This window comes from Salvelinus sp. IW2-2015, linkage group LG8 (assembly GCF_002910315.2).
Source record: "Salvelinus sp. IW2-2015 linkage group LG8, ASM291031v2, whole genome shotgun sequence".
In the NCBI taxonomy this organism is placed as follows: domain Eukaryota; kingdom Metazoa; phylum Chordata; class Actinopteri; order Salmoniformes; family Salmonidae; genus Salvelinus; species Salvelinus sp. IW2-2015.
This window is the reverse complement of record NC_036848.1, coordinates 15,790,664-15,856,334: the sequence shown is the minus strand read 5'-3', so window position 1 is coordinate 15,856,334 and position 65,671 is coordinate 15,790,664. Positions and strand designations below refer to the sequence as shown.

Below are 65,671 nucleotides of genomic sequence, written 5' to 3'. Positions count from 1 at the left end.
TAAATGAGAATGTGTTCTCAGTCAACTTACCTGGTGAAATAAGGAGGGTGAAACATAAATTTAAAAAACAAAATTTCATCTCCATGTGATTGTTAGTGATAAATTGAAGTTGTGAAAAAAAGAAGAAAGCTGAAGTGTACAGGTTATGCATTCTAAAATACAACCAAGTAGATTGACAAAAAGGCTGAACTTTCAACTATATCAGCTGAATAGCCATACAGGTAACGTTCAATGCATGTGACAGAGAGTATGTCTTCTGATACAATATTTAGAAAGAACGATATATACTATATATTGATGCAGAGATCAGAAAAATAATATGCTGGTAATCCATCGTATGTATGGAGAAACATGCAGTATTTATCATCTAGCGTACATAGTTTATTTATTGTGGATGTTTTTTYATGCATGGCTCTAAATCTAAATCGGGCCAGGCACGTCAGAGGAGGTGACATAGTCGGGCCATCATCTTATGCCAGAGCCTAMAACTCTGAGGGGACACACTCACTAATTGAGGTCAGAAGATCTCTCAAACATGACTTTTTTTAATCTTTCCCAGCCATTCGTTGCTCTTTTTAACACTATGAAATRGAGAAAGTCATCCAGGGGTCCAATCTGAAACTAAATGCTGTATAATTCCACAGACTCCTGTCACTGGGGGATGGKGAAGGGTTCCCACACCTGTCCCTATTACGGCGAAGGTCTCTGGGATACTTTATTCATTAACTGGACCCATTATAGCTTCATCTGAACCGTCGCTGCTGCTCCAATCTCCTGTCAATTGAGTTGTCAATCTGGGCCTCCMAGGCCACACTGATACCTATCTAGCTCCCATGGTTCAGAGTTGTGGGGGGAAAGAGTCCCYTGGACGTCTGACGACAGTTAAATGGATGTCTGATGGGTTTGAAATGAATCGTGCTCCCCTCGATCCACCATTTACATGCAATCAATATGCAAAASAGAGGAGAATCTGTGCAGATGCACACCAAGCTTATCTGGTCTGCCCATTTGGAATAGTTTGATAAGAGAACAAAGATGTTGATATTTGCAAGGACGACCGCCATTCCTTTGTTTTCCTCTCTGACTCAAAAAGAGCATCTAATATGGTCTTCATGAACGAAACCAAACTAAAATATACACCAGGTGCTATACAGTACACCAGTGGTCAYCAACCTTTTCTGAGTCAAGATCACYTTCGCAGTCAAAAAGCAAGCCGAGATCTACCGCTCAGGTTTGTATTTAAACATGTCTTAAACAATGTAAAATGTACCTAATAAAAACAGTTCTGTGGGAATGAKATTTGTGCAGTAGGCCTAATACATTATCAMRGCATATTGGCGATCTGCCTGGCCTGACAATATTGTTCTTCTCAGACYATATTATATATWTTTTTWAATAGATCAGTTGGTGCAGCACTTGCGACTCATAGCTGAGCATAAATTGCAATAATTTGCAAATCATTCGCTTTTKATTTTACTGSACTGAYGTTACCTGCATCTGATGGTCATGGTGCTTTCAAGACAACTGGGAACTCTGGGGGRAAAATGAGGTSAAATCATGAMGTCAGTAATCTTCAGGTCGTTAAGTCAGAGCTCCAGAAATATACCAGAGTCTCCGACTTGAAATTCCGAGTTGGATGGCCGTTCAAAGCTTTTTTTTTCAGTTCCTGGTTGTCTTGAATGCACTGAAGTTGGAGATTTCCCAGTTCCCAGTTGTTTTGAACACGGCATTAGTCTCAGCAGAGGGAGGGAGAGAGCAGCAGAGGGTCCGCCTCTCACAGTCACTGCTCYCTCCTTCCTTTCCTCCAGTGAGACTTATGGGTCTTATGATGGCGAAACTCGAGTCGCACCATATCTGCATCATACACAAATTCATGTTGCTACTATGACCAGAGAAATTAAAATATTTCTCTAAATTAAAAGAGACACGACACGCATTTAATAATAATAAAAAATGCAGGCCTATCACGACACTAGGCTACTTATTCGTGGCAGCAGTGGCTCGAGTGGAAGTAGGGAGAAGTGCGTTTTATGTTTTGAATAAAACTAGTGTTGACAGTGATGAATAAAAATTTAAACATGAACTCAAAGCAGCTCTTTGCTGTATTCTTTGACAGTCTCTCCCTGGTCATGGTTTTAAAAGTTGTGAAATCTCACGTAGGCTAGTATCACACTTTGCTGAATGTAGTTATTCCACAAATTAGATCATTACTGGAACTTTCCTTTGCTATCGACTTGTTTTTGAGTCTGTGGGGAAACCCGTGCCTTTGGAGTGGGGAGAATTGCCGGGCAAGCCTAAGTGATCAAGAGTGAAATCCTTTTCTATGGAGCAGRAGCCTAGGAGCGTAGGCGCACAGCCATTCTGTGGGCTGGCTTCTGTGGTGCCCAGTGGAGAACAATTAATTGACATTGATTTTGCATGTCTGCAGGACACCAATAGAGGCCCGGCTCCCCCATAGCTCTGAGTGGTGTTTGGAGAGTGGGGAGTGGGGAGGCAGCTGGGTATGAAAAGGCCACCCCTGAGTATGAATGCTAATGGAATTGATTTATTTCCCCGTGTCCTGCAGTGAGACCTCGGGCTAATAATGCGAAGGAGTGGACAGAGACTCTGCTGTGTGCTAAACAGTACAGTTTGCTGAATAATGATGTGGAGAATCAGTCTTTATTTATCGACYTAACAGTGTGGATTGTCTCCATGGAAGTCCTCAAATCAGTACAAAACCGTTGTTGTGAGGAGTTTACTGAATATTAATGATACTTTATTGATGGTTTTGTCAAGGCCAGCCGTGCGTCTCTGTTGTTGTTTACAGTTTTGATCCAAATGAGGAGCCATGTTGCACGTTTCGCAACCTTTCGAGACGAGGGAAATCTCYTCATGATAGCTGGCAGAGCATACAGCCATGAAACATCTGTTGACGCAGATACTGCAGAGGGTTCTGCTTTCCCACCATTAACCGAAGGGCGTGTAGTTGGTATATCATCAGCTACTTTTTTATAAGCAAAAAATGTGTTCAATTAAATCTGATAGGTTAACAACTTGTTATCAGAGAGAATCAGATTTGAAATGAAAGAATTGCAATGCTAAACCTCCACAGGGTAGAGCTATAGTTGTGTAGGACAGAGTCCGGTGTTCATCTTCTTATGTCACTGTAAAACGGTTTAATTAATTAATTAATTCTAAAACATAAGAGGGTTGGACATTGAAGCAAAAGACAATTACATTGGAAGATATGGATGGAATGGCACCTGCTCAAATGGAGAGCTTTTTGAGTGAGGTGATGAACAACAAAATAGAATTGCTAAGTAAATGTACGTACACAAAAAGCCCTGCTGCTCTCTATACATATAACTCTGTACAAACAGAAAGCTATGCTTGCAACCTTTGACTGTTCATCAACCCATTACAGTCTAAGCCCTGTCTAAGCCGGGGGGGGGGGGGGGGAGTTCTACTGAGCTATATCAAATTGTTTTAAGAATGTCATAACAAAGATCATTTTGAATTTTAAGACCCTTTGAAGTATAAAAAATATGTATTAAAGAATGATTTGATGAAAAATGGTATTTGCCTTATTGCTATTAGCCCATACATTGAATAATAGAATAATATTATTGAATAATATAATATTATTGAATAATAGATTCACTACATGGTATAGCAGACGGTCCCCCCAAAAATCTAAAGGAAGTTTGTTCTGAAGTATCTGTCCTATATCTGAGAGATATCAGGAAACATGTATTGTACATGTATTTAACCCCTTTATTTTTGGCACTGAACAGTCTCCATGTATACTTCCATAAATGTTTTCAACCGGGGGACTTTCAGACGGGTTGTGAGGCCTGTGGGCATCCTAGCGCAAAAGATGGGTCATTTTAGCGTGTAGCCCAAACTGTTCGGACGCAACAGACAGAAGTTGGCAGATCGCTTGTGGGGGTCGTAGAGAAAAACAGAGAACACCATTGTRTTCATGAGAGTAATAGTGGTTGACTCTTCCAATCCACTCCACCCTGAATTCCAGCTCCTTCCCTCTGGATGCAGGTACAGATTACCTAAGGTTAAAAAAAATAGGGCCAATTTCTCTTTTATTCCGAATGCRATTCTGAAACTTAACAAATGTTGAACTAACTGCACTTAGCACTTTCACTATGAAATTGCACTTACCCTGCCTATTGCCTTGTAAATATCCTTTGCTACTAATTGTACATTTTTAGATGTTATATGTTTTATGACTCCTGCAAGATGAATTGCCACTTTGAGGACATTCAAGTTTTCTGAATCATTTTTCCATAGAGGGGTTAATACTTTATAGGCCAAACCGTTCGGACGCTACAGATGATTTTGTAAGAAGACCGATTTTCGGGATGTCACATGGTCTGAGAAACACCGCTCTAGCGGAAGCGGAAGTGCGACATTGTGCGGATGCCGTGGATTGAGACGCATCCAATGTGAAAAAWCTGATATCTCTAGTTTGAACTTGGCAGATTTGTATGGGGATATTTTTATTATGCTAATTAAATGTACATAGGGGTCCAGACATCATCTCTAGGGGGTTCATTAAGAATCAAACTAAATGCTGCTGGCATAAGAGTAAAACGCTAGAAAATATCCCATCATCGAGWCCTATGCTTTGGCATTTAAAATAATCCCCAAAATAATTGATTTGCTGGGCTTCCATCATCTTTCTAGTGGATTCGTTTGATGTACAGATGTAGAATCTTAATCTGATCACTCTGCAAAGCAGGAAATGTGAACTTGTATTGTTTTTTAGTTTTAAAAGGCTTCCACTGTGATTTTTTTGACTTGATTTACCCTAATGAAAAATGTATCAACACCTACAAAAATAACCATTAATTATTATAATCCACATAATAATTCACATTTCCTGTTACTGCAAGATTACTTTCCTGCTGTAGCAAACTGGCTCAAATTACTATCCTACATCTGTACAAGGTTTCTTGTCATATCAGAGACCCTCTTATGGCAAACAGACTTTGCTATAAGAGGAGCACCATTTGCATGGCATTGACTTCCCTGTTCCACTCTCCCTGCGACATGATTACCAGGTAAATCTTTTGGAAACAGGATCCAATCACCATTTGAACGACACAGTACATTCTGTTCACAGCCCTTTCGCTTTTATTGAATAGATGTCAAATTTCTTGGTAAACGTGAAGATGCATAACAGCCATGTTGAAATGAAAACGAACATCAGCAATGGACAAAAACTGTTACAAGTGATACATTGTTGTCTGCAAACGTAATGTAGTTGCTTTACTCAAATAAGACGAGAATAATTTCATATTGAGGTTTTGGAATTTTGTCTTCTTCTGCTGTCCTAAAAAATATTGTATGCCTCATTCCCCTATAATATCACTGCATTGCTTTTGAATTATTTATGAGAATTATGATATACAGTGAACCATTAGAAACACAAGACAATGAACAATTATATGAAATCACTTTATTCTCAGAGTGTGCGGTGATTCCATTTTGGCTGGAATGTTACAGAGACTAAAAGATCAGCCTGAAATGGCATGCAGCGAGGCTGTCAGGTGGAGCTTTTCAACACAGAAGACACWAACAATTATCTTAACAACCTTGCCTACATCGCACACCATAAGCATGCATACAATTGTCAACAAATAGAGAGAGAGAGAAGGGTGAGAAGATTTTACAATACAAAAAATACAAAAGATACAGATTTCTCGAAGAACAACCACCAGTGGACGTAAACAGGAATGATACAGACATAAAACTGCACCAGAATAAGCATCTTCTCAACACAGTTAAACAGTCAAAGACTATGCGACGATAGAAACATCAGACAGTTACATTCAAGTCACAACAATGGAATATTTTAAGTGGCATTTTTGTCAGGCAGTTTTTATCATATCGATGGTTAATTGAGAGTTGAAATGAAAGAATGGTTTAACTTGAAAAGTTATGGTTTAACTTTATAATCTGACATGGTGTATATTAGGTTGCATCTACACAGGCAGACCAATTCTGATATTTTTTTCGACAAATTGGTCTTTTAACCAATCACATCAGACCTCTTCACATCAGATTTTTTTCAGAGTTGATCTGATTGGTCAAAAGATCAATTATCGGGGGAAAAAAATTGTATTGGGYTGCCTGTGTAAACGCAACCATAGAATCGCTAACACATTTTTATTAGACATGTGACTTGTTTCTTCAGGCAGTGGCCAATAAGTGGCTATTTTTTTTTTGCGCAATGTGGAGTAATTAGGTGATGATGACCATAAGGCAGTGATGCCATTTTGTAGTTAAAAGGTGAGCACTTTCGGAATTGAATAATGTTCTACAATATGTTCCAAGAAGCAAATCTGGAACTTTGACAGAATTTCAGACTGTAAATTGCTGGAAAACCTTGTTGGGATGGGCAGTTACAGTAGCTTTGTATTTATGGACAAGGGGCAAACCAGATGCTATCTATCCATTATCCTCGTAGATGAAAGATGCTATGTGCTTGGTCGCTAATAATGAAATACTACATTTTCAAAATATGTTGTGGTCATTACATGAACACTACAAAATGTAATGGGTAAAAACGTACAAAAGAAAAGCTAGAATACCTGAGAATTTCAATTAACAAAACATGACATAAAGAAATGTAAAATATGAACTTGGTGAGACAGTCTATCAYTAACAAGACTATTCTTTGGTTTTTAATAGAAGAAAACATGTCAATGATTAATTGAAGGCTGTCGATGCATGCATGCATGTGCCAATGACTAATAAAGAGAAGTGGTATAATTGTATAATATCAACAAGTATTGGTCGTTAATCAGCCACGTTTTACCACATTGATAAATTAGAGGCTGAAGGCAGTTCACAAGTACATAAAAATCACAGGAAGTTCAATGAATGTGCTCTATAAATGACCTTAATGTTGTGTCTTTCATATGTCTAGCTACAAACTTTGTAGGCAATTGGCATGAAGGTTTGAGAGCATACTATGTAGCTAGGTTTTACATCATGCAGATTTTTCTTCTCTATTTCACAGCTACTACAGGCCCCAGAATCACACTTGGCAGGTTTCTAAAGGCTAATCTTGAATCTAACTAGCATCAACACTGGGCTGATATAAACAGTGGCAGTTTCACAAATGCCATCGGTAAACGGCTTGATACTTGTCTAGTACACTCAACATCCATTGGTTTGTAAGCAAATTACAATGGCACTGAAAGCAAACGGTTACTCGGATTGTGCATCATTGACAAATGCTAGCTAGCTAGCTAGCTAGCTTGTTCACTGCCAAAATAAAGGCTTAACAATCTATCTGTTAACCAGCACTCTATAAGTTAGCTAGCTGCTATAGCGCATTTTGTCTTTCTCTTTGATTACATGTTGGACTTTTTTTCTGTACATGGCAGGCTAGATAGCTATTGACATTTACTTGGTCATGTGTTGTATCTACCTCAACACAAGAAAATAAATCCCCACAGTTACAGAAGAGCATCAAAGCCATTCTCTTCATACTAATGACAAAATCATATTTGTCATATTTGTTGTCCAAGACCCTATGAAGCCTGCGCTTCATAGGAATGGAATGGAATATGGAATGTCTGAAATATTTGGAATGTACACTACAGCTTAATTCATTTTAAATTAAGAAATTGAAGGAAAGGGATGAAAGAACTTTAAACATTTGGAGTTCTGTGGTACAACTGAATGACAGAAACGTCTGGGGAAATGTACATATTGACCTCTGGGGAAAAAAATTGACAACATATAGAAGAACTTATCGGAGGACAACGGTTTCCTATGGTGTGTGCATGCCTCTCAAGTTATTAGCAAAAACGGTCTTGTCCTGCAATCTCTGTAGAGTTTAGAACACAAATTCATGGTATGGAAGAACCACAAACCAAATCCCACTGAGAGACAATGACCCGTACTGGTTGAAATGATCAATGCGATAAAACACCCTACATGAAACAAATCCTCCACCTCTTTCCCTACTTGGCAAAATGAAACACTTCGGACTGAAGTCATATGCTTCGCCGTTACTAGTCAGACAACATTGTGTCTATACACAAACACACAACATGTATTAAGCTCAACACATAACAATGAAKATTGTCTGTTTTTGCTGATTCGGGATTGCACTCCCTTTAGTTAACCAACGGACACAGGACAACTTCATTTCGAACAATATATTGCACCATTGTCACTGTCTGTTCACATAAAGTGTGTTCACAACATAGTTGTGGTTGACAAAACTATAAGTACATCTAGTAAATCTATTTACAGATATGGAAATTAGAATAGTTAACATATAGCCCTCTACGTCCAATTGTATTTTCTGGATTTGATTCTCACAAGTCCTACTGTTTATGAGCCAAGCAGATCGAGTTCGCGACAACTATGGGTTTATATTTTTAGCACAGGTGTATCATTGTTTTTTTGTTGAGCATTTTTATCGAGGACATCTATCACCTCAAGGAAGAACAGTTAGGATGTCTATGTACAGCCTACTGTACATAGTAGTGTCATCGAAACAAAATTGAAAACCAGAGTTATTGCCTTAAATATGAATGTATTTCACTTATACATACCAAATGTAATGGAATTTGTAAATGTACTGTACTCCACAAAATCTATCAACGGCATGCTTGAAAAACATTTGTTGCTGAATGAATGATCCATTTTCTTTATGGTTTACAACATTGTTACAATTACCAGTATAATTTTCAACATTAAAACCGATGAATGTTTTGGGACAGAGAACAGTATTAAAATGATCAATGAAGAACCAATAAAAACGACATGGATGTATCAATTTCATCAAGAACAAAACAGCTAAATCTAATCAAATGTTTATCTGATTTGGAGAATGTCTTAAATGTTTAAATTATGGCTTATACTCTTTATATATTTTCTGGTACTCACATATATTCATTTTAATCCAGAGGCTATTATTTACAAACAAAAATGGTGGATTATAGTTTGTCAGATCACATTCTAAGGCCTGGACACCTTGAAAACCTGGCATCAAATTTTGTCTTTAAGTTAAGGTGTTGGATCTATGCAGATGTTACAYAGGTTCATACATCACGTCATGGTGTCACCAATCAGTGGTCTTCCTTCCAAACAAGACAATGTAACACATGGATAGATCAGATCATTTAAGTTAAGGACAAATATTATGGTGCGCTGATCCAATCCAGGGCTCTTAGAAACGGGGATGTATGGGTGAAGAACGGTTGGTTGKGGTGGTGGCCTTGGTTATGTATGTTGGAAGGTTAACAATCTGATACCGCCAACACTGTTACTTTTTATTGAACATATCCATAAATGGACCAGGGAGGAATTTCATGACCGTGTCCATGATACTTTCCTCTTCCTCCTCCTCATCACCACAGCCGGCTGGGACGGCCTTCTTGGGGCGGGTAAGACTCCCCTCTGCTGCCTGATCCAAAGCAGCCTGGGCCTCGGCTTCCTTCTCCTCCTTCTTCTTGATGCCGTACTGGAACAGCAAACAAACAAAGGCGTCCACTTTAGGCAACAAATGTCAACTTCACTTCACACATGCACTTTAGTGATTTCTATCAAATGTCGGTTTCTCTTCAGTCTCAGTAAAGTTTTGTGCACCTCACCGTGACAACGTACTACTCATAATAATACATTAATAGTAGATTTTATGATAGAGAATTACAGGGAAAGTCCACTCAGCCTACCCTGGATTACACATAATGTAGACCTACTTGGCATTGAGACGTCTGGCACTCAACCTTGCCTCCTTCAACAATTTGCATAGTAATACAAAGATCTTATGCCCTGCCCCTTTCAAAGAATGAAAGAATAAAGAATAATAGACAACATATCTTAATGGTTGTATGTACCCATTATTGTTAGAAAATATCTCAACATTCTCTTGTCTTTGATCAAGCAGTGTAAAACACATTATGGAAAGTGGAAATAATTTCCTCTTGCAGGACAGTAAATAACAATCAATCAACCAATCAAGCCATTAACCAATCAATCACCGTGATATACAACAAGAGAGCCTATTATAGTGCACAGTATGATCAAAACAGGAGTGCTTTCTCAGGAGTGCTTTCTCTTAGCCTCCCACTAAGCGAGCAAGGATTTGGCCTCTATAGTAGACCTCTGGTTGGGAGAGCTCCTGGTGAGTTACTGCCAGATGCTGAGGAGGGGAGTACATGTAGACTGCCTGACTGATGGAACATCCTAGGGCACGGATGCGGAAGATGAGTTGGGACTCTCCTGTGAGCCCTTTGCAACTCTCCCAAGCATAAATTCATGTGATTCTCAGMCAGTAAATATCTTAAAGGAGGATGGATCTCGTCTTTTTTAGCCACAGAGAGGATAYGGTTTGTGAACGGGGACTCAAAGAAAGGGGAAGGCGGGGAGTGCTCTCAGTACTGTCTAAGGCGTACTGAAATTGTTTWRAWWWWTRTATTTTTTATTTCACCTTTATTTATCCAGGTAAGCTAGTTGAGAACAAGTTCTCATTTACAACTGCGACCTGGYCAAGATAAAGCAAAGCAGTGCAACAGAAACAACAACACAGAGTTACAAATGGAATAAACAAGCGTACAGTCAATAACAYMATAGAAAAAAAGAACGTCTATATACAGTGTGTGCAAATGGCATGAGGAGGTAWGGCAATAAATAGGCCATAGTAGCAAAGTAATTAYAAATTAGCAGATTAACACTGGAGTGATAGATGAGCAGATGATGATGAGCAGATGATGGTGTGTAAGTAGTGATGTGTTCAAAAGAGCAACAAAGTAAATATAAACAATATGGGGATGAGGTAGTTAGATTGGGTGGGCTATTTACAGATGGACTATGTACAGCTGCAGCGATCGGTTAGCTGCTCAGATAGCTGATGTTTAAAGTTAGTGAGGGCAATGTAAGTCTCCAGCTTCAGCGATTTTTCAATTTGTTCCAGTCCCTGGCAGCAGAGAACTGGAAGGAAAGACGACCAAACGAGGTGTTRGCTTTGCTAATGCTAATGATTATGTTTTGCCTCCTTTTGTCATGATTACACAAATCAAAAGTGTGTAAGACATTCATTAAAATTCATCAGACTGATCATATTTTATCTGCCAATATGAATTAGCTCAGTTTTCATGATTCTTTCATGTTAGGCCTCCTAGAAAAAGCGTTCTCTCATCTTTGAGGCTTGACAAATGAAATAAGCTCACTCAATTCCTCACTGCTTTACACAATACACAATAGAGGCAGCGCTAGCTTGCCAGAAGTTACTGGAGGAGCCGTAGCTTTTTGCTGATGCCAATAGTGGTTGTGCATGTTGGAGAAGATCAACAGAGATGTTGGTGCATTTCAGTCACGTTGTGGAGCGGAACATGGAGATGCAGTCTTAATCCTGGTGTAAATGAGGCCCGCTGGGTGCCAGTGCCGCCAATAAGACGCTGCGTCTTTAGCCCTCTCTCTTTGCATAACATGGATCTCTTTGCATAGCAATTGATCGGCATCAAATAGGAAGTTGGTTATCTCACAGCGGGTGATGATCCACGCATTACTCCATGCTTAGTAATATTTACAGATTCCATACATCGAGGAAACCTTTAAGTCTGGTTTAAAGACTGATCACATCTTTTATGTTGGAAGTTAAGGTACATTTCTCAGAAAACAAAGTCTGTTAACATTCTGGTTTTAAAGCCCGATGCCATTTCACTGCTTTAGCTCCCTTGTGTTGGACTCTTATTCCTGCTCTCTCTTATTCAGGGTCACACAAAAAAGTCTTCCACAGTCTTCGGTTTCCAACGTTTGCTGAAGCTGCACTGTAATTTCTGTCTTTTTCTGCTGGACCAAAACGAGGGCCCTCAGGATTTTCCAACACTAAAGTAAGTTTCTTTGAGGTTATATCAAGTCAAGCTTCTCCTACCTGGTTCAAAAGACACCACTACTGAACCAAGCTGCCATATTCTCAACATTGGATGACAGCGAGAAGTAATGATCAAATAGGAATTTGACAAGCATAGTGCRTTGTTTGGTTATGCACAGACAGACAGACAGTCAGACACACACATAAACACACACAGYGGCTTTACATTATGATAATGCATGCACGAGTTTTGCATCGGGAGGCAATCACATGTGAGTATGAACCGTGCAACGGGGTTGAAGCTATTTGCATAAGATTCATCGTTCAACATGATGACATTTTTACCTTATCCCTGATGCCCTGTCGGACGTTTTCTCTCTCCGATTCCATTTTTGCATATTTTGCCTTCCTCTCCTCCTCCTGTTGYCGAAGTGCCTCTTGTCTTTCCTCCTCCTTTTTCTCCGCATCAGGGTCCTTCTCAGCCTCTTCCCCACCCAACATTTTCCCCATGTCTTTGGTGGCTCCTTTAGAGGTGAATGAAAGGGGGGAAGAAATGTCAGTCATGAGTCTGTTATGAGGGAACCCACAGTACTGAACAACAGAGGAAACAAGAAGTGACCAGCCTGAACGTGAACCCAATAAAAAATAATCTCCTCTTCCTTTTGATGGGCTTTGTGTTGGTTTCTTTKGCCATGACTATCTCTGTCAGAGGCTGAGCCACGCACAAATGTTCCAACTGGACAGTGGGTCAAGACCTGAGAGCAAAGGGATTTTTTTATGGTTTGGAGTTCTGTGGTAGGATTTGGAGGTGGCTGATTATACGAAGATACAGTAATAGAAAAAACATTCTCCCATTGATCTCGACCCCTGGCATGGCTTCTTAGATATGATAGACAACTGAATGTTATTACGGAGAAATAGCTCTTGGGTGATTCATTGGCTCACTTTTATTCAGTGAAAAGAGGCTGGACAGAGTTGCCAAGAACCAATTGAATAGGCCTTCCCTCAGAGATKAATTGCTTATACAAGCTCTGCATTGACCAAGCAGATGGACATTTTCATATGTCGACATGTTGGGGAGGACAAGAGAATGTGATGACAATAACTCGTTCAGAAATGATGAGACATGGGCAGATGGTTATTATAAATGGAGAGGAGGGGAGTTCATTAACATCTAGTGGTTTACTCTATGCAGAGATTTGGCTGAAGTATTCGTTAGTGGTGGCAGGCAAAGTCATATAGATCACATCTGGGCCGTGCACAAGTTTTCCCAATTAAAAAAAAAAAAGTACACATCATAATCAAGCAGTGTGCTTAGCCTGCGAAACGAAATCTACTTTTGTCCCTTTTTAATGTCTCTGAGAAGGATGCTTGTGTATTTATCTAAAATCAAGACATCATACTTCAGCTAAACACTCCCATGAATAATAGATTATAGAATGTCTACATAACTTTTAAACTTGTAAAAGCCCCCATCCTACATTTAGAGAGAGATTAAGCCCTGTATAGAGTCAGACTGCTGAGGGCTGCTCCAATATGCATTCCCCTCACAATGAGGTCTGACACAGAGCATGTCGATGAATGAGACATTGTGTATTCAGTCCGGAAGCTTCACCTCCTCTCCCCCAACAGCTGGAGGCATGCCAGTGCTCTCTCTCTCTCCCAGCTGCCCATGGATACTCAGACTCCCTGACACACCACACCTCTCAGGCCCGACTAACTGGAAATGGATTTTAATGAGGACTGGGCCAACCGGATGGCGGATAAAGATGCGGTGGAGATGGCTCCACCACAGCCCATCCTTTACGAGCCTTTCCCCGTCCAAAAGGCTTACTCTTTCAGCATTTGCCCCTCTGTCTTGATCCAATCTGTGCAAAGTTCCAACAAGCCAGGCTGCATCCAGCTCTCCAGAGGAGGAAGCCAAACACACGGCCATCTGGTCTCCACCCGAAATTGATGAGCGATTGCCCGCCATGACCTTGGGGGTCGCTGGCTACTCTCCACTTTGCATTCTGATACTGGCAAGTGGGAGTTAGGCAAAGCTACAATACCTCGTCCTGACAAGAGGACCTCTAATTAATAAACGCATTTCTGTTTGGTGTTACATTAGCGAGTTAGCATAGCAAACAAACGGCTAGGGCTAGGATATGTTGACATCTCACAAAGCAACAGTCTTAACAGTGGATGTCTTATAATGCGCCATTGAACACCAATGTTTACGATACGTAACACACAGGGGTGAAATAGGGGGGAATGGAATGAAGTTTCACTCCTTAGTATTGGAGACAAGGTACAGTAGATTTGTAATCTGTTTAAAATTGCACAATCCCCCTCCCCCACCTATAATATTGTAATCTTGAGACACTTCCAGTTACAATGATGGTCTATCTTCCACTATATTACTATATTGTAGTATGAGTGGGATGTGATGTTATATTTTTTATTTTATTTATTTTTTATTTCACCTTTATTTAACCAGGTAGGCCAGTTGAGAACAAGYTCTCATTTACAACCGCGACCTGGCCAAGATAAAGCAAAGCAGTGCGACAAAAACAACAGAGTTACACATAAACAAACGTACAGTCAATAACACAAAATAAAGGAAAAATAGAAAAATCTATGTACAGTGTGTGCAAATGTAGAAGAGTAGGGAGGTAAAGGCAATAAATAGGCCCTAGAGCCGAAAATAATTACAATTTAGCATTAACACTGGAGTGATAGAAGTGCAGATGATGATGTGCAAGTAGAGATACTGGGGTGCAAAAGAGCAAGAGGGAGGGTAAAAATATGGGAATGAGGTGGTCGGGTGTGCTATTTACCGATTGGCTGTGTACAGGTACAGTGATCGGTAAGATGCTCAGACAGCTGATGCTTAAAGTTAGAGCATCRGTATCTCTACTTGCACATCATCATGTGAGATATTGTGTCTTTAAATGTAGGCCATGTGGAAGCTAGCTGAATACAAAGCTGAAAAAGACAATACAACTATTTAATGTACCTTTCTACAAAACCCTTATAATGTTATTAATTTGCAGCTGTACAAAATGGTTACTTTGGGAGAACTAGTGACAGGCAAGGCCGTGATAAGCTCTGCTGAAGAGCAGACTCATTGCAGTGACTTCTACAAAGATGATTCTACAAAGGACAAAAAAAAAGCATTAAGGGAACAAATTATTTTACACTAACTAATATTTTCACTCAAGGTCAGAATAAGCAAAAGTCTAAACCATTTCTTGAACGTCTCTACAAGGTACAGTAGGAGCCGCTGTCAGTAATTTCCCTCTAGTGTGTGTGGAACCAATCATTTGAGTGAACTCTCTCCGTGGTTGCCAGTAGCCTGGGGAGATGTTTCCAACTCGCACACAGTATTATCTACTGACTGTTTGAGGCCTGTCTGCCTCAAATACGCATGCCAATGTTTCACACAGCAACAAGTTCTCAGTCAAATTTCACTCTAAATACATTATTTTGTCATGGTATTCTCATATCTGTGTGTGCAACGCTGTAGTTCGAATTTATTTCACACATGATGGCCCTTTCCTGGCCCATGGCTGTGGTAATAAACCAGAAAAATTACATGGAAACCCTGGTCTGCGACAAAACATGATTTCTCAGCCCTGCTTGCCTCTATATTATTGATGATCTGCACGTGAGCACTTCTCCTTTGTGAAATCCTGTGTTATCATCATCTGTATTTAATTAACTACATTTTCTCCTAGCAATGCTGCATGCTCTGTTCCCATCACACCGTACGCTTAATCTCCGCACCCAAGTCTAAATAGCTCATCTGTTTGTGACAAAGTTGCAGCGGAGCAGCATGAGACAGCCACCATCCCTTTAGTCTTAGTGGTGACATCCCCTACCAGCTGTGCAGCCTAATCGCTAACGGAAATGGTATGGTTGCTGAGGCCTTTTGGGCGCATTCACTGAAAGGATTCTCTGTGTAGAAGCTAGCTAACAGGCGCTAACAGGCGCTAACTCAACAGAGCTTGAAAGGGTCTCCTCAGCTCAGTTTAGGCCCGAGGGCCAATGTCAGAGGAGAAGAGGGTGAGTGTGCATCGTAGCACAAAGAGTTGAAATTGAAAGGGATCAAGAGAATTTGAAGTTGAGGAAGGACAAGGTCACATGTTGGCTTAAAATGTGCCATGTTACGTATAGGCATGCAGTGGACTTGGTGGAGAGTGAGAGAGTGAGAGGAAGAGGGTGTGTGTGCCTGTGTGTGTGCGTGCGTGCGTGCGTGCGTGCGTGCGTGCGTGCGTGCGTGTGTGCGTGCGTGCGTGCGTGCGTGTGTGTACACAGTAGGTGTCTTGTCCTTGTGTGTGTGTGGGGGGGTGTTTGGAGGTGGCTCCGTGTGGGTGTTACCGGCAGAGAACAAAATGTACCACTGTTGACAGTATGTGTGTGACTCTATGTGTGTGTAGTGTGTGTGCCTGTGTATGTGCGTGTGTGTGTGTGTGTGTGTATGCGTGTGTTGAGTGTGTGTGCGCGCGCGCGGGTGTGTGTGTGTGTACACAGTAGGTGTTTTGTCCTTGTGTGTGTGGGGGGGTTTTGGAGGTGGCTCCGTGTGGGTGTTACCGGCAGAGAACAAAATGTACCACTGTTGACAGTATGTGTGTGACTCTATGTGTGTATGTGTGTGTGCCTGTGTATGTGCGTGTGTGTGTGTGTGTGTGTATGCGTGTGTGTGAGTGTGTGTGCGCGCGCGCGGGTGTGTGTGTGTGTACACAGTAGGTGTTTTGTCCTTGTGTGTGGGGGGGTGTTTGGAGGTGGCTCTGTGTAGGTATTACCGGCAGAGAACAAAATGTACCACTGTTGACAGTATGTGTGTGACTCTCTATGTGTGTGTGCGTGTGTGTGTGTGCCTGTGTATGTGTGTGTGTGTATGTGTGTGTGTGTGTGTGTGTGTGTGTGTGTGTGTGTGTGTGTGTGTGTGTGTGTGTGTGTGTGTGTGTGTGTGTGTGTGTGTGTGTGTGTGTGTGTGTGTGTGTGTGTGTGTTGTTCACAGTAGGTGTTTGTCTTGTGTGTGTGTTGGGTGTTTGGAGGTGGCTCCGTGTGGGTGTTACCGGCAGAGAACAAAATGTACTACTGTTGACAGTATGTGTGTGACTCTCTCTCTGTGTGTGTGTGTGTGGGGGGGGGGGGGGGGGGGGGGGGGGCGAAAGTAGCCCCTACGGAACCCAAACACGTGGCGTTAGCGGGGAGCAGAGGCACCAGCTCGAGGACTGTGTTCCTTCTCCTCCATCTGTCATCCATCACACCTGTCCCAGGGCTACAGGCCAGCCCTCCCCTGCATCGTTAACTTCTACTCCCAGGACAGACACCACCTTGAATTGGCTCTGAAAGATTGAGCCTCTTTTAATTGTGATAGGACAGTAGCATGGTGGGATGGGGTGTGGAGTCAAGACAAAAAAAGGTGATACGCACATTCAAAATGTTCATAGGTGGTGCTAGGTGATTTTGCAATGCATCAGAAAAATAGGAATCATGCAGAGAGTCTTGCTACTTCCAGAATGTGGTTCATAGTTACATTGTTACATTGTGACAGTAAGGCTCTTCAACAGAACATCATATTTTGGGTGGAGTAATACTGTGCGGTTCCTTCAAAACTACCTCTGAAGCAGGGTCAAGTGGTGGGATATTGTAAGAGCAACTGCCTTTGTAGAGCTAGACACATAGCAGACACCAACGTAAAGCACACACCAGTTTGTTGCCAAGAAATAGCTTGGTTGGTTAAATAAATAAATAAAACACACCGACCACTGAGAGAGGTAGATCAATTTTCCATTTTAGATTTTCTAAAGCAATCTATTGCTCCTCCCCAGCCAGCCTCCCAACACATCCCCCATTTCCCACCCGTGATGCAGCTCCCAAAACCATAACAGCGTGCAAGGTATAACTGATGGTCTTTTCTGGAATTATATATCTATCGGTGGTGGGTGAAAGTGGGAAAAACGACCATATAAAAGGGCCCCAACGGCTGAGGGATCTGGCCTGCAGACAGGTCGGTAATGAGACTTGGGGTTTTTATGTGTTGGCGAGCGGGATGGGTTGGAATAGGAAGGGGGGAGGTACAGTGGACCCACAGCCACCATATCTAAGGTAAATCTCCCGGGGAAGATGGAGAACGAAGACAGAAGGTTCATCATTGCTGTGTTGTATCACCCATTCTCCGCCACAGACTCTCAGCATGGAAATGAGCTAGCAAGACCCAACGCGTGTATCACCATGCGGTTCGCACCAACAACCCGGCGCCCCATTTATCTACAGAAGACGCAGGTCAACCACGGCCCATTGTTTACCACAACCAAGATCTACATTTGCATTAAGGAGGAAATCACCCACTATAAGGGACTATATGTAGTATTGTCAAGGGAGCACAGAGTCAGAATCATAAGCTTCACAATGATGATGTCTGCACGATGTCATTTGAACAGCTGTGTTCTCTTTTTGCCACAATCATAGGAGGAGTAGGCGTATCACTATCTGCCTTTAAATAGAGTTTAGAGCTGATTGATTTTCTCTGCTTCCTCAGATAAGCACTGTCTTTAGTGGAGCGTGCTGTAACAACCATGGGCAGCCTAGGGTGGTTCACTTGGTTGTCTGCCAGAGATCATAGAAGGCCATTGCAGACCTTCATAAGTGATTACGCTCGTGTCACTGGGTAAAAAGTCACGGACGGCAGCGAAGCGGAGAACACCAACCCACTGACACTGAGGATACCGAGGACCCACTTCACAGGATATGAGATAAAAACCCCTGCCATGCTGAGTAAATGCCGGGGAAACGCTAAAGGCTGTGACTTTTACAAGCTTTCTGCTTAACAAGACCCTTCAGTTCTTAGGAGATGCAGAAAGATGAGATGGTTCGGCCAAGCTGAATGAGACACAGTGTGACAGACTGGAACTGTGCAGCTGAAGGGCACGACTGTACCCTTTAGCCAAAAGGTTTCTAAACTCAAACGGGGCACAAAGTAGCCCTCTATGGAGAACAGCAGTATAGTGCAGAGCGGAGTGTACAGTAACAAAATGTATTACTATCTATTACCAGTGTGTATTAACATAGTTTTCTCCTGTGCATTTATTCTAATGAGAAATCTAGCTCATTAGTCCATTGCACCAGGGTTGTTAAAGGGCCCAGCTGTATGTTGTTGTTGACTACTCAGGACTACTCTATGTGCTCCTCCTGACCCAGAGAAAGCAACACAGCACTTAACTGCCATTCGCCATATCTGGGCTGAATCTAGCAAATGGTATTAATCCTAGCCCTTGCACCCCAGCAAAACGGCATCCCCCAAGGTTGAATTGTTGTGCCGCTACTTTTTGCACCTTTAATTCCATAGGCTCTGCCACCTCAGCTCATTCCTGTGCTTTTGATACTGAGCTGTTCGTCACCACTCTCAGCATCCTCCGCGTGCCTCTGTCTTTTTGAAAACTATCTCAACCTGAACTTATGTAGAAGAATGAATAGAAAAGTTCTGAATAAGTTGCCAACGCTGTTTTGAGGACTGGTCCCTCTACAATGGAGGAGGTAAAATAAGGGTAACTGTYATTGGATCAAGCTCACTAATTAGCATATTGTGTGCAACTCCATTTTCCCCCATCGGAATCAAGATGTCAATTAGAACACCTATTCAGATGGGTTCATCTGGGTGTAGCTAGTTATGTACGCCCACACCCAACAATTTATGCATTAGCTGATTCCGAGGGTCATGCAGCTAACTTACAAATGATTTAGGACCTAATTATAAATTGCTTGGCCAAGTGTTGTTGTATGGTCCTATTACCTTGTTTTGCCAGGTGTGATTGTTAAAAGCAATTAGGTTGATGTCTCCACAGTAATATTTTACACAACTCATACTTCTCAAAACGTCCATATAATTGCATCTGAAACATGATTAGATTGGAATGTAAGGCAACAGGAAATAGGCTTTCAAATTAAAATGACAGGTAATCAAATCCATACAAACAAAATTACAAGATAAAATAGGGTGATAGAAAATGCCTTTTAAAGATATACATAGACATATAGATTCACCGCTGCGTCTAGGACTATAACCTCATAACACTCATTGGCAGAACTTGCACCTCACCAGCACATATGCTATTACCTCACACCTCACAAATAGACACCTCCCAATAGGCACCTGTGAAACACATTTCACAACTCTACATGTTATGTGATTACCAACTCTACATGTACATTCGTGTCATCCTCTTAATTATCGCATAACTTTGATTAACTGGCATGAAGGTTTTGTGTTTCATACTCAGAATAGGTTTCTATTATACCTATTTGAGTTGTTATTCTTTATACTTGGCAACCCAGAGCTGAGGTCTGTAGCCCTCCCTTGCATTTTCTTGTAATGTTMTTTTTCTATGTGAGTGGAGACAGGGATGTTGCTCCCGGTCCAGCTCAGCTCTGCATTAAATCTATTTGTACAACCATAATTCCTGACTGATGCAAGCTACAATTGCAATATCCTCTGAGGTAGCTTTCCTCTCTCAATATTTTCAAAGCCATCGCTAAACTACTTAGGTGGATGGTTCCGGCTCTTCGTTAAAACCATTCTTCTCTGTTTGAAAGGAATTCACATGTGAAGCTGAAATGTGAGCAAGATATACAGTAGGTACATATCACTGCAATCCACAATCCAACCGTAAATCCACAATGGTGTCAGGTAAGAGGTCAAATCAAAGAATTCCTTCTTGGTAGTCTTAAACAAATCTACTTTGAAACAAAAGTATACACCTCACACACATGGTTATGTGCTTAAAAAGAAGAACCATGTGAGATATAGAGTTGAAACGTATTCAATTTTGAGTTTGAGTTTGCATCGCAGAAGACTGAAATATAACAAAATCATTTCACATATAAACATCGGATTTTCTGTGTTTATTTATTTATTTATTAATTATGAAATTATGAAAAATATGAATGACATTCCACCCATGAGGTCACTAGAGGGCGATTTGGTCATTTGACTGCAGGAAAGGGGGTCACATTTTATAACATAAGGAAACTGTGAGTGAGGTAATTGATATCTATTTGGGTCTCTATTTCACGTTAGGTTGAATTTCACTTAATGAGAAGCTACTGTGTCTAAAGGTGGAGATGCGAGACCAATGTAGGCCTACAAGCATCTCGGTGACCAAGACAACAAATAGTATTACYCTGTAAAACATCTGAATCTCAAACCCATTACCCACGCAATATGTAAAGCACATGTACCTTGTAAGGAAATGTAAAGATGTGCTTTTAAATATCTCTGTTTGTTGGATCATGTTGCTTACAACACGACCAGGGTTGTGTGTTTGATTCCTGCATAAGCAACATACGTCTTTTGAATATGTGTTTACTGWAAATCACTTTGGATGAAAACCTGTGATAAATGACTGTATTATCGTGAGTATATTACACATTTGAAAATGAGGTCTGGCCTCCAAAGCTGCCATCACCTTGGGCCTTACCCTAAGTTCTCTGCTTCATTAGGATGGCTCTCTAAGACTTTGGTATTTACAGTATTTTCACTCTAATTCATGCACATTTAATCGTAACTCTTAAGGCTCCAGTCACTTCCCCCTTTCCCCAGTCCCTTCCTAGTGGCTTTGCCTTCAGCTCCCGTCTCACTTCCTGGCTTCATGCTAATGTCAGATGGTATGATTCAACCCTGGCCTCTTATGTTATCCTTGTGCTTCCGTGACTTTGGAAGACTCGTTCCGTGAATTAGTCCAGGGAATCCAAAGCTCCCTTCTGTGCATAATCACGTCTCCTCGTCCTCTACGCGACTCCTGAGAAACACTCTGATTTCTAAGATAACTAACACCATTATTCAAACATGAGATCACTTTAACCTCACCGTCAGCCATGGGCTGAATTTGCATAGCTTTGGCTATGCGTGAGATATATGAAAATCCAATTCATGCCAATCCCTTTCACAGCATGTCGCCTGTGYGTGAGCACTGAACTCAGAAGGTTGTTGCATCTATGCATTCGGAGCATGTGCCACTAGAATCCACACAGTTTGATTATATTGGTTTTCTTCATTTTATGTGCTCTTTTCTTAGGCTCTTGGGTGTTTATGTAGCACATGGGGATGTGTGAAACTAACTCTTCAGCCTGAAGTGTCACGCTTGCACTAGTAAATAGCAAGCTTTTCGCGTGGCGCCAACCAGTAAGATGCWTCAGATGGGCAGTCATGTGCACTAGCAAGGCAGAAGTCCAGAGTTTGCACCAGATATCGGCCCGAATTGAAAGGAAGCGGTAGTCGCTACGCAAGCAGCGTGACGTCCTTTACATTTACGGTCAGTCATATAGAACACATCGGCTATGTTTAATGTCCACTTGGGTATACTGATAAAACTGACCCTAAATTCACCTCCTGTGTCTTCCTGTATGCTTTTTCTTAACCACTAATGCTTGCTGACGCAAATGACAAATAATGACTTGAAAAGGGAAATGCCTTTTCGAGGACATTCATCGAGCAGCGTCTGATTGTTATGGAGATCAAACCCATAGAGCCATTTGCGATTCATTTCATGGATGATGGWACATTTCAAGAGGTAACGTTTGTGACAAGTTCATGTATTCTGAAAGCACAATGACAGTTGGTAATAGAACCGAATTGATTAATTTCGCTTAGCCCTTAAAAATAATTACCGTCCTTCCTGTTCTCCTCATTTTCTCCTGCAAAGCCAACAAACCCTGTTGGAATGATGAAACACTGTCTTATAAAACATCTCCTCTCTCMCAAGGGTTGATGGCCCATTGAATTATTGAAAACTTTGTCACATGCTGCTGATTTCAGCCGCTCTACATTAAATGTCATGTGAAATATTTAACGCCTGATAAAAATGCCTGATGACAAGTGTTATTCACCAGACAGGTGAAACTCTGGAGGATCCTAGTTTCCCAAAGGGCCTGATAAAAATACAGACAATTATGAATACCAAACATCATGCATTTATCTTAAGTCAGTGTCAGTATAACCTGTGCTCTGCCATACTTTAAAACAAGGGCTGATGTTTGAGTGCCATCAGGCATTTCCTATGCATGCACAGCAGTGACCAGACAGACTGCTGCTCTGAGTTCAGAGTTTTATTATGTGTCTCGCTGGAAGMGAGCAAGTGAGCTGAGAATTGAGGTCATCGTCGGCTTCTGTAACAGTTTTCCGTAACTGGGAGGACCTCGTGCTCTAAATATCAAGCACGAGCTGGTAAAGGGGATTGGCCGAGGAGGAGACTGGAGAGAGGAAGCAGAGTGACCTTTGCCTTCCGACTAACACCAGGTGCAGCATAAGAATCATCAATCAGCATGTCAATCTCCGTAATTGGCTCCCGAGTGGCGCAGCGGTCTAAGGTACTGCATCTCAGTGCTAGAGGCATCACGACAAACACCCTTGTTCGAATCCARGCTGTATCACAATTGGGAGTCCCACAAATGGGAGTCCCACAGTGTCACCGTGATTGGGAGTCCCATAAGGCGGCGCACAATTGGCCCAGCGTCRTCTGGGTTTGGCCAGTGTAGGCCGTCATTGTAAATAAGAATTTGTTCTTAACTGACTTGCCTAGTTAAATAAAGGTTAAATTAAGAAAAAATTAATTATTTCAGCTCCCCAAGCCAGGCTATTAATGGTTTCTTATGGGAGACAGTCAAGGCTGGGGCAGTTTGAATGTTACAGGTATAAATAGCCACAGTACAAAGAGATGGTTCTATTATTGAAGCTTGTAGTTAGATTAGAGTGTGGGAAACTAGTCAGAACATGGACCATGATGAAGAATGCTAGTGGTTATACAGCATATTACAGAGAGTTAATCCATGCCAAATGAATGGCTGCCATTCAGATGGGCACTCAAGGCATTCATTTGAAGTCCTAGTTTGCACCAGAATGCATGGTAACTCTCCCCGACATAACATGCACTAAAATGAAAAGTGAACGAGAGAGGATTTACAGTAGTGGAAAACTTTCTTCAGAGAAGAGGGCACTGATGCAGGTTACTAATTTTTCTATCATGGTTGCATCCATTATTTATCGGCATTAAGGAACACAAAATTTCAGCTTCGGTTTCTGTTCCTGTTTTGTACTGGTCAAAAGTTATAGAACACATACTCATTCAAGGGTTTTCCTTTATTTTTGCTATTTTCTACATTATAGAAAAATAGTGAAGACATCAAAACTATGAAATAACACATATGGAAACATGAAGTAACCAAATAGTCACCCTTTGCCTTGATGACAGGTTTGCACACTCTTGGCATTCTCTCAACCAGCTTCACCTGGAATGCTTTTCCAACAGTCTTGAAGGAGTTCCCACATATGGGCTGCTTTTCCTTCACTCTGCGGTCCGACTCAACCCAAACCATCTCAATTTGGTTGGCGTTGGGTGATTGTGGAGGCCAGGTCATCTGATGCAGCACTCCATCACTCTAATTCTTTCTAAAATAGCYCTTACACAGCCCAGAGGTCTGTTGGGTCATTGTCCTGTTGAAAAACAAATGATAGTCCCACTAAGCCCAAACCAGATGGGATTGCGTTTCGCTGCAGAATGCTGCGGTAGCCATGCTGGTTAARTGTGCCTTGAATTCTAAATRAATCACAGACAGTGTCACCAACAAACCACCCTCACACCATAACACCTCCTCCTCCATGCTTTACGGTGGGTAATACACATGCGGAGATCATCCGTTCACCCACACCGSGTCTSACAAAGACACGGTGGTTGGAACCAAAAATCTCCAATTTGGACTCCAGACCAAAGGACAAATTTCCACCGGTCTAATGTCCATTGCTCGTGTTTCTTGGCCCTAGCAAGTCTCTTCTTMTTATTGGTGTCTTTTAMTAGTGGTTTCYTTGCWGCAATTTGACGAYGAAGGCCTGATTCACACAGTCTCCCGTGAACAGTTGATTTTGAGATGTGTCTCAAAATGAATAATTTATTAATTCATGAATTTATTTGGGCTGCAATTTCTGAGGCTGGTAACTCTAATGAACTTATCCTCTGCAGCAGAGGTAACTCTGGGTCTTCCATTCCTGTGGCGATCCTCATGAGAGCCAGTTTCATCATAGCGCTGGATGTTTTTGCATTCTTGAAATGTTCCATATTGACTGACCTTCATGTCTTAAAATAATGATGGACTGTCATTTGCTTATTTGAGCTGTTCTTGCCATAATTTGGACTTGGTCTTTTACCAAATAAGGCTATCTTCTGTATACCACCCCTACCTTGTCAGAACACAACTGATTGGCTCAAACGCATTAAGAAGGAAAGAAATTCCACAAATTAACTTTATAGAAGGCACACCTGTTAATTGAAATGCATTCCAGGTGACTACCTCATGAAGCTGGTTGAGAGAATGCCAAGGGTGTGCAAAGCTGTCATCAAGGCAAACGGTGGCTATTTAAAAAATCTCAAATATAACACTTTTTTGGTTACTATATGATTCCATATTATTCTACCAATAGTAAAAATAAAGAAAAACCCTGGAATGAGTAAGTGTTCTAAAACTTTTGACCAGTAGTGCATACCTCACCTTGTTCTGGTAATGATAATAAAAACAAAGTCCTCTGTATTTGAAACCAAATTTGGGTAACACGGGTTTCTATAAGGGAGTTATAATTGTGTTCACCATTATTAATCATTACTCCCATATTAATAAACCATGTACTAATCATTAGTAAATMATTTTTGCAGTTCCTAATCTAAAGTGAGTGCAATTTTCACTTCATAAATGAGTGACCAGTGTAATTTCTCAGAAAAAGATGGGCATSCCATTGGTAGACATTCCAGCAGTACCTGGTAAAAGAACAAGCACACAACACAGGATTTTAAGGGAACTATATATACATGTGTGAATAACTAGCTTACTAACATTTACAAATGTGGGAGTAATGAATAAGAAATGGTGAGCAAACGGTTTTTAAATGCCTTATACAGTGCCTTCGGGAAATATTCAGACCCCTTGACTTTTTCCACATTTTGTTACGTAACAGCCTTATTTTAAAATGGATTAAATAAAATAAATCCTCAGCAATCTACATACAATACCCCATAATGATAAAGTGAAAACAGATTTTTTGACATTTTTGCAACAATTTCTTTTTTTTAAAGTGTTCTTCTGTGGAGATGGGAGAACTGTCCAGAAGGACAACAATCTCTGCAGCACTTCACCAATCAGGCCTTTATGGTAGAGTGGCCAGACAGAAGCCACTCCTCAGTAAAAGTCACATGACAGCCCACTTGGAGTTTGCCAAAAGGCACCTAAAGACTTCATACAGTGAAGCATGGTGGTGGCAGCATCATGCTGTAGGGAGGTTTTTCAGCGGCAGGAAGACTAGTCAGGACGGAGGAAAGGATGAATGGAGCAAAGTACAGAGAGATCCTTGATGAAAACCAGCTCCAGAGCGCTCAGGACCTCAGACTGGGCTGAAGGTTCACCTCGCAACAGGACAACGACAATGAGCACACAGCCAAGACAACACCGGAGTGGCTTCTGGACAAGTCTCTGAATGTCCTTGAGTGGCTCAGCCAGAGCTCGGACTTGAACCCAATCGAACATCTCTGGAGAGACCTGAAAATATCTGTACAGCAACGCTCCCCATCCAACCTGACAGAGYTTGAGAGGATCTGCAGAGAAGAATGGGAGAAACTCCCAAAATACAGGTGTGCTATGCTTGTAGTGTCATATCCAAAAATACTCGAGGCTGTAATTGTAACCAAAGGTTCTTCAACAAAGTACTGAGTAAAGGGTCTGAATACTTATGTAAATGTGATATTTCTGTTTTCTATTTTTAATAAATTAGCAAAAAAATGAAAAATAAACAGTTTTTGCCTTGTCATTATGGGGTATTGTGTGTAGATTGATGAGGGGGAAAAACTATTTAATACATTTTAGAATAAGGCTGTAACCTAACAAAATGTGCAAAAAGTCAAGGGGTCTGAATACTTTTCGAAGGCACTGTAAATGCCTTTCAAATGGTTTATTATGGACCCTTAAAATAAAGTGTTCCCTAAATGTACTCTCAGAAATCCTCAACATGAGAAAGTGGGAGGATAGGACAATACTAGAAAAGATGACAAATCTCTCCTTGTCCCCTTGTAGACCATTAGAAGGGATTGCTCAGTCCCCCTCGAGGACTGGCCTCAGGGCTAGAGTGAGCATCAGGTGTTGCAGTCACTCACACGCAGTGTACTCATCATCAAGACTCACCACCCCGGTCAACTCCCTACCGCTTCCCTCTGCTCTTCAAGACCGTGCATGTTCGTGCCAGCGATCACTCAGGAATTCGGATGAGTTTGATAGCCTCATCGTGCYTCCTCGAAGGCGGCGGTGGCAGCGGCATCTGTGACTCGGTGAGTCATGATACAGTAGAGACGCGCCACCCGCCATCCTGAGAATTCATAGCCCAACATTGCCCCGGTCCATTATATGAATCATTACTGTAATGTATCTGAAAGGAGTTGCTTGCTCTGAAAATTAGCCTTTTATCCTTTTGGAGGGAATAGCAGTTCGTGTTGACCCTTGGAGGGTTTTTTGTGCCAGGTCTAAAGGAGAGGAGTGTGAACTGAAATGTTGGGGGTTTTATCTGGTGTCAAAGCTTCTTAGACGCTCAGCTCTCTGGTGATAAAATGCCAAGATGAACACCAGAAGGGCTATCTGACCCCAGGCTGTAGAGACAAGACTCCTCCACCAACCGTCTGGTGCTGTGTACCCAGACAAATCACGGATGAGTTAATCTATTAGCCTACAGGACTGTACATTCATGTTGTTTCTTTTACCCTCTGCTAGAAATGCACTGGTTCAATCCATGATTAAGGATGCAAATGTTATTGGGTCATTGGGTTATCTGGAATCTGCTGCATTTGAGTGATGTGCTACGATTCTATTCGACTTAAGAAGGCTATAGTTTCATCTCTTTCCACTTCCTTCAACACATAACACACCATGTGCAGTTTTTGTCCCCTCATCACTGAATAAACCTTCCTCGCGTCACATCCTCTCTGTTTGCAACACAATTGAAGCCTTAAGTAATTAGCAGCTTTAAGATTAGCGTGCCATCACCGCTGTTTTCCAAATTAGTCCTGTTCTCACCCCGAAACCTGCCTTTCACTTCTGTTCATTAATGTCTTTGAGCACGAAGCACAATRGAGAACCTGGAACCAGCTTGACCAAGATAAACCACACAACTCCAGAATGTAGCTAGCTTGTCATAGTTCTCTTCTTATAAAATATGTATTGTTCTATTGATGATGTATCTTGGGTTATTCTCATTGCATCTAATGACTCTACTTAATCATGTACATTTTCCTGTTGTTTTAGCATTTTTCAACAACAAAAAAATGTCCTGTATTGTTTTGTATTTTTCATTTTGAAATTCATGGCTGCTTTTGAAGGATTCATCTTGTTTTGCTGTGACTATAATTGCATCATTTATCATTTGGAGAACAAATATATTGACCCTGACTTGGATGTTTAAGGAAAGCCATTACCTCAACAGTATGATGGACTGAGTGGAAAAACAAGACAAATTACACAACATTTTATTAATGGGACGTCCAATGCTGGCTTGATTGAAAACTGCTCATAGTTGTACTTGACGTTGATATTTTGACACACTCGCCTYGAGCCAACTCTACTGTTAATTAATCATTCATTTCCAACAGCTTTCAGCTAGGTAGCGTGTGTAGTAAGATAGTGCTAAACTCACACACCAGGCGCTAATGTTAAAATAATGAAGGAGCTAAGGGGTGAGCAAGATAGCTTCAGACATTTTGTGAGAGCCATTAATCTTTCTCGAACAGACATTCTTCATTTGGGGCCCTATTTGGAGTCATTACATTGTTATGTCTGCATTAGTGGTTAATGGATAACCTCAATGGAACCTTGGGATTCTAGCTGACCCTATATTTCACGCCTTGACTTCAGTGAGAATCCCTTCAAACTAGAATTACTGCTCTTGAAAATGGAATCTATGTGGTGTAGCACTTCAAATAGGTCACGTCTATTGCTTCTTAGTCTGTGTAGTCATGGTAATAGTCMGAGTATTGAAAATCTATATTGAAATTGGACTTGGCTCTACATTTATGTGCTAGCAATCATGAGTTCACTGCTACACCATAATGTTGACCCGGGATACATCATTTTTCCTCTGGCCATTGCTCGACCACTTTCAGAGTATAAAAGGCATAAACTGTAGCCAATAAAGTTAGTCCTGYTTTGTCTTTTCATCTTTCAGTCTGTGCATAGGGGCTGCAGGCTGCACATCCAGAAGACCAGAACCCTAACCCAAATTCATCAATACCTTATCTTATCCAAAAACCACAAAGGCCTTTTATTCAGCTCATTTGGCCTTTAGGGCCAATGCTCTTTGTACTGGGTATGGATTGGAGAGATACCACAGTGCTGTTGTCCTCCGGGACAAAGCCTGGCATTGATTCCCTCTCCTGTAAATTCCCTCTCCAGATGACCCCTGTGTCCTGATACAAAAGCCAAAGACGTTCCATTCTCAAAGACACAGGGCCCTAAAGCTGATAATGATTTGACAAGTTCATCCCACTAGGGATTCAATGTATGAGTGTGACATTCAGCCAGGTCACGCTAACAATAAACATTATTGTCTGTCAGGTGGGAGTGCTGAGGCACAGGTTGTGCATTGCCCCGTGTTAGAGTCTTGGAGACTACCTTTATGCCAATTGCTGGTCTCCCTTCACATCTAGAATGGATCAAGCCATATGCACTCTTAGAAAAACAGGTGCTATCTAGAACCTAAAAAGGGTTATCTCGCTGTTCCCATAGGACAACCCTTTGAAGAACCCGATRTGGTTCCAGGTAGAACCCTTTTGAGTTCCATGTAGAACCCTTTACACAGAGGGTTCTACATGGAACCCAAAAGAGTTCTACCTGGAACCAAAAAGTGTTCTCCTACGGGGACAGYCAAAGAACCCTTTTGGAACCCTTTTTTCTAAGAGTGCAGATGGCTTGATCCATTCTAGGTGTGAAGGGAGACCAGCGCTGTGTCTCTCTGTACGTCAGCACAGAGCATCTCTGTGTGCACGGCTGTCTGCCATCCCCTCTATCATGTCCCACAGATACATTTGACAAAGGCCTGTGATCAATCGGACAAGAACGCCGTCTTTGATTTGGCTTCATGTGGCTCATGTGGCAAAACAATCTCATTCAACTTGTGCTCTCTCCTTCCCTTTCATGTGAGAGTTCAGTTTATTCATCCTCTACCGATTCGTGTCAGTCACAAGTAGGTCCACTTATAACCTGTCAACAACTTGCGGCTGCAATTTCAATCCAATTGATGAAGTGATCTGATTTGTTATTTTTATCGCCAGTCTGTGCTAAAACAGATCTAATTTTGGACAGGTTTCCGTGACTCATTGCCAGGATGTAAGGGGCCAATTCCATCGACTTTCCATCCCAAGTCACTGACATAATTAACCATTCCCAAATTGAAGCAAGGGTAGCATTTGCCTTCCAAATCWCGTCCGCTAACTAATTATTGTTCCTTTGTGTCCGATGGCGAATATTTTACAGATGTAGGATCTTAATTTGTGCCAGTTTGCTACAGCAGGAAAATAATCTTGCAGCAACAGGAAATGTGAATTATTATGTGGATTATAATTAATGGACATTTTTACAAGGGTTGATACATTTTTTTCATTAGGGTAAATCAAGTCTGAAATKTCATTGTGGAAATTACAAACATTAGAAGCTTTTAAAACTAAAATACAATACAAGCTTGCATTTCCTGCTTTGCAGTAAAATTCTCAGCAACAAAAGAGTGATCAAATTAAGATCCTACATCTGTATCCAGAGGAGTATCTCCCTTTGTAATGGCACAGACTCTTCCAGAGAGTGTTTACACCTTATCATCCTGCAGGGTTTCCTATTCAACCTATTTGTTTTTCACAAGCTATACAGTGAGTGTTAAGCTGAGAACATTGTCTTCAAAAGCATCTAATTTTCTTTGGCCTCAAGCCAGTACATCAAAAGATGACACCGTAGAGCCCTTTCCCTTCATTTGCATTAGAGGGATTTGCTGAACTATTTTCAGAAGTGAAAGCAACAACAACAGCAGCAAATACCCTTTGAGCCTTGAAAACGAACCGATCGGCGTCACAACCTACTGGGTACACCACGTCACTTCAACGTGGAGAATTGGGTAATATTTGGTAGATACGCTGCTGATCAATGAGATTCCAACCAATTTTCCCCCACTCAAAAAGACAGCCAAAAATGTGTTGAATTATCACTATGCTTTCAACAACGTTCAACAGGGAATACAACGTCAGATATTTTGTTTATCAATACAACAACTTAATGTGTTATCACTGTGCTTCATCTAATAGCAGAACCAAATGACCTGGATTGCAGTTGAGATTATATTAAAGTTCATGGTGCATGTGATCAATGCCGTTTGAGATCCTGTGCAGATTATTACAGCAATTGGGAAGATTTCCACAGTCCTGCAAACCTCAACATACATGCTTTCTATGATTACATAAGAAGGCATTTATTGTTACAGTGATCTTAAAATGTGGCCATGGATGTGTTACTCGTTTTAAGGTTGAATAAATACTGTTACATTGTCTTACAAAAGTAATATTGAATTGTGTTTGGTTAACAACGCAAACAAATTGTCACGACTTCCGCCGAAGTCGGTCCCTCTCCTTGTTTGGGCGGCGTTCCGGCGGTCGGCGTCGCCGGCCTTCTAGCCATCGCCGATCCACCTTTCCTGAAATCTAAATGGGTTAAATAGTAGTTTTTTCTCACCCATCTACACACAATACCCCATAATGGCAAAGTAAAAACATGTTTTTAGAAATGTTTGCAAATGTATTATAAATGAAATACAGAAATATCTAATTTGCATACTGTAAGTATTCACATCCCTGAATCAATACTTCATAGAAGCACTTTGGCAGAGTCTTTCTGGGTACATCGCAGAGCTTTCCACACGTGGATTGTGCAATATTTGCCCATTATTGTTAAAAAAATTCTCCAAGCTCTGTCAAAATGGTTTTCTCATTGCTAGACAACCATTTCAGGTCTTGCCATGGATTTAAGTCAAAACTGTAATTCGGCCACTCAGGAACATTCACTGTCTTCTTGATAAGCATCTCCAGTGTAGATTTGGCCTTGTGTTTTAGGATATTGTCCTGCTAAAAGGTGAATTCATCTCCCAGTGTGTGGTGAAAAGAAGTTTGAACTAGGTGTTCCTAAAAGATTTTGCCTGTGATTAGCTCTATTCCGTTTCTTTTTTATCCTGAAAACTCCCCAGTCCTTAACGAATACAAGCATACCCATAACATGATGCAGCCACCACTATGCTTGAAAATATGAAGAGTGGTACAGTACTCAGTAATGTGTTGTATTGGATTTTCCCAAAACATAACACTTTGTATTCAGGACAAGAAGTTAATTGCAGTATTACTTTAGTGCCTTGTTTCAGGATGCATGTTTTGGAATATTTGTATTCTGTACAGGCTTCATTCTTTTCACTCTGTCAATTAGGTCAGTATTGTGGAGTAACTACAATGTTGTTGATCCATCCTCAGTTTTCTCCTATCACAGCCATTAACTGTTTTAAATATGAGGTCACCATTGACCTCATATTGAAATCCTTGAGCGGTTTCCTTCCTCTCCGGCAACTGAGTTAGGAAGGACACCTGTATCTTTGTAGTGACCAATAGGGAAACTTCTTTGCAATGCATTGGAAAACCTCCTTGGTCTCTGTGTTTGAAATTCGCTGCTCGACCGAGGGACCTTACAGATAATTGTATGTGTGGGGTACAGAGATGAGGTAGTCATTCATGTTAAACACTATTATTGCACACAGAGTGAGTCCATGCAACTTATTATGACTTGTAAAGCACATTTTTACTCCTGAACTTATTTAGGCTTGCCATAACAAATGAGTTGAATACTTATTGACTCAAGACATTTCAAGTTTTAATTTGCAATTAATTTGTAAAAATATCTAAAAATACAATTCCACTTTGACATTACGGGGTATTCTGTGTCGGCCACTGATACAAAAACGACATTTAATACATTTTACATTGAGGCCGTAGCACAACAAAATATGTAAGAAGTCAAGGGGTGTGAATACTAGATCTGTGCCACTGGCTTAATCCTATTATTTTATTTCATTAACTTGTATTTTTGGTTGAGATGGAGATGTGAATCCAACATATCAATGCCTGGCAATGTTTTCAGCCAGAGAGCTTTAGAGAAGCCATGAAGCTTCAGCAGGTCAGCAGAGGTCCCTACACTCGCCCACAGCAAGTCTTTTCTTACTCGCCCACAGCAAGTCTTTTCTTACTCGCCCACAGCAAGTCTTTTCTTACTCGCCCACATCTCTGGAGAGTACACCTTCATAAAGGTACTTGTTAAAAGCCACGAATGCAGCTTGAAGACATTCAACTCAAAGATGAAGCACCGCTATTAATCTCGGAATATTGGTGGAGAGATAGTTGGTGGACAGATAGTAGTGATGGCCAAATAGCAGTAAGCTGTACACAACTATAAAGAAGTCTATTTCTAAATTGGACACCTAGGATAAACATGCTTTGTGCTATCGCACAATTCAGGCCACACAACAACAGCCACATCCGTCCCTGGAAAAAAATAACATTAGAATGCAGTCTATACAAAGATGGCCACCTCCATCCTTGGAGCGTAGCAATTCCCCTCTCTTGGAACACTATCATCAACGTTGCCACAAGCAATTTCTTATCCTATCCAACTAATAGTTCCAGCTCTGAAATGCTATAAAAACACAGTCTCAATATTCAAAGGTAATCCCTTTCGAATTTGAGCTCAACTTCAAACAAATGCCTGTGAATGAATCTGTCATTCACACACACGGCCGATGGTGATTATAGGTGGAATGGCATTTTGATAAATACCACCAAGAGTAAGTAATGGGCTCTCTCCCCCTCTTTGAGAGCATATGATTTCAGAGAGCAGATTTGTTGAAGGGCATATTTGATCAAGTGAGGCTGAGGCGTGGAAGGCAGAAGGGCTCATTTTCATATTTTCATCACATTCCGTTAAAGAAACACAGTAGAGCCTCCAAATTGTTTACCATGCATGATAGGAACTGGCTGGCACATAAACAGGTTGCGGGATGCATCCATCACGCCCAATCCAACAGCACGTCTCTCAAGCGACGGGAGGAGTTAGTTATGGAAACGGGCGAGTTTTGACTCGAGAGACAGCACCTAATCTGCTCAGATTTCTACAACGAGACGGATGAATCATACCTGTGACTGAGCCCTGGAGGGATGAATGCTAAAGTCAGCATATCCCCCAAAACAAAATCCAATTTCCTCAATGATCCCCGCTCCCTATACACCTACCTCCTAGGTCATTCGAAACAGACCCTCCCATTCACTACAGTTGATGGCCAACTGAGCTATCCACAATGAAAATGCTATCCAGTAATTCTATCCCTCCTTTTTCAGGAGCAAGGAAGGAGAGGAATCTCCCCTGGACAGATGGCGCGTGACGCAGCCTCCGACATTATCAGCAGAGACCAGGGCATTGCTATGGCCACTCTGGCCTCCACCGGCGGAACCCAGCCCAGTCCACATGTCCCTCTCCCCAAGCCTTCAAAGCTATGGGGCCAAAGAGCTGCTCAGCACACAAATGACCAGCCAGGCACATTGCTGGAAGTAGAATGCCCACTGGGCACCATATGGAGATACATGTAGAATGCACAGTATAAAGACTCCTGAGCAGAGCAATTGGTGGATTGAATTGTACAGGCTTTGGTAATTAGTTGATTAATTGGCTGATAGACTCATYGACCTTCATCTGAACCTGGGGTTCCGCACTGAATAAATTATTTGAGGGAAATCCTGATSAAAATCGCTCCACGAGGCCAACTCTCCATTGCAAATCTTGATTTCAGCAATTTTATTTGGTTACAGCAAACACATGCTAGACTGTAACACCACAATTGCAGTTGCGAATTTCACTTGGTAATCATTTCGTGAGGGTGAAAATGCAAGCTGTGGGTGGACTGTTATGACTAAGGATTCACAAAAGCATTCTGCTTGACCTTACATCTTGAACATATTCACCCCCTAACCCACTCTCTTTATCTGTCCCTCCTTCTCTCACTCTCTTCTCCACACGCATGCACACACGCACGCACGCACAACCACACACACACACACACACAACACACACACACACACACACACACACACAACACACACACACACACACACACACACACACACACACACACACACACACACACACACACACACACACACACACATACACATACACGGAATGGGAACCAGACACCAGAAGAGACCATGATAAATGGCCGAGCACACCAATCAGGGCCAGGCTTTTTAATAGACCTTCAAGTGAGTCTGGGTTGACACAACTCATTAGTCTATATGTTTGAGTTAAGTACAGGAAAGGAGCAGCGAGGAAGGTAAGGGGAAAGAATGCATGGAGAGACCTGAATATCCTATAACCTTAAGGGAACCACGTCTCACATTTTTAATTTCGAAGGCTTACGCCTGGCATGGGGAGATAGGGATTTTCTGCCAAGATGACATACGAAAGGGGTGGCCATTTTGGAATCTGGTCAAGGAGGCACAGCAAGGATAACCAATGCTCTGGCCAGAAGACCTTAGCACACTGCCTRCCAGTAACGCACTAGTCTCTATGGGTGGTGCAGGGTAGCATACTGTATGGAGACCCGAGCTGAAAATGTGAGGTTATCTAACAGCCAACGTCACAGGCCTATTTTTGACGGCAGTGGTTCCTTTATATAATCATACCAGATACTAGCTTTTGAAGTCTCTTGAATGAACTTTTCACTTTTCGCTTTACTGTGAACTTTCAATATTCGGAACAGAARTGAGGCCCAACATTGTGGGTGTCTATTTTTGTGGAAGAAATTTTGCTCAATTAGGTCAAACGATTTAAATTGCCAAGAGGATAAACAGAACTTAAATACTATGTGACCATAAAGAACATTTTTGTCAGAGATAAAATGAAGATGAATTGATTCCAATAAATAAATAATGATAAGATTAGTAACAAAATAAGACAGTTCTGTTATTTTCAACAATAGTGCTCTGCTGTAAACCAATGGTAAAATTATATTCATTCCCTTCGTTGATTCTGAACTTTGCACTTCAAAACAATGAAAGCATCCTCAAAAATGACATTTTTTTTACGGGCAATGTTAGGCAATTGTTGATGATGATAAAGTGAACTTAATGAAATGTCAAGCAGATTCAAATGAGACAAAAACACTATAGCTTTGAAATAACTGGTAAATTGGTTCCCAAAACCRAAAATATGTAACTGTATGAAATCAGAACTAACAGTTGATAACAGTGAATCCATACCTAACCCTGTTGTAACTGTTGTAACTGTGTGAAAAAGGTTTGTATGTTTTTCTCACTGAAACAGATTCAAAACTGAAGTGTGAGCTTTTTTGTGTTAAATTGCCATAAACGCAAAAAGATGGTAGACAAAGCGCTACTGTGTAATATAGGTGCAAATATCAAGGCCAAACAAAGGAGTCACTCCCTCACGGCACACTCAGACACACCAGAGGAGAGTAAGCCCATCTGTGACGTGCATATGAGCCAGAGTAATGTGTGTATGTGTGTCTGGTATTTGTTTGTGTATGTTTAACTTTTTCTGTGCATGTGAATAATGGCATTGTTATAGTGCATCTGTTGGTTTGTTGTGTGTGTGTGTGTGCGCGCGTGAACGTGTRAGTCTGTGTGTTTCTCTGTGTCTCTGTCTCTACACTCTGCTATCTGGAACCTCAAAGGGTTCTTCTGCTGTCCCCGTAGAAGAACCCTTAGAAGAACGCTTTTTGGTTCCAGGTAGAAACCTTTTGGGTTCCAGGTAGAACCCTTCCCACAGAGGGTTCTACATGAAACCCACAAGGGTTCTAGCTGGAACCAAAATGGGTTCTACCTGGAACCAAAAATGGTTTTCCTATGGGGACAACTGAAAAACCTTTTGCAACCCTTTTTCTAAGTGTGTGTGTGTGTGTGTGTTGTGTGTGTGTGTGTGTGTGTGTGTGTGCGCGCATGTGTGCCAGGGTGCGTGTACCCATACGGGTCTGCTGTGGCAGTTGTTTTCTCTCTGCACCAGGGCCCCAGGATAGAACGAGGGGACCACAGCACAAGCCCAATTGTAATTGCTACTATTAGGAGCCAAGAGCCAAGAAGGGCCGGCACTGCCAAGTGGGCTGTCCAGGAGGAAAATGTACAGCTGCTGACTCCTAAAGAACCCAACACATCTGCCTCAGCCTGTTGTGTGCATGGTGTGAATGAGTGRGTGTGTGAGAGGAGGTAAAACTCTGTGAGCCATAAAGAAATTAAATTCAGAGCAAATTAAACCATTTATCCATTTTCTTTTCACACGCTATCTCTCATTCATTTCCGCAGCTATTTCTTCCTGATGCTGCTGTCACAGGAGGTTAGTGGCACCTTAATTGGGGAGAACGGGCTCGTGGTAATGGCTGGAGCGGAATCGGTGAAACGGTATCAAATACTTCAATCACGTGGTTTCCATGTGTTTGATGCCATTCCATTCACTCCGTTCCAGCCATTATCATGAGCCGTCGTTCCCTCAGCAGCCTCCACTGTATCACTCCTCATAGAGAGCAGACGCGCTACATCAGAAAGCCTCCTGTTGACAGAAGCGGACGCACATTAAAAGGGACACATTCACTATTAAAGGATGATGTCACCATTTGCTGAGGCACCTGCTTGTTAGTGCCCAATAAAAGTGTTACCTAAGTCCATTATCTCCCAGTAACCCAACCTCTCCATCTTATCTCTCCATTGAACCCACAGCAGGCRGATCCCCTCCTGGCTAGCTCGTCATGGATGCTGTATTGATTCTGCCCTGTGATACTGTTGCTCACCTCCCGGTTACAGACAAACAGTCTCATTAAATAGTAAAAAATTGCGCCGGCTAAGCACACACTATTAGCCGTTTCTAGGTCAGCACATAAATCAATAAGCGGCAGCGCTTACGCAGCACACACACAATCGACTCCCCGGAGACGCAGGTCGACTGTTTTGATTCCCACTCCCTGCTAAAAGAAAAGAAAAGAAAAAGAAACATAATTAGCCGYGCGGAAGCTAAGGAGGCAGTTTTGCTATTGTACTGTAGTTATGGTAAGAAACCCTTATTTGACTTCACGGTCGGCTGAGCGTGGGTTGGGATTATTGTAATAATGATAATGGTGGTGATGATTGTACTGACGGCAATTATAATAATGCCACAGCTATTGTGTTTCTCCATTATCTAATTAATGCATGACTTCCTAATTTTATTTACTTAGATGTATAATCCAGGGTTCATTCACAAACTAATCCAAACAACCAGTTTTTCACACCAGGAATCCAGATTAGGAGCATTGATTGACAGCGGTCCGCAGTGCACCCCTCTTGGGGATTTACCTCCAGTGGTCATTGGTCAATCTCCCACTCTCCCACTACAGCTGAGAAAAGCCCTCAGGTGGAAGGAATCTGTCATTATTATTTCATGAGCAAAGGACACACACAGTGARCTTAACGGAACATGCCAAGGACAGACCTCACAGGATTGATGAGGGCAGATGCCAATGCATCAAGCATTTAGAGATTGCTGTTTTTTTCTTCCATCCAGTACATTCTATTCTACACTATTGTAGCTATAGATTTATAGGGACTATGTCTCGCTCTATCCCTTAAACTGAGCCTAGATAGCAGTGGATCCCAAAAGGGCAGATGCCTATACAATAAGTAATTTGCGTTTAGATCCTGCTTTTCTTGCCAGACAATACTATGGGTGCTAGGCTACCATAGCTGTCTTGCGCTGTGTCCCTTAGCCTTCTAGTGAAGGATGGCAGTCAGTGGAGCCCATGCGTGCAGCTCACAAGGACATGCCACATGTCAGCCTCATTAGAAGAGAGGGCCAGGACTGGGCTATTTCCACATGGCTGCACCCAGAGACCTAGAGACGGAAGGGAGGAGAGGAGAGGGAGAAGGTGGTTAAGGGTAGGGGGAAAGGGGCTGCTTGGGGTGTGGTTGATGTTGCGGCTGATGTTGGAGAGGAAGAGGTTTACCGCATGTGGGTCCACATATATATTTTGGGTGGTGGGGTGTGTGTGTGTGTGTGTGTGTGTGTGTGTGTGTGTGTGTGTGTGTGTGTGCTGTGTGTGTGTGTGTGTGTGTGTGTGCGTGCGTGTGCGTGTGCGCGTAGGGCGTTGCGTGGTGGCGTGGCGCGTACGTGCGTGCGTAGTTGAGTTTCTAAGAGCATACAAATGGCATGCGTGTGAAAATCTAGCTCTGTGTGTGTTTAATACATTTAGCATATTTTCAAGTGTCTCTGTTGTGTGAGTACACTCCACACTCCCCAGTGGATTCCAGCTGATGCTACAGACAGTGAAGGGCAGGAGGTCACTCTCACGTCCCACTGACTACTCCAAGATTGGGGCCCTTTGCGTCCTCCCTCCCCTTCTAGGTAACCTTGTGACACTAAATATTTTGCCCACCCCAGGGCTCACCTCGCCATCATATCAGCTYAGTCCCAGCTGTATTATCTACAGTAATACTGATCAATGTCTACTTGGGAGGCCTGATGATGTAAAAGCCTGTTTAAAGCTCAGTATGTCTGTATTATCTGCCCCGAGCATAGAAGCCACCGAGGGATGATGGGTAGAGTGCTGATTCCTTTTTCCAAGTATATTTTGGTAACGTTCAACGGCCCCTTTATAATACACAGTGTATTTGTTTGACTGTACGGCCATGAGCTCTGCGGGCCCCACAAAGCATTGTTCCTCTATCTGTAGCGCATTCTGTACTGTAGTTGTGAACATGTGGTGTTTCAGCCACAAAAGAGAGTCATATGAACATCCTGTACGCCTGTATTTTGAACAAAGGCTGAAAATCTCATCACTATTTATTTTATTTTGTATTTTATTTTATTCATTCGGTTCCCATGGCGACAGCTAGTCTTACTGGGGTCCGACATATAATAAAAAAGACATTAMAGACAAAAGACTTTACAATTTACATACATTTAAAAACATGAACATGTTGTGTCTTCAGAATAATCAGGTAGACACAATACAAGGCTATTAAGAGGGGGAAACAAGACAAACTTCATCAACCAAAGGGCAATCTTCTTCCTTACTCATTTCCCATATATGTAGGAAAGTAATAACGAAGAACATGTCTCCAAACTGCTGACGGTTAGGACCTTGSCACCACTGCTCAATTTCCTCAAGTGTGAAATCCCTTTGCATATAGTGGATTCTACTTTACTTTATCGATGTAGCTGTGTACCGGACCAGGGGCCCCGACAAGGCTTCTTTGGGAAGGGTGATGGTTCTATGTGGAACCATAATGACTCAAAGAACCCTTTCAGCTCTTYAATGGTTCTTTGTAGTTCACAAAAGGGTTCTTTGCTCTTTTAGCAGCAGCTCATTCAAATATTTTGTGGTGTGGTTTGCTCACATCTTTTTGTGCAACCGTGAGTGAGAGTGTCCTTCCAGTTTATCTAGTCTGTTGTGTTATGCCATTACATGTTATATATGACTATGTTCAGTGACGGTGTTTTGTGAAAGAATGGTTGACTAAATCGGTGGTTCTCAATTCTCTCCTCAGGGACCCCCAGCTGTTCCAGAGGTAGCTCACTTGATTCAACTTGTCAATTAGCACAATGATAATGGTTAAGGAAATTTAACAATATAATAAGGCTTACAGAATGAAAAAAACTTGTATGGTTCTTCAAAASAATCTACAAAGATCAAATCAAATTTTATTTGTCACATTCTTTGTAGAAAACAGGTGTAGACTAACAGTGAAAGGCTTACGTACGTGTTGTTTTATATATACAAAATATTTTTTAATAATAAATAAAATAATAAAAATTTTAAAAAATAACAAATAAAAAGAATGATTAAAAATAACATGGCTATATGGCTATGTATACACAATCCATGTCTCAATTGTCACAAGGCTTAAAAATATATTTKTTAACCTGTCTCCTCCCCTTCATCTACACTGATTGAAGTGGTGACATCAATTGAGGTGACATCAATAAGGGATTATAGCTTTGACCTGGATTCTCCTGGTCAGTCTATGTCATGGAAAGAGCAGGTGTTCCTAATGTTTTGTACACTCAGTATATAGGGAGTAGAACCTTTGAGATTGAGAAAGGCTGTTTATAGAACTATTCTCCATAAAGGTTCTAAAATAACCATAAAAAGGGTTCTATATAGCCCCAAAAAGGGTTGTTACCATAGCGGAAGCCCCCATGCAGTATTTTTATTTTTTAAATCATAACTGAGTATATTTATTTCATAAAAAYATATTTTCCATCATTTTAATAATTTATTTCCCTGAGCCTCTTTTTGCCATTGAAATGCTCAGTCTGATCGTTTGGGTGTGATACAAATTTAAATATATTTAGCACTTATTGGCGGATAGGATCATCTAAAATCTAGAGCCTACCCCACTTACCCATTCAAAGTAAGAGGAAACGTATACAAATAAAAGATGACTGGTCATTGGTCAGGATAATCAGATTGTGATGTCATGCTGTGGGCCAAAAACTCCATTCCACCTGAACAGGCTGAAATTCCAGGCGTTTTTTTTTCCTCAAAAAGCTCTTTACACTAAAAGGGCATTCTCATAATTTTAGCAATTTCAGTGTCATTTCGACCTCATAGTATGGAGAAGAAAAACAAATTTAAACAGGAAAATYACAGTTTTGACTGCACTGCCCCTTTAATGGTTATTTATAKAACYTTAGAAAATGGTTCTTTATAGCACCACACAGTTTCCATTTAGAATCTTATGAGCACCAAAAAGGGACCCGCTATGGTTACAAGCCAAAKAACTCTTAATTGGGACTATAAAGAACCATTTGTTTTTAGTGTGTTATCTGTTAAATGAAACGAATCCCATCCCTCCTTTGAGCCCCCCTGCTGTCCCTACTCAGCCAGGGTTGGTTCTCCCGCATATCCATCATCGTGACTCAGAACACACGGCTGTAAAAAGCCACCGATGACACGTTTTTGGGGGCGACAAGGGTGTGTGTGTGTGAGGGGATTACTGTATTACAGTCTATCTCTAGGTTTAGCACCTCTCCATACAAGACACTAACTTCACCATCCACTAGATTGATTAGCATATTGATGATACAGTGGGATCAATTTGTTACATTCATGAAAAAATGCATTACTCTATATGGTAATCAAACAATTATCAAAAGAAAATCATGCATATTTAATGTGCACTAATGCAATTGTTGAAGATTGAATTTGCGTTGGTTAGGCTCTTTGCAGCTGRAAAATGTGTAGTCAGCATGTCAAGATGAGGACCAGTGTTGCAAAAAGTCAAGATGTACTGTACTGCACCGTAATTATGATCGGCAACAATCAGTTACACTGCCAAACTGATGTTTTGTTATGGTGCTAACTGGAAGGCTACAGGTAGGATACCACTGTATTCGTTTATAGGAACGACAACTTGTTCAACCATTATGCTCCAGCTCACCTTCATGGTAGAGTAAATAGCTCTTTATGGGTTYGGGCTTTATAACATGTGCAATGCGTCGTCTTCAGATACTGAAATGCAAGAGCGCGCAAAAACGGGACTAACTGTTGGAGTGGCAGTGTGCAATTGTGCATAACCAAAACAGTGTTTATTCAAAATGTTATGATCCATTTCACATAATCTATCAATAAACATCYAAAAATTCTAAATATATAAATGACCATGCTCAAATTTCACCAAGAAACATATCTTGCCTTATCTCGCCTTCAGTGATCAACTGGCAWAGCTATTATTCCAAGTGCACATTGCCAGATTATACACGTGATAAAGGTAACAGTATAATGCGCTAACTGTTTATTCCCAAAAACCCATTAACCAATATGAACAAAGTTGTTTCAGTCGTTTTAACGGACCCCATCATGCCCCATAGTCTGACACGCATGATCTCACTCGGACGCTCCCCAATCTCCCCCATAGACAAGAGCCATAGACTGTCTGTATGGTGTCAACAGGCAGTAGTATCGTAAGGTACACTTACCTCCCAAAGCTTGCTTCATAACAAAATCCATGATAATGGCGTTAAATTCCTGCCTTCTTTATCCTCGCGGTCTCCAGCAGGAGAAATAGTCCTTTGTTGCCAGATCTAAAGTAAAGAAGAAAAGCGGTCAGTGTTAAGTTTCCCACTGAAACTTGTAACTTGTCTTGACCGAAACCCTTAACTCTGAGGAAACTTTTAAAAACAATATTCAGCCATATTTCCATAAGAATTCATTGATATRAAGGACACCAAGGGCCAGTAAAATATAGGCTACCAGACCTCGAACATAAATACAGAAGCACGCACAATCATGCATSTACCGTTTGTCACGAGCACAAATGACAATGTGGTCACAATTGTCCTGCATCTACTTAGTAGGATTTTTTTTGCCTAAACCATGTTTAGGGATAATGCAAATTATGAAGCAACGTGTGTTCTTATTGGTAGGCTACTCGCAAAGTCAAAAATGTTTCACCGACACTTAAAACCCAAACTATTTTTTTGAGGTCTCCAAATTTCTCTGGAGTAGCACAGAGGTAAAGGATGATGACCAAAACACACAATAACCCTCCTCATAATTATTCAGTTATGAAACTATACACCTGCCACTGGTACTATATATGAAAACTTCCATCTTCCAATAGCCGACGTAGAATGTATCTTTTTACGATTCCAAATGTTTTGTCAACCAACCGATCAATGTTCGTACGGTTCCTATAACCTACGGTGTTCTTTCATGCACAATAACCATGCCTTTTTATTGTATGTAGCCTATTGCAAGAATAGCATATGCATTCGATTGTCTGTGAATTTCAACATATAACCGATTAATAAAGGCGTTGCATTTGTGAACGCACCATGGAAATGATCGCGGTGATACAGAACCACTTCCCTGTACATCAAAGGCAGATTTCAGCACCATTGCTAGTGGAGAGCCCCGTTATCGTCCTACAGCATAGTAAACCCGGCAGCAGGGTTTTCGTCATTGCTCATAATTACCTGTCCGGCGATTGGAATCTTTCAAAAACGACAATAAGACTCAAGGAAATGAAGTTCTCTTGCAATGGCAGACTATTATATTAAGTGCACACGCTTGGCACCTCCGGTTTGCTTGCGAAAAGGGACGTCCTTGCTCCTTCTTGCACACTGGCTATATGAGTGTGTTTATGAGGGGAACTGCAGCTGCCTTGCCTGCCGCTGATGAAGAAACTCACTGAATCAATCACATGGAGAGCTCCCTTCTGAAACGTCCCACGTTCTGACCGATAGAGAGCGATTATTATTGACGCGGCCCAGTGAGTCTTTGTGCACCCCTCCCCTTTCGGTCTAATAGCGTCTTCTTGAGTAGTTTACTGGAATAAAGCCGACAACCCAGCCTCAGCCCACAACCATGAAAAGGCTACCAAGTTGAAGCTTTTATGACCACCTATATACCTGCCTTGCTGCCTTTATACCATTTCTGACGTACATTCTATTTTGCCATGTATGTTTTTGTGTACCTATGTGGTTGAATGAATCATTTTGAAGGTGACATCCATAGATGTTTTATATCTACGGTGACATCCATCTATGGTAGCCTTTCATTAGGTAGCCTTTCATTAGGTAGCCTTTCATTAGGTAGCCTTTCATTAGGCTACACATAGACATTGCATTTTTCTTCAGTGCTGGCTGTAAAAAGCAAATAATAACGTGTATACCTACTTACCCATTGTCAGAGAATGTCTTGAGTACCTCTGTTATCACATCATTGACACATTAGACTTAACCAGATTGCACCGGGTTCACATTACATTAACCCATCACTGGCAACCAGTTGGTCTAGTTCAAACCTTAGAAAGGCTTCCCTCCAACATTGTATTGGCCATGTACGGTATTAATACTGTAGCAACATCATGTATGGGYTTGTGTCGATATTTTCAACATGACAATGATGTAATTTACTGCAATTGAAAATGAAAAGCGGAATATTGGCCACCATTAGCGAATAAAATGGTGGAATTAATAGTTAATTCAGCTGATCCTCGTTGCCTGTTAAACTTTGACTGACAGATTAGAGAATGGAATTCTATGTGCGCTCATCTGGAGTCTTGCAATATTTTSTTGGTCTTGTTAGATTTACATTGACCTAACCTTTCTTCCACTTAGATTAGAGATGGGTAGGGTTGAGTCATCCCCCATTCAACGTAAAACTCTCCCAGTTTAAAAGTTGAATTAGCAAAAGGCATAGGTACAGGTCTTGAGTTGCGGCTATGCAGACACATACAGTACCAGYAAAAAGTTTGTACACACCTAMTCATTCAAGGAGTTTTCTTTATTTGTACTATTTTCTACATTGTAGAATAATAGCGAAGACATCAAAACTATGAACTAACACATATGGAGGCATGTAGTAAMCAAAAATGTGTTAAACAAATCAAAATATATTTTAGATTTTAGATTCTTCGAAGTAGCCACCCTTTGCCTTAATGACARCTTGGCACACTYTTGGCATTCGTCCAACCAGCTTCACCTGGAATGMTTTTCCAACAGGAGTTGGAAACTCTTGAAGGRGTTCCCATGTATGCTGAGCACTTGTTGGCTGCTTTTCATTCACTCTGCGGTCCAACTCATCCCAAACCATCTCATTTGGGTTCAGGTCAGGTGATTGTGGAGACCAGGTCATCTGATGCAGCACTCCATCACTCTCCTTATTGGTCAAATAGCCCTTACACAGTCTGGAGGTGTGTTGTTTCATTGTACTGTTGAAAACAAATTATAGTCCTACTAAGCACAAACCAGATGGGATGGTGTATCGCTGCAGAATGCAATGGTAGCCATGCTGTTTAAGTGTGCTTTGAATCCTAAATAAATCACAGACAGTGTCACAAGCAAAGCACCCCACACCATCACACCTCCTCCTCCATGCTTCACGGTGGGAACTACACATGCAGAGATAATCTGTTCAAATACTCTACGTTTCACAAAGACAAGACAATTGGAAACAAAAATCTCAAATTTRGACTCAACAGACCAAAGGACAKATTTCCACCGGTCWAATGTCCATTGCTCGTGTTTCTTGGCCCAAGCAAGTCTCTTGTTGTTATTGGCGTACTTTAGCGGTTGTTTCTTTGCAGCAATTCGACCATGAAGGCCTGATTCACGCAGTCCCCTCTGAACAGTTGRTTTTGAGATATGTCTGTTACTTGAACTCTGTGAAGCATTTATTTGGGCTGCAATATGAGGTGCAGTTAACTCTAATGAACTTTTCCTCTGYAACAGAGGTAACTCTGGGTCTTCCTTTCCTGTGGCGGTCCTCATGAGAGCCAGTTTCATGGTGGGTTTTGCGACTGCACTTRAAGAAACTTTAAAAGTTCTTGAAATGTTCCATATTGACCGACCTTCATGTCTTAAAGTAATGATGGACTGTTGTTTCTCTTTGCTTATTTGAGCTGTTCTTGCCATAACATGGACTCTGTCTTTTACTGAATAGGGCTATCTTCTGTATACCACCCCTACCTTGTCACAACACAACTGATTGGCTCAAACGTACTAAGAAGGAAAGAAATTCCACAAACTAACTTTTAACAAGGCACACCTGTTAATTGAAATKAATTCCAGGTGACTACCTCATGAAGCTGGTTGAGAGAATGCCAAGAKTGTGCAAAGCTGTCATCAAGACAAAGGGTGGCTACTTTGAAGAATCTCAAAWATAAAATATWTTTGGATTTCTTTAACACTTTTTTGGTTACTACATGATTCCATGTGTGTTATTTCATAGTTTTGATGTCTTCACTATCATTCTACAGTGTAGATAATAGTAAAAATAAAGAAAAACCCTTGAATGAGTAGGTGTGTCCAAACTTTTGACTGGTAATGTATGTACACAGTAGACACTCTATAGTCTTTAAAAGTACATCATTCATAGGAGAGAACACACAGCAACACGCYGCCAGCTTGTGCGCAGACAAATCAACAAGGTGCCATGACTATAAAGTACCCTGGTGCTGTAGTACTCTCCCAAGACTGGTTTCAAAGCCACCTGTTTGTGTGTGCATGGCAACCCAAGTGATGAAACTAAAGCTCTGTAATAGCCGGGATTACAGATCAACGTGGGTGTCAGATTCCTATGAAATTCAAAACCTGACATTTTGAGATATTCCTTTCTCCACCCACTGAGTGCTGAACGGGCACCGCTGCATCATCCRTTGCTTTTAGTGAGCCCTTGCCCACGTGAAAAACATCGGCTCACAGAGTAATGGACAATGCAAACAGATTAATTGATGGGCTTTGTTGGTACTGTATTATCTTGATCATTGTTACCATCGCTGTTGTACTTAGCATCATGGTGCCTTGGATTTGCTATACAGTACTGTACTAAGTGCAATTTCTGTGCATTGCATTAGCCCATTGAAACTTTGGCTTTTAATATCAAACAAACCACCACCCTGTTGATTCCAATCATGGTCAAAGGCTGTGTGGTTGGAATTGCTAACCATGTAAGTCTACCACAATAAGCTGTAATGTCATTCATCGTTTGTACTATAGTTCGCGAGCTAAATATCATTAGGGACCTCTACAGATCTACAGAATTTAAGGCCTCCTTTCACGTGCAATTGAAGTTTGAACATGTGCATATACAGTACCAGTCAAAAGTTTGGAYACACYTACTCATTCAAGGGTTTTCATTATTTTTACTATTTTCTACATTGTAGAACAATAGTGAAGACATCACAACTATGAAATAACACATATGAAATCATGTTGTAACCAAAATAGTGTTAAACTAATCCAAATATGTTTTATATTTGAGATTCTTCAAAGTAGTTTCTTTCAAAGTTTGCCTTGATGACAGCTTTGCACACTTGGCATTCTCTCAACCAGCTTCATGAGGTAGTCACCTGGAATGCATTTCAATTAACAGGTGTGCCTTCTTAAAAGTTAATTGTGGAATTTCTTTCCTTCTTAATCGCTTTTGAGCCAATCAGTTGTGTTGTGACAAGGTAGGGGTGGTATACAGAAGATAGCCTTATTTGGTAAAAGACCAAGTCCAAATTATGGCAAGAACAGCTCAAATAAGCAAATGAAGTCCATCATTATTTTAGGGCATGAAGGTCAGTCAATACGGAACATTTCAAGAATGCAAAAACATCCAGCGCTATGATGAAACTGGCTCTCATGAGGATCGCCACAGGAATGGAAGACCCAGAGTTACCTCTGCTGCAGAGGATAAGTTCATTAGAGTTACCAGCCTCAGAAATTGCAGCCCAAATAAATTCATGAATTAATAAATTATTCATTTTGGACACATCTCAAAATCAATTGTTCAGGAGACTGTGTGAATCAGGCCGTCATCGTCAAATTGCTGCAAGGAAACCACTAGGACACCATAAGAAGACGAGACTTGCTTGGGCGAAGAAACACGAGCAATGGACATTAGACCGGTGAAATTTGTCCTTTGGTCTGGAGTCCAAATTGGAGATTTTTGGTTCCAACCACCGTGTCTTTGTCAGACCCGGTGTGGGTGAACGGATGATCTCCGCATGTGTATTACCCACCGTAAGCATGGAGGAGGATTTATGGTGTGAGGGTGGTTTGCCGGTGACACTGTCTGTGATTCATTTAGAATTCAAGGCAACTTAACCAGCATGGCTACCGCAGCATTCTGCAGCGAAACGCAATCCCATCTGGTTTGGGCTTAGTGGGACTATCATTTGTTTTTCAACAGGACAATGACCCTAAACACACCTCCAGGCTGTGTAAGGGCTATTTGACCAAGGAGAGTGATGGGTGCTCAGCGTTTGTGAGAAATCCTTCAAGACTGTTGGAAAAGCATTCCTCATGAAGCTGGTTGAGACAATGTCAAGTGTGCCAAGCTGTCATTAAGGCAAAGGGTGGCTACTTTGAAGAATCTAAAATCTAAAATACATTTGGATTTGTTTAACACTTTTGTGGTTTCTACATGATTCCATATGTGTTATTTCATAGTTTCAWTGTTTTCACTATTATTCTACAATGTACAAAATAAAGAAAAACCCTGGATTGTTTTTGAGGGGACTCCAGCGTTACACCGTAGTAGATTGATACGTTCCCTAAAATTATGGTGCATGTAGATAATATTTAATTTTCCTTTTTTATCTTTCTCACTGGCTTCATTTTGAGAATCACAATAACAGTGAGGTTGGGATTGAACAGGCTTGCCAAAACCAGGTAATTAGACTTACCCTGAAATTCCCCACAGAGGTTTCCCCCGAACCTCACAATTTTAAAAGCGGACATAAAACCGGAGTTAACTCAGACAGCATTATTGCTTTRTATTGACTGAAATAGGTTATAGCTCCACAGTCAAAACCACTAACACATTAGATGAAAATGAATATTAGATGAAAATCTATTATTTTCATGACTACAATTAACCGGTGTTATCAGTTGCGTTTGTATTGTTCACACTTTGAAGTCACATTCGAACAGGTTATTAGGTATTCAAAGTCAATTTATTCCAACTCAAAGAAACAACTGCTCATAAACATAATTAAAGGTTTMCAACCAATCCAGAGGCCAACTCAGTACTAGACTATCATGCATCCCTTTCAATATCTCATCACAAACAGATATTGATTACCGATTAATTGATTTTGCCACTCATTACAATATTGTTTTGGATTTTAAATTGGCTCAATTCTATGACTTACATGATTTCCCTAACTTGTTTTTTTGAACACCAGCCATAGACTTTTCTTCATAATTATGCACCAGTAGSTAATATAGACCAGTGAAATTCCCAATTGTAAGCCAAATCCCAAGGTATTCTTGSTTCTTAAGAACATAGGTTGCTGTTTTTTGGCTTTCGAGCCATTCACCTGTCTGGATTTGCGATCATCATCTTGTTTACCTGGTTACCSATCTTCAGTTTCTAGAAAGTCACTCATTTTAAACCAAACACTCAACTGTTCAAAGAGCACTTCCAGTAAAACGTATACATCCTACATACTGTATATAAAATTGGTTTAACACGTTACCAAGGGAAATACGACTCCCAATGTTGCAATGTTTCGACCTGGTAATACGACTTCAGGTTCCTTAATAAGGCATCAGCATCCTTCAGTTTGGTTAGGCAAACCGAATGAGTGTGCTTGCATTCTCCCTTAAAATACACCATTTATTTACAATGCAGTTGAGCAATGACTAGTGTGGACGGACTGGAGCTCCAACGTCACATAAAATTAAGTTTTTGTCAAAACTTCATTTGATTCCAGCACCCAAAGGATTGCATGCAATTACACATGACCGTTTTTGATAAAAACGTAACTTTATGTGACATCGGAGCTCCAGTCTGTCCACAGTCGCCGCTCAACTCCATCATAAATCGTGGAGTTGAGTTTAGTCAGCTACAGTTTCCTGTGTATTACAAAAGACTAGAGACACGGTCATCGTAATKGATGCCCTGCCCAAGCTAACCTTTGCCTTAAAATGGTGAGTTGGCCTCTAAATTAAGGTGGGTAATTCACAGACACTGTTGACATGTGTGTTCCGTTGCCCGTTCCGCCTTCTGRAGCCTATGATCCCACTTGATGTGTGAAATTTCCCTGGAGATTGTGTGTTAAATATGATCACCTAGTGGAGGACACAGGGATGCTATAGGGTACTGTTGGAATGAGGCTCACCTCAGCTGTCTACTCCCTGCTCTCCTGTTAACTCTGGAAAGGACAGGGATGTTTGCTTGCTGTTTRCTGACCCATGACTGGAAGGATGGTGGTGGGTAAATAACCAGGAAGTTGGTATCCATCATCCTATCATCATGGCCTAATCTCCAACCAATGGAGGATATTATGGTGGGCATATTACATCCTGGTATTTGGGTTTCCTCCTAATGGAAGCCCTATGCTTCTATCCTTTGGGTTCCTCGTTGAGCACACCTTGCAGATCTGAAATGACTGAATACGAGGAAGAAATATGGTCGACAGGTGATGCTGTAACCATACAGTATTGCTTACACCCATCCATTCATTTCAGAACCATAAGGAGTAAAAGAACAATACTAATAATACTAATAATTATAAACTGGGTGGCTCCAGCCCTGAATGCTAACTGGATGGCAGCCTTGGTATATCAGACCGTATACCACAGATATGACAACATATATTTTTACTGCTCTAATTACATTGGTAGCCAGTTTATAATAGCAATAAGGCACCTCTGGGGTTTGTGATAAATGGCCAATATACCACGGCTAAGGGCTGTGTCCAGGCACTCGTGTATAAGAACATCCCTAGCCGTGGTATATTGCCCATATACCACACCTTCTYGGGCCTTATTGCCTAAATATAATAGTGTCATTTAATAATAATATTTTTGTGGGTAAGAATAAGGAAATCAATTAAGGTGCAATGAGTAAATGTCAATCTGAGTCAAGTAATATAATATCAGCCTGATACTTTAAGGTGGATAGTTACTGAATAGTAATCCCTAGCGTGTCAATCCCTTTGGTGCTGTTGCGTATTATTGGAGTTGGACTTAGCTTTATTAATATGCATTATTGAGGTTGCACTATTAAATGAATGATACCTTGCAGCATATTGCGTGGGAGATGTGGTGGTCTCGATTTAATAAGGGAAAGTGTGCAAATAGGTCRTAATATGACACCCAAATGACTCCTTGAAATATGTCGGCATTGTCTTGGCKTCATTAGCATGTGAGTTATTTACATAATATGCCTTAAAGGACATGGTTTGCATTTCCATAAATGTTTTATGATGCGGCGGAYGACGAATATTGTAATGCTAAATCCAAATAGCTGCCTTCCGGTCAGCAGCTAGCTAGCATATGAAAATGTGTGACTAACAAGTACACTTAAAATAATTAGGAGTCATTAAGCCCGCATTGACCCTGTTTTGCACTAACTCTCTTGCACAGACTCTACGCACACACTCCCCTGTTTTGCACTAACTCTCTTGCACAGACACTGGACTCTACCCACACATACTTACACACACACACAACACACAACACACACACACCACACACACACCACACACACACACACACACACACACACACACACACACACACACACACACACCACACACACACACAACACACACACACACACACACACACACACACACACACACAACACACACACACACACCACACTACATACCTTTTATTTAAACACCTTTGCTGCCATGATTATTCCACTCTGATAATTTCTGACATGCTTCTGATGGAGCACATTGTGCTAAGTGATATGTGTCAGACCACATAACACATCACATACAATATTATGCACCAAAACGTCACATGGCTGGCGGCGACTCGGGCTGCTCATGGCTGGCGGGCGGCTCGGGCTGCTCATGGCTGGCGGACGGCTCGGCTGCTCATGGCTGGCGGGCGCTCGGCTGCTCATGGCTGGCGGGCGGCTCGGGCTGATCCGTCTGGCGGACGGCTCGGGCTGAATCCTGTCTGGGCGGACGGCTCGGGCTGATCCTGTCTGGCGGACGGCTCTGGCTGACCCTGTCTGGCGGACGGCTCTGGCTGATCCTGTCTGGCGGGCTCTGGCTGATCCTGTCTGGCGGACGGCTCTGGTGATCCTGTCTGCGGACGGCTCTAGCGGCTCGGGGCAGACGGGCAGCTCAGACGGTGCTTGGCAGACGGGCAGCTCAGACGGTGCTTGGCAGACGGACAGCTCTGACGTGCTTGGCAGACGGGAAGCTCAACGGTGCTTGGCAGACGGGCAGCTCTGAGGTGCTGCAACGGGCAGCTCTGACGGTGCTTGGCACGGGGCAGCTTGGGTGCTGCGAGGGCAGCTCTGACGTGCTTGGCAGACGGGCAGCTCTGACGGTGCTTGGCAGACGGCAGCTCTGACGTGCTTGGCAGACGGCAGCTCTGACGGTGCTTGGCAGACGGGCAGCTCTGACGGTGCTTGGCAGACGGGCAGCTCTGGCCGGCTGAGGCACACTGTATGCCTGTGCGTGGTGCCGGAACTGGAGGTACCGGGCTAAGGACACGCACCTTCAGGCTAGTGCGGGGAGAAGGAACAGGCATACTGGACCCTGGAGACGCACATTAGGCCTAGTGCGTGGTGCGGCACTGGTGTACCGGGCTGGGACACGCATCTCAGGGCTAGTGTGGGGAGAGGGAACAGGGCATACTGGACCCTGGAGACGCACATTAGGCCTAGTGCGTGGTGCCGGTACTGGTGTACGGGCTGGGGACACGCATCTCAGGGCTATGTGGGGGAGAGCAACAGGACGCACAGGACTCTGGGGACACACAGAGAGGAGGCGTACTGGCTCCCTTGAGCACTGAGCCTGCCCAACTTACCTGGTTGTATGCTCCCCGTCGCCCGACCAGTGCGGGGAGGTGGAATAACTCCTATGTAGGCGAACCGGGGACACCATGTGTAAGGCTGGTGCCATGTAAGCCGGCCGAGGAGATGCACTGGTGACCAGATGCGTTGGGCCGGCTTCATGACATCCGGCTCAATCCTCAATCTAGCCCTGCCAGTGCGGGGAGGTGGATATCCCGCACCGGGCTATGAACACGTACAGAGAACCATGCGCTCTACTGCGTAACACGGTGTCTCGCCGTACTCTCGCTCTCCACGGTAAGTACAGGATTAGGCGCAGGTCTCCTACCTGACTTCGCCACACCCCTTTTAGCCCCCTCCAAGAAATGTTTTGGGCTGACTCACAGGCTTCCTACCGCGTCTTCGTGCTGCCTCCATTCGCCGGTATCCCTCCTCGCACTGCGCCAGAGAATCCAGGCGGGCTCCGGCACTCGCCCTGGTCGATCGCCCACCTGCTATCTCCTCCCACGAGTGTAGCCCAGATCCTGCTCCCATTGCCATAAATCCTGTGTGATCGCTCCTGTTGCGCTTGACACGCTGCTTGGTCCCGCGTTGGTGGGTAATTCTGTCACGATCGTCTTGCGGTGAGAGATTGGACCAAGGCGCAGCGTGTGAAACATACATCTTCTTTTATTTAGAAGAGAGAAAACACGAAACGAACAACTATACACAAACTAACAAACTGACAACCGTGAAGCTATATAGACAAATAGTGCTGACACAAACACTAACAATAGACAATTACCCACAAACGCATGATGCCTATGGCTGCCTTAAATATGTCTCCCAATCAGAGACAAAGAAAGACATCTGTCTCTGATTGACAACCACTCAGGCAACCATAGACATACCTAGAAACATTCACTCAACACAAACCCATACACTAAACCCAACACCCCTTTACCATATAACCACCAAAACGAGACAAAACACAAACATTCCCCATGTCACACCCTGACCTAACTAAAATAATAAAGAAAACAAAGAATACTAAGGCCAGGCGTGACACAGTGATTGTGACAGACACAATCACGACAACGATGAGATAGCCTATAGGGAGGAGGTCAGAGACCTGGCAGTGTGGTGCCAGGATAACAACCTCTCCCTCAACGTGATCAAGACAAAGGAGAGGATTGTGCACTTGTTAAGTTAATGGTTAAGGTTTGGGATAAAGTTAACCATTTAGGTATTAATTTGGCGTGGTTATGGCAAGGGTTAAGGTTTGGGGTAGGGTTAAAACAGAAAATTTGTCACGTTCCTGACCTTATTTCCCTTGTTTTGTATTTATTTAGTATGGTCAGGCGGTGAGTTGGGGTGGGTTGTCTATGTCTGTTTTCTATGTTGGGATTTTGGGTTCGGCCTGGTATGATTCTCAATCAGAGGCAGCTGTCAATCGTTGTTCCTGATTGAGAATCATACTTAGGCAGCCGGGGCTTCACGTTGGTTTGTGGGTGTTTTGTCCTGTGTCAGTGTTTGGCCACACGGGACTGTTACGGTTAGTTCATTTGTATTTTGTATCGTGTATTGTTTTCGTGTTTCTTAAATATCATGGAAACTTACCACTCTGCACATTGTGTCCTCCGATCCTTCTCGCCACTCTCTCGTCCGATGAGGAGGACGAAATAGATGCCGTTACAGAAACACCCACCACCAAAGGACCAAGCAGAGTGGAAAGGACAGCAGCAGCAGCGGAAAAAGACACAGGACTCATGGACTTGGGAGGAGATTCTGGACGGCAAGGGACCCTGGGCTCAGCCAGGGGAATATCGCCGTCCCAAGGCAGAGTTGGAGGCAGCGAAGGCAGAGAGAGGCGCTGGTATGAGGAGGCAGCGCGGCGACGCGGGTTGGAAGCCCGAGAGTCAGACCCAGAAATTTCTTGGGGGGGGGCACACGCGGAGTGTGGCTAAGCCGGGTAGGAGACCTGAGCCAACTCCCCGTGCTTACCGTGGAGTGACAGGGCGTCGTACTGGTCAGGCACCGTGTTATGCGGTGGAGCGCACGGTGTCCCAGTACGCTGCTTAGCCCAGTGCGGGCTATTCCACCTCACCGCACTGGCCGGGCTGGTTTGGGCATCGAGCCGGGGGTCATGAAGCCGGCTCAACACATCTGGTCTCCAGTGCGTCTCCTCGGGCCGGCGTACATGGCACCAGCCTTACAAATGGTGTCCCCGGTTCGCCAGCATAGCCAGTGCGGGCTATTCCACCTCGCCGTACTGGCAGGGCTACGGGGAACATTCAACCAGGTAAGGTTGGGCAGGCTCGGTGCTCAGAGCTGTTGTACTCCATCCGGTCCGGTATATCCGGTGCCACCTCCACGTACAGTCCTCCTGGCAGCCCCCGCACCAGGCTGTCTCTCCGGGTTCTCTCTACAGTTGCTCCCGCCTGTCCAGCGCTGTCAGAGCCTTCCTCTTCTCCAGTGCAGCCAGAGTCTCTCATCTGCCCAAGGCTGTCTTAACTGTCTGCCTGCCAGCACGTCTGAGCTGCCTGCCTGCCAGCACCATCTGAGCTGCCTGCCTGCCCAGCGCTGTCTGAGCTGCCTGCCTGCCCAGCGCCGCTGAGCTGCCTGCCTGCCCAGTGCCGGCTGAGCTGCCTGCCTGCCCAGCGCCGTCTGAGCTGCCTGCCTGCCCAGCGTCGTCTGAGCCGCCCGTCTGTCCCGAGCCGTCAGAGCGCCCGTCTGTCCCGAGCCATTAGAGCCGTCAGCCAGGAGCTGCCAGAGCCAGCCAGCCAGGAGCTGCCAGAGCCAGCCAGCCAGGAGCAGCCAGAGCCAGTCAGCCAGGACCTGCCAGAGCCAACCAGCAAGGACCTGCCAGAGCCAACCAGCAAGGACCTGCCAGAGCTGTCAGCCAGCCAGGACCTGCCAGAGCGTCACCAGCAGGACCTGCCGGAACTGTCAGACAGCCAGGACCTGCAGAGCCAGCCAGCCAGGACCTGCCGGAACTGTCAGTCAGCCAGGACCTGCCGGAGCCGTCAGTCAGCCGGGAGCTGCCAGAGCTGCCTGTCAAGCCGGCGATGCCGGAATTGCCTTTTACTCCGGCGCTGCCGGAGTCGTCTTTCACTCCGGTGCTGCCGGAGTATCCTGTCCATTCGGGACCCATGGCTTAGGTTTCGCCCACCCAGACGCCCACCCAGACCCTCCCCTAGAGTTTTAGGTGGTGCGCCCGGAGTTCGCACCTTGAGGGGGGGTTCTGTCACGTTCCTGACCTTATTTTCCCTTGTTTTGTATTTATTTAGTATGGTCAGGGTGTGAGTTGGGGTGGGTTGTCTATGTGTGTTTTCTATGTTGGGATTTTGGGTTTGGCCTGGTATGATTCTCAATCAGAGGCAGCTGTCAATCGTTGTCCCTGATTGACAATCATACTTAGGCAGCCGGGGTTTCACGTTTGGTTTGTGGGTGTTTGTTTCTTGTGTCAGTGTTTGTGCCACACGGGACTGTTACGGTTAGTTCATTTGTTATTTTGTATCGTGTATTGTTTTCGTGTTTATTAAATATCATGGAAACTTACCACTCTGCACATTGGTCCTCCGATCCTTCTCGCCTCTCCTCGTCCGATGRGGAGGACGAAATAGACTGCCGTTAAAAAATTAMMAAATAAAATTGAATCCACGATCCTYTGAGCCGTAGCATGTGGTGTAAGCCCATCCTCAACCCCATTTCYAKCGCCCTAACTCGTCGCAAGCCTACTAGATGTTAATAGGCACTCGCGTGGACGGTAGGAAATTGCTATGGAAATAAAATGACCCCCGAAGCAATCATTTCACCATTTCAAATAATTAGATCCTRATACACTACAGTTTGGCCTGATATTTGRAAACCTTATTCTGTGACAGTTAACTCCATTATAATTGAGATCTGAGCTAACTATGTGGTTAAACAGTGTTCAAGGGGAAAACTGTGGATTATCAGTTAGTGTCACGACTTCCGCCGAAGTCGGCTCCTCTCCTTGTTCGGGCGGCGTTCCACAGTCGACGTCACCGGCCTTCTAGCCATCGCCGCTCCATGTTTTATATATCCATTTGTTTTGTCTTGTTCTCTGCACACCTGGTTTTCATTCCCCAATCAATCTACATGTATTTATTCCTCTGTTCCCCATCACGTCTTTGTGTAAGATTGTTTGTGTTACGTGTGTATCGTTAACGCGCCAGACTGGCTTGTTTTCTCCGTGCTATTTTTTCACRAAGATGTTTATTGTTGAACATAATTCTTGTTTTACTGTTTTGCGCGTTTTGCACTTTTGCCGAAATAAAGTGTGCACYGGTTCACAAATCTCTGCTCTCCTGCACCTGACTTCGCTACCAGTACGCACACATCTGACAGTTAGCCCCTACACACACCATAGTACAGCAATAGCTCAGGATCCCCCTGTCTCCACAAACACCATCACCTAGTTCCTGCTCCCATTCACAACTCCTCTGTCCCTCCTGGCTCTCCTCTYATTATTTCTGGGTCACACCACAAAACATGGAGTCATTCTTTCCCCTTAACCTCGCCACAACCAATTTCTCCCCATCATTCATCGATTCATTCAAGGATTTTACCATCCTCTCTGAGTGCAGTCAGCAGATATGATTACGCAGACATTCGGGAGACTTTCTCCTTTGTCATATTTTTTATTTGGTCATGSACCAGAGGTCTTAATGACGRGGAAAGGCAATAGCGTGGTTAGTCATGTGAAATAATGCCCTGGGAGAAATAGGTTATTCAGGTGAACTGCAAATGTATTTTCGCTGCATGTGGGCTGTGTTCAACACACCTGTGATTGCATGACAGTATTGTTCTAATGTTAAAGGGAGACATTTTGTCTTACACATTATTTCTAGGTCCTTTTAATCCCCTTGGCGACTAGAATTATCYCTGAATGTGCCAACTAGGAGATTCTGTGCTGTGGTATCATCATAAATTGCAAGAAGATATTTTTGGAAGATGTTTCTGACAACCTGATGCGTTTACAACAGAAAAACATTTACAGCATGATAAAACCTTAGCTGAATTCTATAAGCTGCACTATTGCTGTATATACAAAGTATGTGGACACCCCTTCAAATTAGTGGATTCGGCTATTTCAGCCACATGTGTTGCTGACAGGTGTTTAAAATCGAGCTCTCCGCCATGCAATCTCCATAGACAAACATTGACAGTAGAATGGCCTTACTGAAGAGCTCAGTGACATTCAMTGTGGCACCGTCATAGGATGCCACCTTTCCAAAAAGTAAGTTCATCAAATGTCTGCCCTGCTAGAACTGCCCCGGTCAATTGTAAATGCTGTTATTCTGAAGTGGAAACTTCTAGGAGCAACAACGGTTTAGCTGCGAAGTGGTAGGCACACAAGCTCACAGAATGGGACCGGCAAGTGCTGAAGCGTGTAGCGTGTAAAAATTGCCTGTCCTAGGTTGCAACACACTCCAAACTGCCTCTGGAAGCAACATCAGCATAATAACTGTTTGTCGGGAGCTTCATGAAATGGTTTTCCATGGCCGATCAGCCGCACACAAGCCTAAGATCACCATGCGCAATGCCAAGCGTGGCTGGAGTGGTGTAAAGCTCACCGCCATTGGACTCTGGAGCAGTGGAAATGCGTTCTCTGGAGTGATGAATCACACTTCACTATCTGGCAGTCCGACGGACAAATCTGGGTTTGGCGGATGCCAGAAGAACGCTACCTGCCCCAATGCATAGTGCCAACTGTAAAGTTTGGTGGAGGAGGAATAGTGGTCTCAGTCTGTTTTTCATGGTTCGGGCTAGGCCTCTTAGTTCCAGTGAAGGGAAATTTTAATACTACAGCATACAATGACATTCTAGSCGATTCTGTGCTTCCTACTTTGTGGCAACAGTTTGGGGAAGGCCCATTCCTGTTTCAGCATGACAATGCCTCCATACACAATGCAATACTTTCCTATACCATAGGCTAGCCCATAGAATAGATTACCGTGTCTGTGTTTTTTCATAGCATAGTCATGTTTCATACAAAACTCTATTTGCTCTCTTTTGGTTACCTTGATCACCACTTCACCGGACCACGTTCCTTCTCGGTTCAAATTGTTTTCTTTTTAACCGAATAGCAGTAAACTGAAAACTTGGGGGAATTTGATAAGCAACCTATTTCTTTCTGGAGTGTAAACAAAGCGTKGGGGACTGCATGGCTAATGTTTATTAGAAGTGTAAGTAGAGTGTGTAATTGTTTCCTTTTTAGCTTTAGTGTCTCAAGGAGAAAGAGAGTGGTGCTGAGTCTAATGTTTCTCAATGGGCCCCATTGTTTCTCCYTGACAACTCATTCATTCTGGAGAATAATATCTCCAGACAATATATTCCCCCTAGCGTTCAGTCAGCGACTGAGAGATCCTTATTGTACAGTGGATGACATAGCCCATCCGCTCGTCACTGAAAGTTGCTCCCATGACTGTTGCAAAAACTATGTAAGTACATGGTTATTACGTAATTGTGTAACTTTAGGTACCGATTCTTATTTGCTATGATCCTTTTGCGCTTTGTACACACACTAGATTGACAAACTCAAATGAATTGTGCAACAATCTTTTAAAGGTATTGTTGCTTCACATAGCAAGCCTTCCATAGGGTCAATGTGGGTTGAGATGCTAATCTAGCTCCACGGTAGTGCTGTCTCATGGCTGATGGGACTTTTGTCTCGGTTATTCACGGGTCAGGAATGAACGTCGTGCTCTTGAAAGAGAGGAAGAGCTAAAATGAAACAGCTTGATGCCTGATTATTTAAGTGGTTGATATACAACCCTTTACTTTGTCTAGTCCATTTACGTTGTCTAGTTAGAGACAGAGCACCTCAATTAAAATGATTAGRCAATCAGAAATGGGATCAGTGCTCATGGGATTTGAAGCTCTTTTTAAAGCTGCTGATTGTACGAGCAAGTCTCAGGCAGTCATAGCAATCTTGGATTAATATATCCTGCAGCAACAGCTGAGCTGCAGAAGCTCAGTSAAATTCAGGGTCCTTCGGAAAGAAACTTATGAAGCATGGCGCCTGCAACACCAGGGTTGTGGGTTCAATTCCCACAGGGGGCCAGTATGAAAAATGAATGCACTCACTACTACTGTAAGTCACTCTGGATAAGAGTGTCTGCTAAATTATATATTTTTTTCAATGAAAATATMAATTCAACATTTGCAGTTTTGAATCTAGGTCATCCATGTCTTTCATGGAAACTGGCGAAATAGACTTCAATTTCTGGGAATACTGGCAAACGACAGCATAGCAATGAAAATAACATTCGAAGTAAAAAGCATGTTGTTACCGAGGCTAGTTCGGTAGTTTACCATGCACATAGCTCACTTCAGACCCCCTACATTAAAGTAATCAATCTGGAATAGATGCACTCAGCCTCATAGTAAAAAAAAATGTAAATGTAAAAATGTAAACAAAAAGAGTAAATATTTAAATGACTCATGAGGCCAATTGTAAAACTTGGATGGGCCACAACCCACAGGCGGGGGAATAAAGGGTTGCTTTAGTGTCTGATCAGCTGTCTCACTCACCTGCTAATGCGTGCCTCTGTTGAACAAATAAACATACTGTACTACCGTGTCCCAATACTCTCAATCCACTTCCCTTTCTTGACAACTGCTGATATTTCAAAGGAATACATAGCTTTCTGCCATATTGCTTTCAAGTTCTCTACAGATCAGTGGTCAGTCATAACAAAATAAATCAAGGAAAGGAGTTTGACTGACTATAGAGACAGAGAACATAACCAAAATTAACTGGGTTTAAGGGAAGATAGTAAACTTGAGGGAGAGTTCAGGAGAATAAGGCCATGTGCCTCCACTGGCAAAGAAAGCAGTTTATTCACATTGCAGGTGCACTGAGAATAAAATACGGTGGATTAAATTAGGTTTGTGCCAGGCCAGCTCCAACATTGCAGTGGAACATTAATTAGCATCCCTGGATAGGTGTAAAATGTTAATGGTTTGTCTGGTCACATCTTCACGGAGCACAAGAGGTGAGGCTCGCGATCAGCGGTAGGCTCATTCAACCTGGATGAACCACATGGAAAGCACAAACTCAAAAGTAAGCTGCATGAAGCATATAGGTGAGGTAGATGCTGGCAGTTTCAAACTCGAAAACAAACTGAATATAGCTAGCAACAACCAATCCTTGTATTATCAAATAATCCTATAATACATACAAAATGACAAAACTGCTGAAAATGAATGTACAGTAGCAATCTGACATCTATAGTTATATACACAGTGACATGTACAAAATGTAATATGACAAAATGGAACAGACAAAATGAAATAATAAAATGGCAATCTGTCTCACATGGCACCACAAAGGCATTGGAGAGCAGAAAAAMAGCAAGAACCAGACGAATATTGTGAGAGAAAGAAAGAATAGTGTCCTTTGAAACTCATTAAGGGCCCTCAGGTCGCAGAGGCCATCATCAAATACTCCATATTTGATATTTGATTTGGGAAGAAGGGCGAGATCGTGCTATGTTCTYTAATGAGAGGAGAAGGGGCATGGAGCCCCGGAGAGATGGTCCCCGTCTGCCACTTTGTCTCGGTGACATTTTGTACCCGCTCACGGTCAAGCTCCAGAGAAAGGCAGGACAAGGTTAAGGACATGCACTGTGCAGAGGATCTGGCAGGTCTACGGTGTGGACCAGAGTGACTGGACTAATGAGAGAGAATAATTTCACAAAAACCCTAACTTACAACTCAGGTCAGTGTTATCACTGTGCATGCACTATGGAGGACATTGCAGGGAATATTCTGAATGTTAGAGCGTTTCAGTCTATGGACAGATTATTTGTTTAGTATTACTTAAATTAAATKATTTAAAGTCTCTTATCAGCAGGTAATCAGTTACCTATTTTCTAAACGCTCAGGTAAGTATGCAAGGTAATTTCCTGTCTTGGCAGTAAAGTTATACAAAAAGAAAGACTAAATAAAGAACTAGCATTAGGTTTAGTTAATGTGTAGCCTATATATGTCTATAAATGGTTTACATGCTGTAGATTACGACACATTCATTTGCTGGTATTCATGAGCTTGTAATAATAATTTAAAAAAGACCATAGAAATAGGTCCAAGCACTCATGGATATTACAATATTTACATTCAATACATTTCTTTGCATRAAAAAAGACAACAGAGATCAGCTTTTTCTCAAGCATGTATCCAATGACCCATCCATCTTATGAGGCATGGCCTTTGTTTGGTGCCATTGCTCTCCGTGCAGACGCCCTTTAGGTCAGGTCCTGTGGTGATTCAGATCTACAGTGCATACGGGGAAGCACACTTTAGTGACGAGGGATGGGCTATGTCATCCACTGTACAATAAGGATCTCTCGATCGCTGACTGAACGCTAGGGGGAATATATTGTCTGGAGAATTTATTCTCCAGAATGAATGAGTTGTCAGGAGAAAACAATGGGGCCCATTGAGAAACATTAGACTCAGCACACTCTCTTTCTCCTTGAGACACTAAGCTAAAAGGAAACAATTAACACTCTACTTACACTTCTAATAAACATTAGCCATGCAGTCCCCACGCTTTGTTTACACTCACGAAAGAAATAGGTTGCTTATCAAATTCCCCAAGTTTTCAGTTTACTGCTATTCGGTTAAAAAGAAAACAATTTGAACCAGAAAGGAACGTGGTCCGGTGAAGTGGTGATCAAGGTAACCAAAAGAGAGCAAATAGAGTTTTGTATGAAACATGACTATGCTATGAAAACACAAGACACGGTAATCTATTCTATGGGCTAGCCTATGGTATAGGAAAGTGATATGCGATTGTGTGTATGGAGGCATTGTCATGCTGAACAGGAATGGGCCTTCCCCAAACTGTTGCCACAAAGTAGGAAGCACAGAATCCGCTAGAATGTCATTGTATGCTGTAGTATTAAAATTTCCCTTCACTGGAACTAAGAGGCCTAGCCCGACCATGAAAAAAGACTGAGACCACTATTCCTCCTCCACCAAACTTTACAGTTGGCACTATGCATTGGGGCAGGTAGCGTTCTTCTGGCATCCGCCAAACCCAGATTTGTCCGTCGGACGCCAGATAGTGAAGTGTGATTCATCACTCCAGAGAACGCATTTCCACTGCTCCAGAGTCCAATGGCGGGAGCTTTAACCCACTCCAGCCACGCTTGGCATTGCGCATGGTGATTTAGGCTTGTGTGCGTGTGCTGCATTAGGCTACGTAGCGAGCAGGCATGCAACTGCAATTTTACCGCTACAACCTTCAGCACTTGCCGGTCCCATTCTGTGAGCTTGTGTGCCTACCACTTCGCAGCTAAACCGTTGTTGCTCCTAGAAGTTTCCACTTCAGAATAACAGCATTTACAATTGACCGGGGCAGTTCTAGCAGGGCAGACATTTGATGAACTTACTTTTTGGAAAGGTGGCATCCTATGACGGTGCCACATTGAATGTCACTGAGCTCTTCAGTAAGGCCATTCTACTGTCAATGTTTGTCTATGGAGATTGCATGGCGGAGAGCTCGATTTTAAACACCTGTCAGCAACACATGTGGTGAAATAGCCGAATCCACTAATTTGAAGGGGTGTCCACATACTTTGTATATACAGCAATAGTGAGCTTATAGAATTCAGCTAAGGTTTTATCATGCTGTAAATGTTTTTCTGTTGTAAACGCATCAGGTTGTCAGAAACATCTTCCAAAAATATCTTCTTGCAATTTATGATGATACCACAGCACAGAATCTCCTAGTTGGCACATTCAGGATAATTCTAGTCGCCAAGGGGATTAAAGGGACCTAGAAATAATGTGTAAGACAAAATGTCTCCCTTTAACATTAGAACAATACTGTCATGCAATCACAGGTGTGTTGAACACAGCCCACATGCAGCGAAAATACATTTGCAGTTCACCTGAATAACCTATTTCTCCCAGGGCATTATTTCACATGACTAACCACGCTATTGCCTTTCCCCGTCATTAAGACCTCTGGTCATGACCAAATAAAAAATATGACAAAGGAGAAAAGTCTCCCGAATGTCTGCGTAATCATATCTGCTGACTGCACTCAGAGAGGATGGTAAAATCCTTGAATGAATCGATGAATGATGGGGAGAAATTGGTTGTGGCGAGGTTAAGGGGAAAGAATGACTCCATTTTTTGTGGTGTGACCCAGAAATAATAAGAGGAGAGCCAGGAGGGACAGAGGAGTTGTGAATGGGAGCAGGAACTAGGTGATGGTGTTTGTGGAGACAGGGGGAGTCCTGAGCTTATTGCTGTACTATGGTGTTGTGTAGGGCTACTGTCGATGTGTGCGTACTGGTAGCGAAGTCAGGTGCAGGAGAGCAGAGATTTGTGAACCGGTGCACACTTTATTTCGCAAAAGTGCAAAACGCGCAAAACAGTAAACAAGAATTATGTTCAACAATAACATCTTGTGAAAAAATAGCAGGAGAAAACAAGCCAGTCTGGCGCGTTAACGATACACACGTAACACAAACAATCTTACACAAAGACGTGATGGGGAACAGAGGAATAAATACATGTAGATTGATTGGGGAATGAAAACCAGGTGTGCAGAGAACAAGCACAAAAAATGGATATAATAAACATGGAGCGGCGATGGCTAGAAGGCGGTGACGTCGACTGTGGAACGCCGCCCGAACAAGGAGAGGAGCGACTTCGGCGGAAGTCGTGACACTAACTATGATAATCCACAGTTTTCCCCTTGAACACTGTTTAACCACATAGTTAGCTCAGACTCAATTATAATGGAGTTACTGTCAGAATAAGGTTTCCAAATATCAGCGCAAACTGTAGTGTATAAGGATCTAATTATTTGAAATGGTGAAGATTGCTTCGGGGGTCATTTTATTTCCATAGAATTTCCTACCGTCCACGCGAGTGCCTATTAACATCTAGTAGGCTTGCGACGAGTTAGGGCGTGAAATGGGGTTGAGGATGGGCTTACACCACATGCTACGGCTCAGAGGATCGTGGATTCAATTTTATTTGTTAATTTTTTAACGGCAGTCTATTTCGTCCTCCTCATCGGACGAGGAGAGGCGAGAAGGATCGGAGGACCAATGTGCAGAGTGGTAAGTTTCCATGATATTTAATAAACACGAACAATACACGATACAATAACAAATGAACTAACCGTAACAGTCCCGTGTGGCACAAACACTGACACAAAACAAACACCCACAAACCAAACGTGAAACCCCGGCTGCCTAAGTATGATTTCAATCAGGGACAACGATTGACGCTGCCTCTGATTGAGATCATACCAGGCCAAACCCAAAATCCCAACATAGAAAACACATAGACAACCCACCCCAACTCACCCCTGACCATACTAAATAAATACAAAACAAGGAAAATAAGGTCAGGAACGTGACAGAACCCCCCTCAAGGTGCGAACTCCGGGCGCATCACCAACAGGACCCCCGGGC

At 42.6% G+C, this 65,671-nt stretch overlaps 1 protein-coding gene across 1 annotated transcript; it reads right to left on the bottom strand.

Annotated features, from left to right (window-relative positions):
• Nucleotides 1–8,988: 8,988 nt before the first annotated feature.
• LOC111967535 (complexin-1-like) lies at nt 8,989–44,202 on the bottom strand. The gene is made up of 4 exons (XM_023992626.2): nt 43,934–44,202; nt 42,935–43,039; nt 12,185–12,363; nt 8,989–9,487 (listed from the first exon to the last, which is right to left on the bottom strand). The coding sequence occupies exons 2-4, from the start codon at nt 42,963–42,965 to the stop codon at nt 9,290–9,292; spliced, it is 408 nt and encodes a 135-aa protein (XP_023848394.1). The 5' UTR covers nt 42,966–43,039; nt 43,934–44,202; the 3' UTR covers nt 8,989–9,289.
• Between the last annotated feature and the right edge of the window lie 21,469 nt (nt 44,203–65,671).